This window comes from Trichoplusia ni, chromosome 7, assembly GCF_003590095.1.
Source record: "Trichoplusia ni isolate ovarian cell line Hi5 chromosome 7, tn1, whole genome shotgun sequence".
Lineage (NCBI taxonomy): Eukaryota > Metazoa > Arthropoda > Insecta > Lepidoptera > Noctuidae > Trichoplusia > Trichoplusia ni.
In genome coordinates, this window is record NC_039484.1 from 11,643,496 (window position 1) to 11,715,584 (window position 72,089).

Here is a 72,089-nt window from a genome sequence, read left to right on the forward strand (position 1 = left end):
ACCTACCTGACGTATGTATATTTCCTACAATTTTTTCCAAGACCTATATTTTTGTCCAAGTTTTATTGCAAAGAATGTACGTCACAGGGACTCCATACTAATTGAAGCCTAGTAGCTACTGTAAATAAAAAAGCATGTTATATTTAAAGGTGATCCAATTTAAATGGGTGTTATATATTTGACTTGCCCCTCAACAGGCTTAAAATTGTAATAGCTAACCTAACCAAGCCGTTAGCACCACACGATAATTTCCCACATATCTCAGAATTGTAGATCGAAACCAAGCATCGGCACCTACCCAAGGGAATGTGTAAGTTGGACTATATCCAGCAAACAGTCTGACACACAAACTTTAATTAAGTCCAGGATATTCCGGATACGTCGCTCAACGTTAAACAGGATAAACACAAGAGAATTTAATTTGTAGGTATAAAAGTTATTATCGAAGTATTACCTTTACCCAAACATAAGCCCTCGTGTTTACAACTTTTGTCATCAGTTTTTCCTGTTTACGAAACAATTGCATACCAATTTTGGTATTCGGCACACGAAAGGTCTCAGAGGAATTCCTTTGCTTTCCCACTATCACACAGGGAAGTTCAAGGGAAACCTATAAAAACTGAATGTGTTTACAAGTTTTGTTTCATGTAGGTGTTACAAATTATAAATTAAAATACCTACGCTTTTGTGTAGGTGAGTACCAATATTTATAAATTAGCCTTCTAGTATTTCATTTGACCGTCCTAATGATACTAGGAGTAGTTACAAAGTAAGTAATATACCTAAGTCATAAGGTCCCACACGGCCTTTACTTGAGGTAGTCCTTACATGAAGTAAACGCCTGCCAAAAATGTTATAGCAATTGATCACACTTAAGCGACTTTTTAGTACTCGTAAATACGGAGGCGTAATACCCGTACTATGTAGTTTATTACGTCTGGCTTAGCCTAAATACAGTTGGAGTTCTAGTTAGTAGAATAAGATGGCAATGATAATAGAGATGTGTGCGTGTAACGTGTGTTAATACATTGACTGCTAAGTTCAATGTTAGGTACTCTATGATTCTGAAACATTTTGGTACTGTCCTTGTATTTATCATTTTTTTTATGTATGTATTCCCATCTGACTTTGCACGTTTTGTTAATAATGACTCATCAATAATTAAAAAAAAATAACCTTTAATAAAACAAAAATATTGCCAGCTCGAGTAAATGTTCTCAATTATTTCTATTAGGTTCATAACAAAAGAAGGCTGGTAGGGAAATTTTATCTTGAGAAAATTTTGATTCGTTAAATAAAATACTTTGCTTATTTTTCTCGTTAGAAACATTTTAGTCTACATTGATACCTTAAATACTTAAATCGTTTTCTATTTGTAACGTACTAAGTTATTTCAGAAACACTTTGACAAGTTTAATTGGTCCTCTTTGTGTTTCGTTATTTCTTTTATTTTACTAATTAAAACTACTAAATGTCTTAGGTACTTTTTAGTTTGTAATTTTTCTAAAATTATTCTTGTCATTTTACAAAGCGTCAATTTTTCATTAAAGAAATCTTACTAGAATTTACTCACTCTGCTAAATGAAGATTGTCGTGACTTCTTAATGCGCTTAAGAAAACTGGTCAATTGTAACTCGACTCGCGGTTCTGTTGGTTTCGCACTAAAAACCAAATGAAAAATAAGCACAAAATAAATTGGTCATCTACAGTCTATAATAACTCGGCTTTTTATTTTTGCATCGTAAAACAGAGCGGCCACAAAATACTTCATCTGTAAAAACTATATATCAAGTCGTACAGCTTGGTTATAGGCAGACATACAGATTACAGAGCCTTAAATATAGGGTTTCGTTTTTACAATTTTGTACGACACCTTAAAAACGGTCAGATCGAGTTTCCAGCCAAAATCTCGTAATGTGCAGCACTACACTATACAGTCAGTGACAACTGATGCTCCCAAAAAGCATTTCCAACAAATACCCTATTCCTAAAAGGAATTAACTGATAAAAATCTGACCCAAAACTCCAAAGGCTGGTTCAAGTCTCTAGCAAAAGCTAATAATCATAATCTCTCTTGACTTGTCCTTAAAACTCCGTTTACGACACCCTCGGGAAACTATTATACTGAAAAACATTCAGAATACGGCATCCACTTCCATAAGTATTTGAATTTTAAAACGATTTTTGTTACCTTTATTTCTTACCAGGTGAACCATTTGGAACAGAATTTTGTTCAGAGAAACTAGATCAGTACATTAATATTAAACCTACAAATGTAGCTACCTTACAGTAGTCACTGAATTGAAGTCCATTAGTGTTGAACTGTAGTTTTCCAGTAAAAAAATATTTGGGCTTATAAAAAACAATAATGATACTTACACTAATGCACCGAATTTCCACGCCTTTACAGATTAGACTGATAAACTCTGTATAGACACTGGTAAAAATATATGTGAACATACAATTTTAATAATTTTATTTTGCGTATAATATGTAAGAAGTTGGTAATTATAGACTCGATTCTTCAAAATGGTATTTGCCTCATAAAATTTCATTAGTGGGTATCCAATATTTTTTGGAATTCTACCTGAAAGAGAAAATAGATTTTGTTAGCCAAATACCCAATTCCTAGTAAGGACCCAAAACTGGTGCATCCCAGGTTTGAATTCTAGACTCAAGACTCTCCGATCATACATTTTCTGACAGACGAACGGATGGATACCTATATGCAGTTATCCAAAATGCGGTATCCACGAAAGTCATAATTTTGGAGTCGACTATCTAATTTCCTATACACTAAGTAGGTAACATTACAACTCCCGATGATTACTCCAACTCCAATACCAGTATTTATGGCTAAGCAAGTTTGAATCCCTTATCCCAACACGGGGCTCAGCATGCCGACCCTACAAGGTCCTCGTGTCGGTTCACACAAGCCATTATCTATTCGGTTCACGTGGCCATGTTTCATGAGTTAATACCTTCAGCCGCGTTCCTCTCCGTGGACTAGACGTGGTCGATTAACTTAATCGGGTCGCCTCTCCGTGGTCAGCCTTTACGTATAACCGTTAATAGGTAATAAATCTGTTATGCTTGCTAGATGAAAGGTATGATTTTGTTGGCTGGATTATGCGAACATGTAGTTGAGATTTTTATGGACGAAAAATTTGTGATATGGTTCTAAGTCAGCTTTTCGTTTGATGAACATTGATCAATTGATTGGACACTAAAACTGTGATATTTGAATTCTTCGAAAAAAATATTTAGTGTGGCTAAGACTGATCTTGATAAATTTAACATAACACATGAAACATATGCAAACTGGAAAGATCCAATAAAATAAATTGGTTGGATGCAGTTGCTGAACTTCGATTAAGATTTTTAGTATTTTTTGCTATAGCAATAAGACAAATACATAATCTGTGAAACTGTCAACTGTCTTGGTATCACGGTCCATGAGAGGGATGGTCAGACAGTAGGGCCCAGTAATAGGGTCTCGTCTTTAACCTTTGGCTCCAGTGGGCAGGTGAACTGCAAATCAACGACATGAAGAATCGATGTTACAGGAATTTATGTCTTGTAAAATATCCACGTAGAACCATGAACATTTTTTCATACTTTTTACTTGGCACACTTCGAAAAGAAAAGGCGGGGCAGTCGAATGGGTGGACACCAAAGCGACACCATAGAGGTTTCTATTTTACCACTTTGGCACGAGAACCTGAAAATGAAAAATACAACAAAACAATCTAGACAAGTGTGTTTGACTAGCATATGGAAGATTTCGTAAAAATAAGTCACGGTTTTCCGTCTACAATCCTACTACTATTATAAAGGCGAAAGTTTGTAAGTATGGATGTATGGATGTTTGTTACTCTTTCACGTAAAAACTACTGAATGGATTTGAATGAAACTTTACCACAATATAGCTTATACATCAGAACAACACATAGACTACAATTTTTGAGGTTTCTAATGTAAGGTCGTAAAAAAACACATTTTTTGCGCTTACTTTGCAATCGCTGACGGAATTCTACAAGATAGATAGAAGGCAGATAGATAGATAGAAGGCAGGTATAAATTATAACTTATATCTTCTAACCACGCGGTCGAAGTCGCGGGCAAAAGCTAGTTAAACATAATTTTGCAGTTAATGAATGAAGATCATTCTCATGGCGTCTTATATGGCGTTACAAATCTCTACAACTGTCATTATTAACCTGTAAGAGTAATATGAAGTATTTTTGCATAATTTTATTTACAACTTCCTTCTGTCTTGCAGTACTGGGGGCAGTGATGGGGTGACGTCCAAGGTCGAAAAAATCGGGGTAACATCAAGGTTTTAAGTCTGCTGCCATCTTTGGTACATATCATATTTACTGTTTGGTTAAGACTGTATATTTTCCGGGGATGTCAATGACTATTTGTCAGTTCAGCAGAGCAGTCTTAAGTTCTTAACAGATAAAACAACTACCGATGTTTAAATGTATCTATTTTTTGTTATCAACTTTAGAAGCGTAAAATCTTTATAACAATGATCGTGACTTGTGTGTTGTTGAAAAATTGATTCAGCCGATGCCCAGCCTCGATTTTGATTTTTATTTTGGCAACAAAATTTATCTGACAAAATAGCAACAAAATTTAAGAAACAGCCTGGAGGCAAACGGGCCTACAGTGCATCCTCAACAATAAAATTCCGATTCTACGGTTTAGATACGGAACCGTAAAGTGTAAAACTAAAACTAAACACCCGCAAATAATAATAAAAACTAAATACACACTGACGTATGCAAGGTACCCAACTGGACGCAAGTTTCGTAATCATTACGAGAACGTTTCCGTCCCCACTACAGCGTTATTGACATTGCTACCGGACAACTTTCTCTACCGGCTGTACTTACGATATAGATTGCACGGACTACATACAATTATGTAAGGTTATTTGACTTGCGTCTGTTTCCTTAAATTGCACTTCAATTTTTTTATGTCCAGATTCATGGTTGGTAGATGTTTAAAAATATTAAATACGAACTAAACCCGCATTGAGCTAACGCGGTACCGGAAGAGGTACCTAACTGTGGGACGAATGCCGGTATAATAATAATTTGATAATAAGGTCTTGGTCCAAGAACTAAAGGCAAACGAATTTCACTCAATAAATGCAAGTAAAAATTCAGGTTCAAGTCAGTTAAATCCAGGTTTGCGAAAATCAACCTTATGGCTTTGAAATAACGACCATCAATACATAAATGCACTGTACATCTACTACTCCCTTAGGAGCATATACACGATCATACAATCACAACCTTGAAACTAGAATAAGTTTTATATAAAAAGGCGGAATTAGTATTCCAGTCAGGTTTTCCTTGAAACAGCTGCTTACAATATATTACCTAAAAATCTAATAACACTGTTTTGAACCCATGACGTCACGTACAACCTAAGGTCTAAGTTCAATAATACGGAACCAGGCAAATATTAGGATTTGGCAAGCATATAGGTATTTAGGAAGTAGGTTGATTGATAACATATATGGTGTATGTTGTCAAAATTAATCGTCCTCGTAATATATTTTGAATTATATTTTGCCGTAATATCATGTAAAAATTTTCAAGGTCTTATAGACAGTCAAGCATAATTTTTGCGAAACCTATTATATTTAAAAATAGGGACTAATTTCTAGTTTTATTAAACCAAATCGTAGACAAGTGCAAGTTGGACTCGCCATACTAAGGGTTCAGTTCAAGAGGTTAAATAAAAACACTTTTTTTATTATTTGCTTCTGTAGGGGCAACAGTAGTATATAATCTGTGAAAATATCAACTCTCTATTATGATTCTTAAGATACAGCCTGGTGACAGAGGGACGGACAGACAGACAGACAGCAATAGGGTTCCATTTTGACCGTTTCAGTGCTGAACCCTAAAGAAACAAAGTTAAAAAGTCAACAATACTTAGTATAAAATACTAACCTACTTACCCAAGTCGAGTTCACGAGGGTTATCAAACTAATAGCTACAATCTAATTCCATCTTATTAGAGGCATCAATCAACGAAATAATGCGAGCAAACCGTTCAGGATGTTACGTAATGTTCCGGAAAAGAACGGCCTTTTAACTCGCTATAATATTATTTTTAAGTGGCAATTCATTCTGAACAGTAAACATACTGCCGCGTAAAATGACTGCTTTGGATATAAAGGTAAGGTTTGTTCCCTTGAATTTATGACCTGAATTAAGGTTTATTTTATGGATTGCTGACTTCTGAGACATCATAGTTAGGTCTTCGTGTAGGTCAGGAGATAGTCTCAAGAAATTTTGCCAATCGAATGAAATTTGGAATTTAAAACATTCAGAATTTTTAGAAGTCTGAAGGTAGGTTATTTTTCTCGGTACATGAAGAACTGCAACGCATTGCCTTGCACCAATACCAAAACTCGGATGACGTGGCACGGATGGTTTAGGTTTGGTCAATATCAGCATTATCCATTCCTCGAGGAAGTAGATATTAACGAGCAATTCTCCGAATTACTCAAAAAGGGTAGAATATTCTGCTTATTCCGCTTAATACTTGCAAATGCACATAGCACAAAGCGTGTCCCAGGCAACAGAGGGAAATAGACGGCTAGGAAATATTGCAAGCGTCTCTTCTTGTTTTGCCACGACTATTTAAGACTTCAATGAATTTAACATAACGTAGATTTTTTTTTTGTCGCTCTAGTGGTATACACATAAGTTGCCTATCTCCATACACCAAGAAATAGGTGAAAAGTATCGCGCAAGAACGTAAGGCCAAACATTATGTAGTAGTATAAATGCAGGTACCCAAGTTAAGCCTTCATAATCTAGCACTTTTATATTTTATCCCCCACGTCACTACCCCTGAGACTTACGGGCACGTACTTTAAGGGTATGATGTTATCACGTAACTATTATTTGAATAAGGCGTCAGAATATTCGACCTCAAAATATTAAAATGGTGGAAAATTACAAAACGAATTTATTGTTTTCGTTTTTATTTGCTGATAAGAATCAACCTTTTTTTACTGATTCATATAGTAGTAATTCCGGCTTGTATCTATATAGTGCGGTGTGTAAGGAAAAGGACCAAACTGAATATATATTTTTGCTTATAATCTTAAAACCGACAAGTTTTAATTCTCTGATGATTATTTTGTGCTAGATCGTAGCTTACCATGTTTCTTAATGACTTATTTGGTCCAAAAAATGTTTACGAAAAATTCCAGGTTACTTTTGATATCTATTTTGATTTCCCTGAAATCTGTTTCAGCATGATGATTCATCAATATTGATGTGCCTTTCCGCTAAACGCTAAGTAATAAGCCACTACTTCCTTCATATCATTATGTATTTTAAAGTTGCAAATTTCGTAACCCCGAAATACTTAGCAATACAATTCATAATGACTTCATTAGACCTGCATACAAATCATGACATCGTGACCATTGAAGCGAGTTCCCCGTGCTCAGGAGTGGTGGAAGCCAGCTGTCAGTGTTAAACCTGCCGTTGGACAGTCCAAGTGTTGTGAAGTGAATGGTGTGTGCGGATTGTAGTGTCGCGGTAGGTTCAAAATATTATTTTACTTTTCTATTACGTTTCGTGTAGTGTTTTGTTTTTGTGGAATAGTAATTCTGTTGATGTTGTGTTTGAAATTGGATTCCAATGTTCGTTATTTTTTGTTTTTTTGTTATTCTTTCTTTATGTAGGTCGGTTTCTTTATTATTATACACATTTGTTTCTATCAGCCAGTTAGTTATTTTTTTATTGATGCTGTACAATTTATTGTATTGAAAAACTAAATAGAAACTAATCTAAACCTTCTAAATGATTCAATCGAATAACGCCATCAATAAAACACGAATCAATAATCTATTTCTATCAACATAAATTCCCCAATACGTTGTTTGTACCATTAAACAAAACCGATATACGAAGCGATTTACCACTAAATAATTAGCCAGACTTAATTACGATCATTGTATTCAATTGTAAACCACAACATATACAATTAAGTGAAATGTAACAAATTATTAATAGAGCAAATGACATCTAATTAATGATCGTGATTTGGGGATGTGGGATTGCGAAATATGTTTTTAGTTTTGACTAAATTATTCGTGGATGATTTGTTTATTGCGTCATTTTTTTTTGTGAAGGGTTTTTGTAATGAGTTATATTTTTTTTACCAGGCGTATTATTCTAGAAAGCGTTTTAATATTAAAATGGCATCCAAGGCACAATACCGTTATAAAATCTTAATCCTCTGTGTGAGACTCAAATATGACTGCATATCACATTTGTCATAGCAATAGTTTGAAAACAAATCATTTTAAAGAACGCGCAATCCATTTCATAACCCAAGAGAACCAACCAAACTACGTATACTGCGAGTTAGGCAAATAATAATATTCTGAACCTTATTGTTTTAATCTTTGGCTATCTTTATAAAATTTCTCGAAACATACATGTGAATGTCCTTGACTTAGTCTTAAGCCACAGATATTTCGATCTCAGAATTAATTGGACTTGCATGCGTGACATACCGTGCGTGCGTGTTTGCCCGGCAATAGATGTCTAATCTGATACACTGAGACGTATTCGCATAAATGAAGATATTACTTAAAAGGATTAAAGAAAATCTAGTGAATTACGTGATTCTGGATTTTTATTCTTTCATATTAATGTTACTGTAACTAAACTTCCAAAAAAGCGATGTTGGTTTATCACAAGTAAAAGTGGATCTTTCTTGATATTTGATCATATTAGAACATAGCCAGACAATATTAATTTGCAATTAAAACTAGGTATACGCAGAATATAACAAACAACTGAATTAAAATTTCCACCCTTGTGCTGAAAATTAAAAACACAATTATAACTTGTCATAACATTGATGATCAACCATCCACAGACACAGGGTTGGCTGTGCTGCAATAGATGTCATAACATTGATGATCAACCATCCACAGACACAGGGTTGGCTGTGCTGCAATAGATCAACTTGTGCAGTTATAGCTTCAAACAATTCTAAGCAAATATGTAGAATCAATAAATCAGTCTACTAAGACAATTCTGAAGCAGAGATTTTCGCCCAAAAACAAAAGACAACCCTCACAACGTTGACCAGAACTAAGAGACCAATGAAGTTAGATCTTGAATAGACATGCGTCCACGATCCGCATAAGCCCTAATCATGTCAGGACGAAAAGTATATGAAGATAAATAACTATATAAAGGGAAAACCGATACATCCAAAGATCCTTGACCTAAAATAATTTGGAAAGTATCCTTTTATCAAAAGGATTATGGCAAAGGATTCGTCTCGTTCGGTCAGTGAGCTGCCGGATTATTGGTCTGTCTGATTTGACAGACCCTTCGCAAAAATTCTATAAGGTTCCAATATTGCTTACTATCATTACTCTTCGTTTGATGCCAGGGTAACGTTGTCAGCGTCTTTGCTTAATCCTCGAAAATGTAAGAGGTTGCAGTAGTCAATAAAAGTGAGTCCCTACATTTTTGGAGTTTATGACATCGATCATGACTCTAAAGAGTTTATGGACCATTCATTTGATTAAAAATTTAAAAAAGTATTAGACTTAAAAATCGAGAGAGTTGGATTCGCGACCCTGAGGGCTTTATACAAATAAGGCAAAAACAAAAAGTCAACCATCAAATACATGAACATAGGTAGGAATCATCGCTACACCTCGATTTTAATTTATTGTTATGGCTGCAACAGAAAAATATAATCTGTGAAACTTTTAATTATTTAATTATCATGGTTTATAACGAACAGCTTGGTGACAGACGATCGGACAGACAGCAGAACCTTACTAATAAAGTTTCGTTTTTAGCCATTTGAATACGGAACTCTAATAACGCATTCTTGGCATCACACCATTGTTTAGTTTCACTACGACACCGTTTCATAATTTGCAGCTATCTGTATCGATATTTCAATGAAATGAAATGATATCATTAATTCTGTAAGTAGTATATATCTTCATTTTACATGTCTTCTCTTTTTTTTGAGAACGCTGGAATCGACATTTCCTATCTGACTACCCTGAGAAGAAATGTCGAAACAAACTCAGGAGTCACAGTCTCTTACGTATACTTTTATGTCCAATATGTGAGTTACATAGTAAATACGAATGTTGATATGAAAGTATTAACAGCAGACATCTGTCGTCTACTTTAATATAGACACTATAGACAGCATTTAGTGATACTTAAAAGATGCAATCTAGGAATCTTTTTATTAAGGCATGATTTTCACAAAAGGTACTTTTAAAATATTTAGTGATTCCATGTAAAATTATTGCAGTTGTCTTACACTAGCAGTAGATTCTATTAGCTAGACTATGAACTTAAATTTTCAGAAAAATATTTAAACTTATAAGAAATGAACCTCTCAGCAAGTCTTGCCACATAGAGCTCTTCAAATCAGTCTTTACCTTGATTGTCAAGTCAATTTGTTATTAAATATACAAAGTCATCGATCAAGTTTTGCAACACCATTTATCAAAGAATTGATGTTATTGCACATAATACTTACAGATTGTCCAAACACGGCTTTACTAGTTAACACTTCTTACAAAATGTTAAAGGTCGCGGTTATGTTGTAAAATATGAAGAAGGTTAGACCTTATACCAACTCCTTACTTTGAGAAATAACTTATTCACTCAATGCTTAATGTTTTAACCTTGTTTTTTTCTGTGTGGTATTTATTTAAATATCTGCAAACTACTAGGTCACTTTAATTTAATGATTTAGATAAGTACTTCGGCAGAATCGTGGAGCGTTAACCACAACACCGGAAAATTATGACGGTTAAATTTAGTTTAAATTTAACAGTTTTTTTTTCAAAAAAAAAAAGTTTAAAATTTAATTTATTAAATGCTAATAAAAAAATCTCCAGCAATATGGAATGTAAATCTTGTGTCGCGGAGGTTTCACAATCATTCATTTCACATGCACAAAACACCCAGAATCAGAAGAAGATTTCGTTGCTTGTTCCCCACGGGGATCGGGTTGTGGTAGCCTACTCATATACTATTTTCTTCAAAAATAATTAGTACGCCACAACCCTAACTTAGGCAAACCGTTTTCTTAGTCTTTAAATGAAAATAAAGAGATAAATGTATTACCAAAGTAGTGACTCAGTAGCAAGTGCAACAGACGTTATGCAAAGAAAACTTAACTTTACAACTAAAAATATTAAACATCAATCAATTGCACAAAATGCAACGCGATACTGTCGTCGTTATATTATGTTTGATGTACATCGATTGGTCAGAACAAGGTTCACGTAACAATATGTGTAAGAAGCCCGCAATGGTTAAGCTGTACGATTGATGGATCACTTTCAGTTTTATACGCGTTCGAATTTATTGCGTTACGCTCTAAATCAGGTTGATGTCGTCTGTTTAAGTAGCTGAAACAATGAAATTGGAGCTATTTTTACTTTTGCATAACATACAATATGTTTAAACATGTAATTATGTAAGAAGAACCTAGTCACTGTTATAAAATAACCCAAACAAAACAAGAAGGTAGAATGTAGTACTAAAATTAAAAAAAAAGGATTCAAAGGAAAGGAAATTTTGCAATAAACGTTTCTCAAAATCTGCTTTTTGAACGGTCAATTTATGCTTAAGTTGATAAAGCACTCGTGGGAAACAAAGCTAAAAAAGAACATTCTAAAAAAATTGATATACATAACCTACATAAATATGATATCTGACTGAAGTAATAACATAAAATCACAGTCGAGCTCAACAAACAGAATCCTAAATTCAAATATTTTACTAAAATACCCAAAGGGTTAAGCAAAGGTGAACTATAATTTGCCGATAACAAAATTAGGTCGCACTTGAAAGGCAGAAGGGGTGATTCTATCGCCTCTTCCAAGCTACAATTTCAACTCAGACACTGAGAATTTTTAAAATAGAATTTTAGAACACATTTTCGCCAGATTTTTGTATTTCGAATTTTTACTTATGGCACTTAAAAGGCGTTGTTAATTGCGTGTAACAGAATAAATTTAAATAAAGAACACAAGAACGACCATAAATAAAATTACCACTTAGATTGAGCGCCTACTTACAATAAATGTACGTCCATTAGAGGCATTACATATTAACCTCTATACGAAAAATTCCCACGAATACAAACCTTATTCCAAGGTAATAAGACACACATAAAGCACATTTAGCACAGTTGTACGTCACGTTATATAAATCCTCTTCGCCAATGCTGTGACATGGACGCGTACTCATTGAGCCACCTACCACGACACACATACTACGCGACAATCGTTTCGATCACGCAAACCATTGACGCATCAGTTTGAATGGGTGATAAAAAAGTTATGTTCGAGTCGGCAATGGATGTTGTTTTTGTCGGCATTGTGGCGAGAATATTCTCACGCGATGCGGTCGAGGCTACGCCTTTCACTTTCAATACAGAGATTACTTGTCACGTACCTGTTTTTATGTCAGCTATGTAATGTGAGGTTTGAGACAATGGCTGTTTAGCTGCGGTTCAGAGTTCAACGGATTGTTATGATGATTATCACGAAAACGATTCGAGTTACGTTTCCTTGTACACATTTACTCAAATCTGTTGTGTGTATTAATTATGCGAGCATTGAAGACATCATCTCGTAAACATGAATGTATTGCTTGTCTTATCTTACTGAATCGTGTCAATATCAAATTAGGAAATATTATTTCTTCGTTAAACCGACGAAGGACTTCTAAGTGCATTTCGCTGAAGTACAAAGCTGTAAACCTTGGATGGATCTAACATTTCAAGTACCTTAGACATGCTTCGACCTTGGGCCACTTTTCGAATGTGCTTTGTAAATTCTTCTTTTATCTGCTAAAAGAGATTTTATATTTACTGAATGACATCCTTATTTACAGACATTACTACAGAAATTCTTTGATAGTCCTTACCTACTAAGACTTTTCACTTTTTTTGCAATCTCGAAGCATAGGTCCATTGCATTTTCACAAGCTACAAAGGCTACAACAACAAAGGTTCAAGATAAATCTCAAAATTGAGTAGATTGAACACCTTTTGACGTATCCCACTGCTAGTGTAGGTTACCAGGCCAAACTCACAGAGTGCGACGTATATTGTAGGTTCAATTCCAACGTATGACATGCATTTCTGTGATACACGAATGTTAGTCCCAAGTCTCGTTATACACGTGACTCGAATATTGTGAAACTCCTTGCGACACGAGGTTTAATTTTCTTGATAAGGAGAGTTTTCTTTTAACAAACAAAAACAATCCTCCTTGTGCGAATAAATCAATCCGAAATTCTATAATACAACTTTGTCACATTTACCTATCGATCCAAAGAGGTTTCACTTCGAACCCTCTGAAACAACAGTATCTTTCACCAACCTGTCCATAATACACAGATGTTCAGGATTACGTAACACGTCGGACGCTGAAAGAGCCGTTAGTTCGGTGTCATGGATTGACCGCTCCCCTCATCAATCAACCGGTTCAACTGACAACGGTTGTCGCTCCGCTGCCCGCTAACAACCGTGGCGTAGTTCTAATTATCGCTGCGATTATGTACGGCAGGGCTGTTGGACTTTAGGGTGCTTCATTTGCATGTAGTCGTCCAATTTGAAATTAGGAATTGAATTTTGAATGTTGTAGAATCTTGTGTGTGAGATCCAAGTGCTGGGGAAAGCCCTGCCGCTTTTTTTCAAAAAAAATAAAATCTATTTCTGTCTACGTGCGCCCTGTATATTGTAGTAGACCACACCTTCGTGGGAGTGGGGCAGTACAGAGTCTTATAAAAAAAACAATCATTCTAATCACCTGTCAGTGTAAATTCTTCTGATTTCTGAAATATTCTTAAGCGTTTTATCACATTAACAATATGTAGGTTTTCTCTTTCATGAAAACAGTAAGTTATATTAATTGGCATCAAATTTTCAGAAACATTAATTTTACATCAACAATTCGATTTCATTGAAAAATCTAAACAAACGTTAAACTAATAATTTAGGAACATCAATATTAACAATCATTTAGTTTTAGATTGAATATTCGTTTACTAAAACAATATCAAACTTTAAGCAATACCCCAATTTTAAGCCAAATTGGGTTGCGATCTCACAAATTCATTATTCGCGGTTGTTTGGATTTGAAATAAAACAGGCTATATTGAAGTTAAGCCTGCCTAATTATATTATACTGAAACCGTTTTGTTTTTACACAAATAAATCGGATTTAGTAGTGCTATCATACTTTGTGTAATAAACCAACCTTTCCGAAACCGAAACTATGGAATTCTTGACTTTGGAATCCCCTCAAAATAAATAAATATAAAAACAAAGAACCCAAAATCAGTAAAAGAACAAATTACAAATAAACTGTTGAAGCATCGGAACACAAATGTCACCACTCAAAGAAAACAAAAGAATGTAAAAAAGACAAAAACACGTGATCTAATACAACAGCAGGTACATTTATTAAAGAGATACGCAGTCGACATTAGACCATTTCACGATAATATAAAATTTGTAACGTACAGTGCAACACGGTTCATGAACCACGCCAGTAAAAATAAATTGAATCCGTTTATAAGGCTCCGTTTGTTGTGATGGCGAGAAATGCGAACGATCGTGAAATCGGAATATGATGTGAAATATAAGGATTCGTAAGAGAGGGGCAAATGAGAGATTCTTTGGTCGCGATGTGCGATGATATGGGTACATTTCTCTTTGTTTATTTATTTATTTGTTTTTGTGCCAAACCAGTTGTTTACATACAAATAAAGAAAAACAGAATTGCTCAATTCTAGGATCCACTACAGTAAATTGCATGTTATTTTATGTACCTCTTGGTGTGAGATCCAGTTCCTTGGTTCAGGTTTAATAGTAGTAAGAGTCTGATACTAAACACTTCATAGTCCAAGAAGGTGGGTGTTGATCAAGATTAACACGTTTAACCCAAAAACAGTGTCTAACTATTTTCTGGATGAAGACAACTGAAACAAAAATAATTTTGAGAATCAAAAACGTCAAGGGCGTAGCATAAAAACTATTAAATCCAAATAAAAATCGTTGAACATCTAAAATAGCCTTTTTTACTGGTCTATCCAGTGCAACGAGGGTTCAAGGCATGTTTGATAATTATCAGGCTCACTGCGCCCTGTTCTCTAGCCAGCAGACTAGAATGCGAATTGTTAACGGATGAATGGAAGCTGATCTTGTTGGAGTGTTTGGAGTATTACAGGGTGTAGTTCATCGCGGCAAGGTATTTCGTTTTTGTGATTCCGTACCCAAAAAGTGAAACAGAAGGCTAATACGTCAGGCTATGCTGTCTGTCCGGGCATATGTCCCAAGGCTCTATCTCATGAACCGTTGACATTTGACATTAACAATTTCACAGTTGATGTATTTTTAGAATTAAAACATTGCGTTTGTGTGGGCATCTCGACATAAGAAAAACACGTTTTTATTACTTTTACATTAGCTCTTGAACGATGACTCCAGATTTTTGACGGTGTGGAAACAAGACACCGCTATACGTAGTGTATGCCATCTCGCTTTAATGGCATCCAGAGCTTACAGTATTCATTAGGTTGTTTTTAATTCGATACTTATGAAAATAACAATAAACTTCGATAATATTTGTTTCAACAACTCTTAATAAAACTGCTTTATGGTTTCTTATTGCTTTATTAACTAAAAGTGAATTTGAAACAGTTTTGTTAATAAGGGTTAGAAACGCAAATGTTGACTGTTGTGAAGTTAATTTTAATGAAACCATATATAACAATACTTGCGTGCTATGCCCCAAATTCTGGGGACACTGAAAGTCAAGTACATATTGAAACGTAATTTACACAACAAGTCGATATTTGTAATTCGCAATACGATGTAACTACTTTCAATACGAGTTAAATTGTGTAACCTCGTCTAATTTCCAAAATAATGTATGTTACAAGTCAGCACAAGATCATCCGAAAACCATAAACATGCAAATTTAAAATAGTTCTAAGCACCGACACAAAAGCAATATTCAAAGAATTTCTATACCATCTTCATGACGCAAAACTTCAAAAATATAATATTCTAAATTGCTTTACCAACCCTACTGCAAGGCGTCTACTTAGGACGCAGTCGACTCTAAAAGCGTTCTTCAGAAGCATATTTATATCTCATATGCGTCGTTGCTGCACAGTTACTTAATTCATATGTTGCTTTATGCATACCACTTAAATATTTAAGTCGTTTTCGACTCCAAGGACCAAGTTACAATGTGGGAGACGACAAATGTCATTTAAATATACGACGTATATCTTGGGTACATGCATAAATTCGCAGTGTATTTCTAATTCGTGCATTTCAAAGAGAAAGTGATTAAGTCTTGTAATTCCATGAGCATAAATGATATATGAAGACAAAGGCTTACTTTACATGCATTCAAACGCGCTCAGGTTTATTCAGTAATTTGTCTTAGACTTTGAATATTAGATTTGTTAGATTTAAGACCGTTACGTCAGCTGCGGTTGTTGTTTTGTGCTGTTTCACTTCTTGCATCATCTACTACATTACACTTCGTTTTTTAGGATTCCTTAACCAAAGGTAAAAACGGAACCCTATTACTAAGGATACTCAGTATGTCCGCCTGTCTGTCACAAGACTGATTATATTATATTCCTGTGACTTTACCAACGATTAGTAGGTACAGGCACACATTTGATGTACGGCCATATTCTTTATTATTTGTTTTTCTTAAGCCTAGCACTTGATCGGTTTTTAGTAAAATTAAGAAAGTAGTCTTAAAAATACCTGTCTTTATCCACATTTTGAGCAATAACAATATTTGAGACAAAATTCTGGTCTTTATCCATTTATGCGTATTACAACTAACAGCAGCAACACCTTTGAAAGCCCACGTGGATACGGTTAACCACAGAATCCTTACATCCGCAGTTCTACTTAACGATATTGTATAGCAGATGTGGGTCAGGAACTTTGGAAGTGGGCGTAGGGATTCAGGTATCTTAGGACCTGTGACCGAACGTGGGTTTTAAAAATTGAATTAATGGAGGTTAATGAAACAAGTTACACACTACCCAAATGTGTCTTAATTAGTAAACCGCACACGATCCTTTTTTGTGTTTCCCTTGAGACTTAATACTAATTAATCCCTCAGAGTTAGACTCATTCTATTTTCGGCTCTTAAAATGGCGACTCATATTTGACGTTTTAAATTTTTATGCTTGTAGTTTACAATCAATTATTTAATAATAAAACGGTATAAACAAAACAAAAGCGTAAAACTCCTAATTTTCTTATCAAAAAACCGACTAACACAATCTCGAACAAGCGCATCATTAGCCCAAATCCATAAATTACGAGCGGACACATTTTTCCCCAAACTTACTCAACATTATAAAGTGAAATGAAGATTATCCACTTACATAAGATATCCGGTCAGTTATGTAATAAAGTTAGTGGCACACAAGTCAATGAATCATGCCAGTTTATAGCTGCGACCGTCATAAACGTAGTGTCCTCCTTTATAGTTTGGGCGAATACGGTCAGCTATGGCCTAATGTCGTCGTGTTTGGCAGTGCATCATATTTCGGTATTATGGTAAATATTAGACGAGATATAACGTTATAACACATAGATTTTATCTGTTAGTGATAGTGTAGTCCTCGAGTGTGTCCGTATTAAGTACGTTGTAAATGTGGTCGGGTGAAAAGTTATTAGTTGACCCGAGTGAGGTTCTGATGGGACAATTTTCGTGTTTGTTTGGGTTTAAGTTCAGGCAAACAAACAAAGATGTACAATGTTAAATAAAACTATGTATAGCTAAAATATCTACATTCTAATGTAAAGAAATATATCCATTTAAAAAAACAAAAAGTTAAAAACTTGCACAAAATATTCGTGCGTTGGCTGGGAATGTATCACAAGAAGTATCACGAGAATTTGTGGTGGCGTGGTACTCTTTCCAACGTCATTTGCGTCTATTCCAGACTATATATGGTAGACAACCTGTGAGGTATAATTTTCGGGAATTTAATGATTTCTCCAGGCTATAAAGATTCCAGTCCTTAAATACACAAATATTGATGATGATGATAGACTTGAAAATTCTTATATAACCTAAATATGCAAAGTTTATTTTAAGAGTTTAAAATGTAGAACAGTTGTTATTATTACCTATGTGATTCGAGCACAGCTGATGAATGAATTCACACACACATTATACACGCTTGCATCTTAAATTCCTCGATAATTACGCTAAAGAAACTTGTCTTCCAATATATGAATAAAAATCCAATGAATAAAACACAATTTCAGTATAAAATGATCACGATTCCACTTCGCCTACATTTCGCCGTACTGTATAATTAGTCTGATGTTAGGCACATAAATTAGTGCTAACTTAGAATTACAGAGAAAGTACGCTATATTTAAAAACATGCCAAGTGTTAGTCGAACTCGCGACACTTAGGGTTACGTGCAATCAGTCGATCACCCATCCAATTTCTATTTGCTTAACTTCACATGCTTTTTTAAATTATTTGTTAAGATAGCGGCAATATCTGTAAAAAGTTCAATTGCAATCACGGCATGTTGAAAGACAAACGGACGGACAGGGAAACCTCAGTAGTATTGTTCTATGTTTACCAATTGCGTAAGGAAAACAAGAAAATCACAGCTGCATTAGCCATATATTGATTTTTCATAATATTATTATGCACTTAGGCAACCGCGTAATAAAAAAGGTATAAATTGATATAGACTATACAAAAATCTATTGTTTAGCAACAGCTCAAGAGCTAAGGACCCGCCACCCAATTTCATACGAAAAAATTGCCAATCACGACGTTTACGGCTAACCCAGTTTCGTTAGGAAGTTATAGCCAATAAACATAATTTGAGAGACAATAGGCGTTCAATAAAAACGATGAGCAATACTTATTCTATTAATAAAAATCTATTACTCGAGGAACAAAGACGATTTTTGGGTGCAAAGTTTTCCACACGATATAAATCTAGGTATTGGCGAATTCCGAATATACATATCAAAGGGCTATTCGTCAAAATTACAGTTTCCCTTCACATCGGGATAGTGATAGTAGGGTAATAAGAGAAATGTCTTACGCGCCCCAAGGATCCGCGTTCAAAGTTGCCGTCAAGAAATCCATCTTGAATTACATTCGATTCGACTCAAAAGACTAGATTGAAAGGGTTTATCTCTGTTCGCATATATTAGTTTAGCCTGGGGAATGGGGTCTTATACGTTTTTTAGTTTTTATCTTAAGGGTTTTTTTAGCTGTAATTTATCTATGCGATATCATTGTCAGTTGCATTGAAATTATGTAGACAGAAATATTGGAGTTCTAGTTTTTGACTTGCAAACAATAGTCCTCACATCCTGGTAGTAGTAAGATTTTTGATCCAGTTAACAACAATATCAGCCTTCATACGTCTAACAGGCAGGTCACACGTCTTTTTCTTAATTTCTACAGGTTTCAGCATTGATCACCACGCTAGCTAGATTTGGAATCCAGGTTCCCTCACAATGTTTTCCTTTTCTGTCTATCAGGGATTTCATCCGTTAAACGGTCCAAATATCGAAGACAAATTATAAACACCATACTTACCAATCATTCAAAAAACATACAATCATTTGTAGTGGTCTAAGTAGTCTATGTACCGTCGGGAATGATACAAAGAAGCATAAGATCAGTAACAAATGACTGTATTCTCATACTTTATTGCTTCAACTCGCACTCGTTACTTTGAGCTCCTCGGGTAGATTTACAAACACAGGTTTAACATGCACAGCAAACAAACCAAGCACAATTAATATCTGTACCCAGAACAAACGCTTCGTGTTACTAAAATGTAACTCGTGACCGAATTCTACCTACACTCTATACATTACCTTCTTTTTACAAAAAGGAAACAATGCTTTGTAATAAAATGTCAGTCAGAAACAGTTTGACTTACGACTCAATAAATACCGAATTGGTTAATTCCTTATTTACGCTTGATTTGGGATAGTTGGTCCTTCTATCCGAATGTAAATAGTTCTTGTCTGGTCTTGATACGGTTTCGTTCGTCTTTTAGTGTCTGTAAAGTTTGTATAACTTAGTATTAAAATGATCAAAGGGATAAACGATCTATCGATGCCATAGTGGGTGTCCTTTTGGTCAAACTATTTAAGCTTAATTAACAAAGGATAAACTAAGCTTTTTATAGCCTGATGTAGGGTGACCCCAAAGTAGCCTGTGTTTTTGCAATATACTACCTCTGGACCTACTTCTGGTGTTGAGTAATAAGCGAATTTATCTCTCAGTAAGTGTGACCTACGGTACGGTAAGCTCACTAGCACACTAACTTAACAGGCAAGTATATGTGTGCATTTTTGGTGTTCGCTTTGTTCACAGATGTTTAAAATAATTTGAAACGATAGCCCGGCTAACTCGCTCTTACTTTGCTGGTTAGTCAGTTTTGCCCCGCGCCTTACCACTATCTAATGGTATGCCAACACTGTTGGAGACGAGTTACTCGGGATGTCACAATTTCGAGTCAATGGCAACATGGACTGTAAAACCAGACGAACTCAAAATCTTCCTGTATTTTTTATAGTTTGTTTCAATATCAACTCCATGTGAACATGGAAACTTTATTGTATCATATCAATTGTCGGTAACAGGAAAAACTTATGAAAATATTTGTGGTAACGAGAAAGCCAGTGTTGAACCATAATCAAAGATAACTTCCGCGTATTGTATATTGATTGTATTTTATTTATTCTTTGTTAATTATAAACATGAACGTGATTGTTGTTTCGGACTGTACTGAAATTTTAAAATGATACAATAAATGTGATAAAAAATCTTTTTAAATGATAAAAAGGTTTACTCCCGCGTTTTTATCGGGATTGACCGACTAGTTTCGGTATCAACGCTATTACCGAGCCGTCGTGACACGGCGATTCACAAGATTTAGTATGAATAACAAATTGAGTAGTTTCTGGGCTTTATACGGGCGTTGTTATACGTCTAAAATTAAATCATAATCATAAAAATAAATGTACGTATTTGATTGCGTTGGTACATTTAAAACAAAAGTAATTTTTTTTTTGCATTATCCTGAAGGAAGTCCTTGAAAAAATAAGATTAGTAGAGAGATTTGACGACCTCCGTGGTCGAGTGGCGTACGCACCGGTTTCAAGGTGTCGCTAGCTCTGAGGGGTTCGATCCCCGGTCGGGTCAATGTAAAAAATCACATTTCTACATTGTCTCGGGTCTGGGTGTTTGTGGTACCTTCGTTGTATCTGAATTCCATAACACAAGTATTTTGTTATTTAGTTTAGAAGAGTAGTAGTAGTTTCTACGGACACAAGTACAAGTGACTTATACTGAAAACGTATTGTCACAGGTGACTCTTAACAAGGAGGTTACATAGGATAGCAGAAATATGGAAAAATCTATTATTTACGCGAATACGCATAACGTGGATGTTTTTATGTTTTCTTGTTCTGATAACATTTTTGATTGGAATGTATCTCAAAGATTTGGATTGAGTTTTCTTTAGGTCGAAATGTAGAAAAGAAAATGTAGGGGAAAAATATAATAATAATAATATTCCACAACTTTCACACAACGCCATCTAGTCTCAAACTAAAGCAAAGTTTATGTTATGAGTACTAGACGACTCACAGACATACTTAAATATTTCTAACGTAATTTTATATTCGAATACGATGGTCAAGCAATGAAGTCAATAAATCCAACATCCAACATGTACCAACTACGCCAACATTGGCCCAAACTCCCAAATATTCGTCTATTATCAAACTTGTTTTGGCTGGTGAGAGATTGCATCACGAATGCTAACGAGTACCTAGAAAGTGTTTAGTGGCACGGATACCACACACATTTAAATGGTAGTTCACAGAATTTGGTGCGAATAGTGTCAAAGGAAGTTTCTTAATTAGTTTACGGTAGATTGTGTATATAGGAATATTTAATGTTCTAAATTTTATAAATATGATTTTTTACTTTGAACTATATTCAAGTGGTGTACACAAAGTAAAAAACCATTCACAGAACAGAGGAAAACAAAAAAAATGATAACCTCAAATTATAACCGTACCAAGCGTTGCTTAACTTCTACGTTTATTTTCTCTACATTTTTATAGCAGCAACAGAAACAAATCATGTATAAAAATTCCATCTCTCAAGCTATTCTGATAAACACCTCGATGACAAACGGCAAAAAAACAGACAGACTGCGGAGCCTTAATACCAATAATATTCCATTTTAACCCTTTGGGTACGAAACCCTAGAAATAAAAAAGCCACTTTTAAAAAAAACTTATAAAAAACCAATCACTGGTCACAGAGTGTGTCGACTCCTTAAATCACTCGCATCGATCGATGTTCATGACACTATGCAATTAAATTTCATTATCATTACAATACATACATTCGTACAAACGTCATTACATGCAGTATGCGATATTCGTGCTAAAGAAATATTCGCTTTAGTTTTTTGTATAGAACGGTAGCTAAAATAGGTTAAGGTGTAATTTTTAACTCCATTTTTGCATTAAATGTAAGGATTTTTAAACTGTCCGTTTATTTCTGAAGATAGTTTTATCATCGCTTTGCTGTACTTTATTAAAATTAAAATTTGAAGTGTTCAGTCAGACCACAAGCCAACATCAGTCAACCCAATCATCGCGTTGTGGTATTTTGTAGAAATAAATTAATTTTAAGGGTACGTTCAACAAAAGATAACCCACGTTTAAGTGTTTTACACAAATGTCATAGGTCAAAAGTAAAATTTTTGAACTTTTACGAAGTATCAAAAAAATATTATTAAGGTCATATTAAAAAATATGTAAAGTGTGTAACTTAAAAAAACTAAATTTTAATTATGCTTAAAGTGGGCTCCATTAAATATTACAATAATATAAAAAGTAGGCAATAATATGAAAAGTATGAGACACGTATTTTTTCCTTTTTCCGAAAAACTAGAATTGACAAAGATTAACTGCTTTAAAGTTTAGGAGAGGGAGCTTGTGACGTAACGATAGAGTAAAATTTATACTCAATCGTGACGTCACGCGTAAGTTTCATTCACTGTAATTTGGTCAATTTATGTTTGCGGGACAAATAAAAAAATACGTATCCATTATTATACAAAAAAAACTACAAGGACACAGCAAAAAAAAATTGTCATCATCCCTATTTTCTATATATTTATATTAGCACCACATACCACGTACTCCTTGAGAGCATCAGAATTATATACACAACTTTATTAAATACATAGGTAGTGGTTAGTTGTGCTTTAATTAGGAACTTACGTCTTCACTAACTAATGTTGAAGATCTAAACTCGGTCTGTATCCTAGTTAGTGTTCAAATTTACAACACAAATTAATACAATACGTATTTGTATTATTACGTTTAGTTCAAGCCTTTGAACTGAGTCAGTTTGATTTTAGTTTATGTAATTGACACTCAAAAATCATATAACATGTTTATGAGCTAGAGAGGTAATTAAAAAGTTGAACTCTCGATATTAAGACATTCACCAAAAGGGCAAATGAAACAAATCTTTAAAAAAGATTCATCCCTTATTATTTTTCTAGCTGTTAGGCGCGACTCCGCCCGCGATGGCATGAAGATTAAAATTAGGGTCTTTCAAAATTATGTGAGTATTGGATGAAGCAACAAGCAATTCCAGGAGGAGCAATGATGGGCATGTGTATCAGGCTAACTTATTGCCTATGCTTATCAGAATTATCAGAATATTACATATTAAAAGAGTTGCTGGAATTTAGACCTACAACTACGAGTATGTGCATAATTCAATCTTTGAAACCCTAGTTCACAAAAATACTTAGACCTTTGTTTAGTCCTAGCTACCGAATTAGGTTAAGTAACCTGTAATGGTAGATTAGTGTGATAATTAAATAAATAAATAAAAGTCTTTTCCCCGTTTTTGTATCTTATTTCATTACTGCTTTTCTTCTAATAATAATAGCGTGGTAAAAAATCAAATTTGACCAGGAATTCGATCGATACGACCTGGTGACGAGTTCCGTTCTAAACCTCTAAAATTTTAATAAATTACATAGATTTTTAACAAATCAATACTTAAGACTACGTCCTCGCAAATTGATACACCGTATCGCAGTAGGTTTCATAAAAAAAGCAACAGAAATTGAAATGCGCAAAGAGAACTCGAACTTCTAACAAGAATTTGTGTCTCGTACACAAATGGTTGTCCCATGCGGGTGTCGAACATGCTGCATGCCGCACATATTGGTACAATCAGCTAGAGAAATAAACACTACGAGATCAAAAATAACAATAAAACTCAATGAGTTAGATACTAATATGATATTAAGGAACTAAATAGGATTGATTGCATTTACCATACGTAAATCGTACGGTGTTAGCCTCTCTGGTGCTAACTGCAGCCACTCACAATGGAGAGCTACTTAGTTATTGAAAAATACTTATTTTGTTACTTATTAAAACCAAAGCAATCTATCAGCATACATAGATATCAGCATTTGATTTATATAGACTAAGATAATTGTAAAGTTGTTGTAGAAAAGTGTAGCCTATGAGGGTGAATGTGGATCAAGATATATGAAACATTACATTTTCTTGAAACGTGGAAAACTAAACAATAAGGAAACGTTTTTAAAAAGCTGGATTTCTGTAAACCTTCAACCGGACTGCCTCTATGACTCTTTACCCTAATTGCACGAGCTTGGCCTACAAACTCAAAGTAACCTATTTTTTTGTACACTTTAAAGAGAAAGAAAAGTAAAACAATGTTTATTGTTATTTAGAACAACTGCAGAAATCAAGAGACAAAAATAACCGGTCAACTGCAAGTCAATTCCGAGCAAATAGGTAATATAAAAACGAATTGGTTGCCTCAGAAATAAATGTGAGTCTAAAATTAAAATACCTTCAAAGCCAATAGTTGTTATAAAGATTCCTAATCCTAGGCTTTTACCCATAAGTAGGACATTTATGATGATAAATGTCCCACGTATGGGTATAATTATGATGATGGTGATATGCTTAATACCGGCCGGTGTTAAGCATATCACCATAATCATCAGCCCAAATTCGTCGGCTGCTGGACTTCGGCCTCCCCGATTGCGCGCCAGCGAGATATATCTTAAAAACCATTAATTGAATCAACCTTCAAAACACCCTCATTACTTATTTTTCTATATTGACATAACTAACCTCTTTACATTACTCAACTTATCGTTTAATACAGCCTTTACGTTACGTCATTCGTCCTTTTATTATTTTTCTGCAACACAACATAGAGTTGTACCAAATATTCATACACCCCAATACATGTTTGTTTGGAATCAGCATTTGTGATTATCATATTCATATCGTACCCTCGATTCGGGAAACAATTGGACTATAAGGAAACTATTATTAAATAACTTATCAATAAGTAGGTCAGGAGGTATACAAACTCTTTGGACCCCTTTAGTCCTCTTTGGACCTTTCGTAGGTCCATGCTTATCTACGAAGACCATGACGTTACAATTTTAAATACTTTTATGTATATTGAGACCTTTCTGATGCTATCATTTTAAACGATCTTTTATCTTTTAATGATTTTCAAATGTTTCTTGTAACTGGAATTCGAAGTTCTCGATATGGTATCTACGTCGTTAAAGCGTACTCAATATTCTGTAACTCAATTTTCAAATGAGTTATCCCACAAAACATAAAATGTATACATAGGTGTTTTGATTTTTCAAATAGCTCATCATCATCACCCTACACACCTTTTCCTACTATGTTGTGGTCAAATTCCAGCCTAACTGGATACAGCTCAGTACCAGTGTTTTACAAGGAGCGACGCCATATCGGACCACCTCAACCTGGGCAACATACGTAGTCAGACTTTTTAGGTTCTGACTACCCGTAACGACTATCAAAGATGTGTAAATAATAGCCAGGACCCTCAACGTGCCTTCCGAAACAACTCGTATTACGTATATAAAAACCATTTGAAAAATACAGTATAATCTGTCTACATTATGCAATCAATAAAATCACTTCTGAAAGATGGGAAAATCACCATCGCTCTCTGACCTACAATAACCAAAATCGAAATAAAATAAGCAGAAAAACATCTCAAATAAATAACCCAAAAGCAATTCGGTAAGCTCGCTCCAGTTTACCCGATCATTATTTATGAAGATCATAACATTTTTCTCTTACGGCAGATGTGAGTCTGAGAACGTCTTATAAGCGATCCCGGACTTGAAAGTTGTAAAGTGATAACAACTTCTCGATATCGCGGCCTCCGTCCCAACTTTAGGAATTACGATTATGGTACTGCTGTGTTACTCAAACTGTAATTACAGAGATAGCTACTGCCAAAGTCGCTTGTATACTTTATTTTTGGGATGTTTTCTGAAGGGAATAGGATTTGAGGAATTAATTTCTGTAATTTAATTCTCTGAAATTATATTTGTGACTGACTGTTGAGCGTGACTTCGTCCGCCGTTTACGGTTACGATTTTTTTAATCGAATTTATAGTTTTAGAGCGCATGCATCTTGTCCCCGTTTTTGTAAAACATTTCATTACTGCTCTCAGTAAAATGGGCCATCCAATACAAAAAGTATTTTTCAAATCGGATATAATGTTGTTGTTTCGAGTTTCAAGCATGTTGGCTTTATTCTTATTATTATACACCGCAATATGTTTGTAATACTTTTAAATATATGTTTGATAGGACTCCTAAATAATTAAAACTCATTTTCAGGTTTCGCCATTCAAAAATTATACTTTGAATTTATAGCCTAGTGTGTTCTGGCAAACGTTTTAGTACAAAGCCTTCGTATTTGATTTATTTGAACAGACCATTTTCTGAATTTATTTCAGCTTAGCCTTGCAATAAAAACCCTAAAAGCAAATAATCTATAAGTCACTTGAGCCCGGTCGTAATTGGAACACGTAATTGCTGCCCTATCGTTTTTTCACAACAAAAACAATGAGCTATCCACTGTCAAAGTTAAAGCCGATATTTGATCCGTGAAATGTTTATCCCAATTTTTAGTCCAAACCTTTTAAACGACTGGTTTTCGTAGAAATTCAATACCCACCGAACTAATTTGATTTTCTCTTTTATTTCAGAACATGAAGCTTTTGTGGTGCTGCTTATTAGCAGCATTTGTGACAGTATCCAGTGCCGCTTTGGATGTCGAAAAAACTGTCAAACAAGTCCAAAGCATACTCAAAACTAATCAGCTACTGCCACGGTTAACGAGGGACGAAATTCTGCAATTACTCAACGATATAAGAGCTGAAGATGCGAAATCAGCTTCGAAAGAATCCAAAGAAAACAAAAACGAAAGTTCTTCAACTCCTTATAGTACAATCGAAAATGAGATAAACCCTCAAGAAAACAATTCAGAAAATACAGTCGCTACTAGTGACAAAAATATTGTGACATCTCCAACACCAGCACCCCTTGACATTGACCCTACAACAAAAAAGAATGAACCTACCCTCATGGTTGTTCTGCCTTACACCCCTCGCGATGGGTCTTCATTACAGGAACTGTATACACGGCCACCAAGAACTGAAGTAGTGAAGATACCAAGTACTACACCTAAACCCAAGACCTCAAAACCGGCTTCCAACCAAAACAGAGTAAAACCAAATGACTTACCTCAAAGACTAATAGATAATTTCCCTGATGAATTACAAGCGTTCCTTGATGCCCATGGTCTGCAAGGAAAACCAGGACAAGATCATTTTCTGTTGCCTTTAGAAGGCTTCAAACCATTACCGCCAGCAAGGATAGTAGATGGTTCAGTTGAATTACCTGAAAATATACTGCTTACCTACGACCTTATATCACCAAACACTGATACAAAAACAAAGAACAATGGAGCCTATTCCTTATCTCCAAATAATTTCTTATACGAACCACTGCGTCCTGAACTACCATTTGAGTTGGATGTATCATCATCTGAAACAAAAGAGGTCAGTCTTCCCTACGACATGCCAGTAAAAAAACCTAAAACAGGTCCTACGTTAAACTACGATCCAATTGACTACGATTCAGTAAAAGTTATACCTTTAAGTAAAGGCATTAATCCTGTCAATGAACAAATAAATACAAGTAATGAACAGAGCAAGAGACAAACTGAGGATACGACAGCTGCAGTGACAGAAACGACTCCTTCTACAACTACTGAGGAACCTAAGACAAATGCCGTCACTGATTCTTCAGTATCAGCTGATGACCCTGGAGCTTCCATAGCTGATCTAGAAGATTCCTTTGGTGGTGCAGCTCCATCATTACCAGGTGACTCAGAGTTACCACCACCTAGAAAAAATGGCTTTTACTGGATGCTTGATTGGAACAGTTTCTTAGAGGTTGGTGACGGTGACACGAAGGTGAACATTCGTTTTGAGCCTAAATTGGGTGATCCTCAAATGTTTTTACCGGTCACTGTTCCTTGAGTGTATATTTTTGGAAGGATTATATTTATGAGTTCTAGTCTTTTGGTTAATGTTAGAGGGTCGAGTGTAAAAATAAAATATGTTAGGGTTACGCTTAGTGAATTTCTGCAATGTCCGATAGCCCCGTTCAATAACGATTTTAGAATTGATGGTAATTGGCCCATTGGATATTACAGCAATTAGGACAATATTAGGTGCGTAACGATTAGCCGAATTGACATGAAATTAGCTAGTGATGTATAGTTATTACTAAATGATGTTTCGTGGTGTAATGTTGATAGATGATTCAAGCGTCGATTATCTAAATTAATGATGCAAAAAAAAACTAGTTTATACGGAACCCAATAAATTGCAACACAACAATTTGCTGTGTTCAACTCATCTTTGCAATGTTCACGGTGAAATACATCGATGGAATGCAGACAATTATATAAATAGTTCGAAAGTTGAGTCTGTGGTGAAACTGAAGTGTGGGGTATTAACATTGTTTGTAAGCAGCCATTTTGTAGATTTTATGATTAAATACTTATTTAAATGGATCTTGTTTTTATTTTGGTCTATTTTTGTTTTTATTTTGGTCTATTTTTATGCACTCACCATACACACTTTTGGTATCAAGTATGCAATGAGTGCATTATCTATTTAATAACTATTGTGTTAGACAGTTTAATTGAAAGCACATATAAGTCGTCTTTAGCTACAAACTACAACTGTTATAATTTTGACCAACAACGTAATATTTGAACTGTCATGATGGTTAAAATTTCCCAATTTCATGACTGAGACCTGGCAAAAAAATCCAAAGCCAATTTTAGTTCCATCTCAGATTTTATAGCCAAAACCTCTTGCTCACAACCACTTACTAGTCATTTGGTCAGGCAATCCTGATCTAAGACGTAAGTGTACGGTAAGTAAGAACAAGATTATGTGCAATAGTTGAGAAACAACATCAAGGCTGAATGGTTCTAGTACTTCTAGACAGACTGTTAATTTGCCAATCTTCCAATTCACCGTATCTTTTATACCGCAAATTGCGTGGGTGACTCCGCTTTAATTACACACAAATTGAAAGAGATTGGAACCTTTTTGGTCTTTTAATTTTTTAATAAAGACTATAATAGTTAATATACACCCATGACATCTCACAATTCCAAAAACAAAGATTTTAAGAAAAATAAACCACAAAGAAAGACTGGCAATCAAGTCCCCACGCGTGTATGCACGGTTTTTAAATTAAGAAAACAAATAAATTAATGAAAAAACAAACGACTGCCGGCGATGTTAATTCTTTAAGTTTAATAATGAGCTAATAACGGTCACAATTACTTGCTTCGCGCAAAGCCGTAAAACCAAACACCGTATAATGTTAACAACACAACCTAATATAAAAGAAAATGTTTAAGTATCTTAATTAGTTTCTGCAAAGCATTCTGTACAGGCTTTAATATCGCTTTTTATTTAGAAAACTACGACGCTCTAGCCTATTTATTAGGTAATTCGAAGCTTGAAAATAGCCGTTACAAGTTTATATCAGCGTCCTATGTATATTCGCGTAATTTAAACAACTTTGTTCGCAAATATACGTAATTTGTGTTTCGTAATACCCAGGGGTGATACGAAATAATAATATGTGTTTAATGTATTTGGAATAACCGATATCCTTTGTAAATAAATTAGGAGGCAGTTACAATTTGCAGGAATTATAATAACGGACGTTGGAGTAAATACATACCTATCTGTGTAATATTTCTCGAAAGTTTATGATGTGATGGGTCAAGGTTGTAAGTAAAATGCGAGATGGACTCGCGTAAATGAGGGAAAACAAGCTTAAGACAAACTAAAAGAAATTCGTCACCCGTTAAATTGTTGCCCGTTCTATCTATACTAATATATAAAGCTGAAGAGTTTGTTTGTTTGAACGCGCTAGGAACTACTGATTCAAATTGAAAAATTACTTTTGTATTGAATGGACCATTCGTCGTCGGTTTTCGGCTATTTACCATAACGCGTGCGACTAATAGGAGCGAAGATAAAATGTAAAATGTGGAAAAAAAGAGGAAAATATTAAACATAAGTTATCTCTTCTAATCACGCGGACGAAGTCGCGGGCAACAGCTAGTATACTATAATACTTAATCATTAACCATGACTTTCATTTGAATTTGACATTTAAGCGGCAACAGACATACATCATCAGTAAAAAAATCAACTGTCTAGTTCTGTTAGTTATACTAATAGTTCATGAGGTAAAATATGATAATACTCGGAAGGAAATTCATACAGCAGAGCGATTATAATAGGCTTAGGTACATAAAGGTACAAGGTCTTAAAAAAACAGACGATACAGTAAATAACCCTACTGTGCCTACACCAGTAAGGTCACTAGAGCTTTCACGAATACAGGAGCTAACCAAACATCAATAAATAAAAGCGTGGGCCCGTCAACAAACATCGTTAGACCACAGTGTCGCAGCGAACATAGCTGAATAGACCGCAATATTTAGTTGACAACCTCACAGTTCGAAAGTGGAACTGGTACGGTAAATGACAGGTTAACAGCACGCTTGGCCTGTGAAGGATTGGTAGGTTTGTTGGTTTACAATATTTTATACCTACATATATATGTTTTTTTATTAGATCAAATAATTGTTGTTGAGGATTGTGGTCTCCTAGCCAAAAACACAGAGCTTAATGTGTTGTGGATTTGTTCGAACGTAAGACAAGCGTTTGTGTGATCCAGGAATGCTTGTTCTGAGTCTTGGTATGATTAATCACCAAAGTTTTGTAAGTTTATTTTTGTTTAGCGTATTTTTACGGAATTCCCAACCGCGAACCCAAAAAATTGTACTTTGCCGAGTTTTGGAAACAAATGAATTTGTTTATGAACAAATGTAGCACTGCTAACAAGTGCATACACACCGATCGATATACATTGCGTAGTAGTGTAGTCGCATTTCCACGTATTATCTAAAGCAGACCATTAATGTACTCGTACGAACAAATCTGGTCGTTTGTATTAACGAATCAATTCCACGAAATGAGAACAAGCGTACAAACCTATTTACGCTCTCGATTCATGCGATACATTGCTGTTTAGCTTCATTTAAATGGGCATAATTTCCTGTTATCCTGCTACTGGTCATATGCCCCTTCTCTGCAGATTATTAATAATCCAGGTCTTCTCATGGTGCTTTCCTTAGAATAAATAAATGCGGACAACATCACATACATTGTTCTGAACCGTATGTTGCTAAAGCACTTGTGTTATGGAGTTCAGACACAACGAAGATACCACAAACACCCAGACCCGAGACAATATAGAAAATGTGAATTTTTACATTGACCCGACCGGTAATCGAACCCGGGACCTCAGAGCTAGCGTCACCTTGAAACTAGTGCGTACGCCACTAGACCACGGAGGTCGTAGAATATCGTAGAGTAAGTCAAAGTAGGTGTCCTAAAAAGATTGACTGGCCTATTGGTCTAGTGGTTAGTGGCTCTGACTGCTATATGGGAGGTCGTGGGTTCGATTGATCCATGAATGCTAGTTCTGAGTCTGGTTTTGGGTGTATTTGTGCATGTGACCTAACATTTGTGGAACTGCCGGCGATACGAAAAGTATACTGATTTGCCCGGGAAAAAAATATATTAAAAAAAGACCCATTTCGCCTGGTTTAGCTAGTGGACAAATATAGGTCAGGAAATTTAAATAAAACCTCACTAGCAGTATTACTTTGGCTAAGCTTATGATTAAATACTCCATTCGACTGATGCAAGTCGGACGTTTCCGAGAAATACATACAGCGCCATTATACATATTAATAAAGTTATCTCTGCCTCCCGTATGCTCCAATAGTTTGCTGGTTCAGAGGGCCTATTACCAACTGTTAAAATAAATCTTGAAACTGTGGAAGAGAGACGGTGCTCTACGCCGTGTATAGTGCTATCTCGTTTTCACTTCTGCAACTTCTAAGTCCTAATTCTAGTGTTGATGGTCCCTTAATTGTTGACTGGGAAACAATATATAGTTATTTTAAAGACTGACTTATTTAAACTTCGTTCTGGTCTCACGTAAATTCATGGTTAGTCAAACGACCTGTTAATACCTAACAATTTTAAATTGTATTTTGTTAAAATTTTTCAACAAATGAGTTCTTGGTATGTTCATGACCTTTTATATATGTCAAGGTAAAACAAAATATTCGCTAGACCAGTCTATCCTAAGTACCTTATACTGGATGTTCCCCAGCGAAAGGTACTTATGTGAATTTTTAAGGAACATACGCAGATATGGAAAATGGATTTCCTGAATAAGATAGACACAAAGTAATCCTATAAAAGTTCGATACGGCACATAAAGCTTAGGTTGAACTAGAAATGGAACCTTTATAAAATCATATTGACACCAGTATGGATTTGCACGAGACCGAAGGAAATGGAAAAAGTACAGAAAAAGAGATTTACTCGAACCACATAAATGACAAGGCTAAAATGCAATGGTGATGATAGGAATGATAAAATAGAAAATAAATTAATTACGCTTATGGAACTTCTTGCGAATTTAGCGTCATCTGTATCTACGTAAGCAGTGTCTCTTGTACACGAAAAAGGCCTTTGCTCTGAATCCTTTTGCCTAATTTTAAATAGACCGCGACAATGAACCAATTCAAAGTTTAAGTCAATGGTCTGGTCATTGGTCAAGAGTCGCAGGTTCGAGTCCTGTTTGCAAATATTGTTTAATTCTTGGCAATTTGTATAAATGTATAAAAATAATTAAGATATGATGTTTAAGTAAAATTCTTTAAACGACTTCAACCCATATAACCCATAATATGCAGCAAAATGGCGTCGAGCTGGTAGTAACAACAAAAAATCCATCAACCTAAACTGCTGACATCGAAGTTTAACAACATTTTAAGCGTAGTATCAAGCGGATAAAATTATGAACACTTCGCATAATTCCCAGCTGTGCCCGCGAACATGTTATTTCAAAGTGTATTTACGCCCACAAGTACGCCCTTTCAGGACACGGCTACTAATGTTACTCACGTATTTTAATTCACTCGAGTGTCAGTCAGTGCTAATTATAAATTTATGGTGTTATAAACTGAGGATATAATTAAATTAATGTGAACGCTTTTATGAGTGACTTTTGGTAGAGGCTTAAGTATGAGAAGTTACAATTAAGTTTTATAATTAAACAAGGTTGTTTCTTTAGGAGTTGAGTTCGCATGACGCTCGAGTAGCAAGTAGAAGTGCTTTTGAAGATTAAAACGATTGTGATATCTCATTATTTACAGAAAAAGGTGATAAATATTACTTATTGGACTTATTGCTACTAACACTTATTTTCTATGACTATCCATAATATGTTACGGATATGAAAAAACACTAGTTTAAGAAGTGTCAGTGGGGAAGATAAAAAAAGAAACCAAGAAACAATCATCTCAAATAGTCTTATGACGATACGCATTTGTTTATTATCTAAAGCATCCAAAGCCAGTGAACATTATCAACAAAATCGATATCTCCAATCGGACAAATCACGTACATCTCGTACACAGGACGCGATAGTTCCGATTAGTTAAAACGTTCCAAGGCACGTTCAAGACAACCGGACGACGTCATTCTCGTCTGCGGCCGGACCAGCCCGTGCATAACCACAGGGAAGCGACCACAATACAAAACCGTTCGTACAAACCTCAAGCCATAAATTCTGTAGTCGATTTCATCGTTCGGCAGTTCAGAGGAACGCTTTTCATAAGATGCGGTCATTATTGTGTCTTGGTCCCTTTTGGAGGTAGCTGGATCAATTGACTGCTTTGAAGATGGAATGTGCATAGCTGTCTCCGATTAGAATATCGTAATGTCTTCGTGGGAATTGAAGGCATAGTAAAGGCTGCTTCGAGGTGTATTAGGAATTTTGGAAGAATTTGGAGGGGGGATTTGTCTATCAGAGAAACACCATAGGATAGGAAAAATTTCTTCAATGGAAAAACTCCCAATCCTGTTTGTACTGTTTTTTTTGGTATTTTTTTCTCAATGTTGTTTTCAGTCGCTTTTTGTAACGTCGACGAATTGGACTAGTCGAACTCGGATTTTTTTTTTGTGGCTATGCAACATTTAAGATCTTGCAAAGGATTATGATGGATGCCCGTAGCTGGGTTCTGGAGTACCTTAGGAGTACGTGACGTACGTGCGTACGTAACTGTTGCATATCTACTGTCTAGCTATCTTTAGTTCTTGGCCAGGAAAAGCAGCCTTTTCAAAAGGTTCCCGTTCTTACTGTTTAGGTACAAAACCAAGTAGATTTTCTTTTTTTAAAGAAAGAAGACACTTTTGGTTCATGAATCGTTTGTATCGTAATCGATTTTACCCTTTCTAACTTAAAAAAAAAACATGATACATATGCTATAAAAGCTAGAAATTTATACCCAGACATAGCTACAGCCAACATTATTCCGTAATCATAAATCTTAGTTCTAAGTTGAGAATGGAAGTTAACTCTAAGTTAAGAAATTATGAATGTCACACAGGAGTTAGTGTCGACACCGCAGAGTGAAAGTCGCACATGTGTTTTGAATCTAATTTCCTTGAAGAATAAATCTTTTGGTGTTGAATTATTTAGGCTAAGTTTTACAGACCGCTTTAAGGGAGATAGCAGACTATGTATTATTATAAATATTACGTTTAATTCCCGTTTAGGATGCATGGTTACCATTCATACTTATGAATAAAAACAAAGAAGAATATTTTTTATTCTACACATTTACAACAAAAGAACATACACATACACCAATATCTTTCTGAATTACAAGCGTATGCGAATAAATGATATTTGTATTTGCATTAAAAAGCGTTTATTACTTTTTAAAAATAATGAAGAAATACATTTTGGGAAGACCAGCCCACCAGGGATTTTTCAAGGTTGTGGTAAGCTACGTCAGTCTACTTTAACACCTCGCTTAATTCTAAACTCTGACACAGACTGTCTATCAAGCATACAACAAGATGAAGATCATCTTATTTTCCCACAAGCTATTTCACCAGGAATATATATCGTAAAATCCCGACGAAGATATGTTCACTAAACTATATCGTTTCGGAACTAACGACCATGGAATCAGGAAACCGCACCTTTTACGAGTTGTCGCTTGCAAAATGTTGGATTTCGCTCCTTCCTAACCATACTTCCTGACACAATTAAATAGATTACAGCAGTATTTTGTAATAAAGTAGGCATTAACCAGTTTTGACGAAAAACAATGACCTCTAAAAAATATATATTTTTCGTACTTTAGGCTTAGTTGGTTAGAAAAAAACTGCAAATACTTACTAAGTAATTTTACAGAAAGAGGACATGAATAATGAACTTTAAAATAAGTTTTAACACAATATTATATCATTGACAAACTTCTCAAATAACACAATGCAATTCAGAACGAATAACATAAAAATGAAGTTCCTTTTGAAATCCGAGAGTTGCAAACTTCTGAAACTAGCATAAAGGCTAGTGTTGCCAGTCTGTAAAATAAATTCAAGCAAAAGTATGAAATCTGAATAAGAGCTATGGAATAGCTTGTAGAGATTTGATATGGAACCTTGAAATGCAATATTGGCGATCAATGCCTGTACTAGGAAACTTTAAAGAAAGACTTTCGCCGTCAAGTAAGCGGGACGGCGCTCTATAGTGGACATAGCGGCATCCTTTTTGAGCAATAATGACAGTCCTACGGTAAAGTTCTATAGTACAGACACATTTTGCGTTGTTCGTCCGGCAAATACGTGCTATGAATAAGAATAACAACTCTAACATATTGTTTACACAACGTGAATCAAAGCAAAGAAATTTGAAATAGAGAGGTTGCCTCATATTTTGATGTAGCAAAAGGGAAAAGGATTCATATTACATGGTAGAACGATTTGCACGGTTTCTTGCTAACTAATATCGCTTGGCGTATAGCAATGTGAGATTGTATGTTTGATACACGGTTCACACTTCTTCGGCAGTCGTTACAAATAATAAGAAGCTAAACCGTCTAATAACCAGTCTAGCTAAGGGAATCGGGTTGCCCAGTTGGGTTATGGGGTCAAAATCGACGACCTCCGTGGTCGAGTGGCGTACGCACCGGTTTCAAGGTGTCGCTAGCTCTGAGGTCCCGGGTTCGATCCCCGGCCGGGTCAATGTAAAAATTCTCATTTTTACATTGTCTCGGGTCTGGGTGTTTGTGGTACCTTCGTTGTATCTGAATTCCATAACACAAGTGCTTCAGCAACTTACTTTGGGTTCAGAACAATGTATGTGATGTTGTCCGCATTTATTAAAAAAAAAAATGGTTTGAGGTTAGATAGGCAGACTGTAAACTGCCTATAGAAGCTGCGTAAGTGTTCAAACAAATTTAGTTAACAAACCAAGTTAAATACATAGGTAACAACACTAGACAAACATTCACAAATTTAGAACAGCATTACGTTCCGTACAATCTAAATTCTCCCCGTTATAAATAATCCACGTTTACCCAAATACATTTTACGTAAATGTTCATCACTATTATTTCGACGTAATTACAAGCGCAAAGGGATTTTAGCTTTCGGTCGATCTGACGCGAATCCCGCCCGGGCTGCGGGACACAGCGTATGAAATCCCGGGATTATGTAAATAATGTGACTATTCACCCGGCGAATACTTTACCTGTTCTTGTGACCTCGTGTTGGAGATCAACTTGACCCTTGGTTACTTTAGTTTACTTATTAATGTATCTCTTTTCATTCACGGGTTAACTTCATGCGAAGAGACCCGGTCCTTTTTAAAGGCGTGAACGGGGACACAGGTCCAACGTGCAGAGGCCTTCTTGAGAACTTTAATCTACAAAGTGATGGGGCATCTACTAGGGATCATTCACCTCTGCTCTATGGGAGAACAGACATGAAGAATCCAAAGTAGATGCAGGACTATTGCAAGTATGTGTGTAAAATCAATTAGACTATTATAATATATATGAGACATTGTTACGTGGACCAGTTCCTTAAATTATCCGGTAAACTATGGCACCTGCCTCTCTACACATGGTGATGTAAATAAATTGGCAGGCGGTGACTCGCCACTCACTAGATGGGCCCCCTATGATACCGTCACGATTGACAGCAGGTGGGCAACACCAGTGCGAGTGGCTAGGGGTGTAGAGAGGTGCGACACCGATTTCACCATCGCGGGTCACAGACCCGGAGCGGGTTTCCTCGTTATTACGCCATTAGACACTTCCACCCCCGAGCATATAGCTCTAGCGACCCCTCTCTAGCCAGCCAGTTAAGGCAAGAAAGAGCTGGGAGTCCCCGTAAAGAGTGACCCCCTGGGGCATTCAGGTTCCGTTGTGTCGCTATTCACAAACAGCTCGCCACAAGCTGCCCTGCGGATGTATGCTCCTACATATACCTTCAGACACATTTTTTATTTACATCTCAAGGTTTGAAAAAGCATACTAATGTACCCTCTGGTCATGCGTTATTCCCATGGATAGAGAGAACGACTAGCCCCGAGGGGTTTTATTAATGTTATTATTTGAGCGTGTGCTTTTGCCCTTTTTTAAACATCCACTGCAAAAAGGGAGTTTGATGTGTCAGTTTGTCTGTCCGTGACATCATAGCTTCTGAACGCCTAAATCTATACTCTATACTAATATATACTCTATACTAATATATAAAGCTGAAGAGTTTGTTTGCTTGTTTGAACGCGCTAATCTCAGGAACTACTGGTCCGAATTGAAAAATTATTATTGTGTTGAATAGGCCATTCATCGAGGAAGGCTTTAGGCTATAAATCATCACGCTGCGACTAATAGGTGCGAAGATACAATGGAATCTTCTATCCACGGGGACGAAGTCGCGGGCAACAGCTATCGGCTATAAAATTCTATGTATGATGACCATCAATGAAAAGTCAATGAACAAACCTTACTTAGAAGGTACGTATGCCATTTTTAGGGATGCATGCACGAAAGGTTAAATGAAATCCTGTTATAAAGTCATTTTCTCTTGGTGGAAATGTGCTGATAAATTTCATTATTTCCTCTTACATCCTTCAGAGAAAAAGATGTAAAAATAGCCCGGTAAAGTTCGATTACCGCAGAAATTAGTTTAGCCTAGACCATACCGCTCAACAGGTGTAAAAAACGCTGTTCAAAGTTCAAAATGTAGATTAACTTAGTAAATGTTTGGGTAAACCTAATACTGTGAATGTTCGAGAAATTGTGGAAAAAGTGAAAATCGAGCGATTATTATTATTTCAACATTGGATTTTAACCAACACCGCGGCGACGAATTAATAGAATGTATAGGAATGCCATTCATTTTCGACTAGTGTCGTGTCGTGTCTTGAATTTATCAATTCAATATGTTTAAGCGATTCGTCACCGGTATCGCTCGGAAATTTGACTTGTCTATAAGTTTTGGAATCAAAAAGCAATAAGCGATTTTAAGAATGGAGAGGTGTTTTTAGTGTTGCTGGGGATCGTAGAGGGGAAGCAAATCCGTTCGGGAGGTACGATGCTCCAGAAACACGTCAAATAAAACACCTCTTTATGCGTCTGGATTGAAAATGAGGTTACTATGTGTATTTCAATGTAATTCCAACCACGCCTTAAACTATAACTCGCAGAGATCACTGCCCGTAGTAGCGGCAAACTGTAACAAGTTCACAAGCTAATCAGATCTGGCGACGTCTCACTACTAACATCTATCGGAAGTTTGAACTCGCCTGTCACGTTGTAATCAAACTTTTGGAAACTGCTGTCATAGCATCTTGTGTTCAGCCCTTCAATCTTGCCTAAATTAATACGATTTTAGTTTCGTCTTCACATGGATAGATGTCGGTTGTTGGTAACAGATGGCGCTTTTGGGTTGAGGGTTTATAAATAGAAAACAATGGCTTTGATATTACTTATTGGAGTGGTTGATTTATTCTGTAATACGCCTACTATAATCTGTTAAAAATAAATAACAACTGTTATGCTTGTTTGTTGAAGCATATAAAACAGCTTTAAGACTTAACCAAAGATGCGGAGAAAAATGTACATATGTTTGTAAATTGGTCACATACATTATATTAACAGGAATTGAAAAAAGAATGCAAGAAATAAAGATCGATATATTTATCAGAATATACAACATAAGGGTTATACCGTAAACTTAAAATCCCCCTTTTAGAGTCAGGCGTTAAACGTGACCGAAGCCATTCATCACTTAGAAAAATCTGTAAAATATTAAAACCAAGAAACCCCATACTCACTGAATCAGTCAATGAAAACCAGAACAAGCAGAAACTATATTACCAATACTCGATGCACAAACACGAGACAACATTATTGCAGTCACGTGACATAACTTAGGTAACTACCGTTTAATTAAGACGTTCAAGCAATTGTCATTGGCGCGGTGGACATTAGGTGTGTGTACAATTACTGACCAAATAAGATTACAAGCGCGAGGCGATATGGTGGCTGTGTAGAGGGTTCTCAACTTTGATAGTATTGAAATAAGGTTTGGATTGTAATGATAGAAGAATGTTTGATGAATGTACTGAAATAGTTTACTTAAGGTACTTAGGTGAAATATTTGTTGAAAATATTAAGACACTTTTTTGTGTCACTCTTTTTAGTGTAATTGATTGTCAAATTTATCTGGTGATCATTGACAACGGGGTAATTTAAAAGTGGATAGTAGCCTTTTCTTTTTCACAAACTAAAGTAACACCGAAATCGGTTTTTGTGTCTGCTTTATATTCTTACATAAGTTTAACAGCACGTGTGTCTGTCACAAAACTACTTTTAAACAGCTGGATCGATTTCAATGACTTTGTTAAATAAGAACATTCTTAAAAAAAAGGTAAAACTCATGATATTTCACGGTAAATAATAATTACATTACTGTATTAGTTGTCTTTCGTTTCATACTTTGTATAATATCCTAATTGCTTAAAAAAAGATACAGGACCGGATAATATTAGTTGCTCAAGTATAACTCATAGACGAGAACCTAAAAGATCCCAATCTATCATAACAACAGCGTACTTCACAATACGGTAAAAAAGGCGAAAAGCGTAGAAAAAAAGGGTTGGTGCAAAATAAATCTCGCAAGCCTCGAAAAAGAGGCTTAAAAGAAAGAAGGCAAGCCTCTCGAAGCATCTCGGAGTTGGAAAGAGCGATCCGATTCTAGTTTCAAAGTCAATTGACCGTTGGCAGCAACGTGCCTCATATGAGAGCTCTTGACCATGTGCCCCTACTATAGGTTCTTATAAACGTGACTATCATTCGAGTTTACATCACTTTCAGGAGAAATAAAGGTGGCGTATTCAAAATATATGTTTCTACAATGAAATCGTTTCTGCTAATCCAAAAACTTGCTGTTGAAGAAATGAGACAGTGCTACGCAAAGCAATGCGCCATCTTGTTTTCACAATGGCCGTTTCTTCGGTTTTTTTTTTTGTTAAGCTTGGGCTTGTACCCTCATGGACACCCCTTCTCCTTCGGCCTTCTCGGAGGAGAGTTACTCCCACTGACTAAACCTGAACCCCGACTCGTCGTGCAACGTCTCCCGTATTAGTCGGTGCGCGGCAATGCATAGCAATTCATCACGCAGTGATGTGGAATATTTTTGTTTACTCCTCCTTTTTACTATTTCTGATTAATTTCGTTGCGGGTTCCAAGGCAGTTAATTGTTCCCCCTGGGACACACCGAAATTGTGTGTTTCGATGGTTTTCGTTGGTTTCATTGTAGATTCTGGCTTACAGGAGTTGCAATGACGGGCATGTGTGGCGGGCTAGTCCCATTAAAAAAAAAAATCATCACGCACTGTCCGCGGGACAAAAGAACAAAATATCCCAACCACCTGCTTTCACAGCTCATAACATAATCCAAAGATTTCAGAACCCCGATTTAAGACTGTCAATTTTCAACACAACCAAAATCGAAGCTTCACACATAGAACACAAAGTCGTAAATTTCAAATTCATAGTCAAGGTAACCTTTATAACCAGACTAACCTCACGTATGTTCTAGTAATAAGTATTTAAGTACTACTTTATCGTCTGGCGAAAGCCTGAAGTAATCCATTTACCTTAACGGAGCTGGTACACCGTAATAGATTTACCTTAGTCGACTAATAAATCACTGGAGATAAACGCAGTACAAACTATATCTCAAGACAAAGACGCTGTTTTAAAGATTTTAAATAAAAAATATATGTAAATAAAGAAAAGAATTGTATTTATTATGTAGGTAATTGCGTTAAGATTGTAATTATATTATCATGGAGATTAAATCCATTTCTTGCTTTCAAGGGTAGTGTGTCCTCAGGATGCCAGCTAAGTCAAATTTCATCAAAATCTGTCTAGCTGTTTGAGCGTGAAGTGGTAACAAACATGCATACACTCTTACGAACTTTCTCCGTTTTAATATCTGTATACTTACAACCTTTAAATGTCCCACTGTAGGTCACAGAATTGGACATTATTCTTCCAGTTGTCTCTCTCGTGACCTGCTTAAAACCACTTCATTACTCAAATATATCGCTAAAGCAATGATCCTGAATGAAAACTCTAAATATTTTGCAACCAAAAGGTTTATATTCACGGCAATTTTTCATGCCTGTATGTTCAGAAGGACCAAAAATTTACATTTATTGTGTGCCACTCTGATAGCTTGTGTAAACAAAGTTAATGGATTGATGCATTTGGGTAGACATTAATGGATTACTTACTTTTCGGTGGACCTGTTGTGTCGCCGTACCGTAGGACAGGGAAGTATACGGAGTATTTGTATTCTTTGCTGGAGGTCCGATAAAGTGTATTGTTCTAAGTCTAATTATGCTGAAATAAAATTAATTTATAAATAAAACAAGTGACGACTCCAAATAACTGATCGATTTTAAGTTAATCATAATCCTAAGAAATAACTTCCTTTGATGGAGTTCTTAAAAATTGTTCTTTGACTCGAAGGATCAATTATTGCGTTACAAGTACTTCGGACAAAAAGACCAACAATTGACAGATTCCAAAAAGCAGTAAAAGGACGTTATTCTCATTAAACCTCGCACATTACGCAATGATATTTGGTGTCGCAATATTTGAGTTGTGAACGGACAACATTTAGATATTTTCCAAAAGGTTTTGTTGTTAGTACCCTCATCATGTCCGAGACAGCTTGTCACGAGAAATTAAATAAACATACATACATATGTACACAAAAGTTGGAATATTTTCCTTTTAAAAATGGTCTCGCCGCAAAATTGTGTTTTGTAACTGTTCACATTAAGAGCAAGCGGGACCTTCGTTTCCGGATATTTTGTATACCGTACGACATCTTCCATTATCAGCAATTCTAAAAGGAATTACAAACGTAGCAACAAAAATTAATATAACATACCAGACTATATACAGCTTAGGTAAAATAACGCATCTTTTGAGAAAAGTCATTTTTTACCAACTTGCATTAATTTGAAACAATCTCTTAATACAGCCATAAACTGCATACTGCATACTTAAGATAAAAGTTCCACTTGATACTAATAATAACGTTCCAAACACTAACTGAATAGCTCCGTCTAGACGCTAATATAATCAGACCCAGACAACTGTCATAACTGTAATAACTCATATACCAGTTTAAGTGCAACTCGAAACTTGACTTAAATAAGTTTTACAGGACCCACATTAAGTTTGACAGTACTAAAATTTAATAGGGTTAAACCGCAGAACGCAAGACGGAGGTGACAGGTTAAAACACATTTAATTATTCATAGCACAGTTTCAGAGGCAAATCATGCGGTAAGCGTAATTAAAAGTTTTTTTTTAATCTACTTATAATGTAGAATCCTGAAAAACAAACGTCTAGACTTTTGATTAGCTGTAGGATCTAGAATAGCCTAATTATGGGTTTTAAATCATCTTGTGAACTGACTACCGTTCTTATGAACTCTTTTTAACGAAGAATTAATTAAGTATAAGACTTTAAGCTTAACCCAAATCTGGGTTAAGCTCGCCTTTGTACATCAACATTCCAAAAACATATTATTACCGTCCGAGTATGTATTAATAAATAATAATAATAAAGAACCGCTCCTTTCTGGTCCTTCTGGCATACAATACAGGACAAAAATGAAACAAAAATTTGTCCTTCTTTTTTAAGTCTCAAATTTCTCAAATAAGAATACTATCTCGTCAAAACCTTAGTAATGTATACAATATTGGCGAAGCATCGCGTAGATAAGGGCTTGAGAAGTAGTCAGGAACTTTCGAGTTGAAGTGATAACAAAGTTCTTTCCAGCCAGCATAATGTTAAACGTTATTCTAGAGCTGTTTATGAAACTAATCTTAAATCAGTTACAATATATTTAGAGTGCTAAAGAAGACATAGCTTCAAGGTGGAAGATATATAACAAAAGATATATATGAGAAATAAAAATCCTGACAGTTTACTTTGAAATTTATATCCCACCAAATAGTCATCTTATTTATTATAATTGGGACTCAACTCCTTAAAACCTGCGAAAAGTACAGGTTATCGTTTATACGAACAATCACTCGTAAAACTAGCATGATCTATTCCTAGCATGTGACGTCAAAATGTACTTGGTTTCTCATGAATATTTTAAAAGATCGGTTTTTTGGAAAAGATCGTGAATATTTTATTTTTTTAGCTTACGGTCTAATAACTTTTTAAATTGGTGTTCCTATTACTGTAACATTTCATGGAAGCAAACTATTAGTTAATTACATTGAATAATTAATTTTCAGATTTGCTAAACGGGGATAATGTTGACAGGTTGATCTAGCACAAAAATGTTTAACTGTTTGCCCTAAATGTAGGCCGGTATAAATTACACGTAACGGCTTCAATAAACTAAAACTTAAAGCCTTTTAAAGTGGAGCTATTAATATGAAAAATATTTAGTTTTTTTTTTCGGAATTTAAAAATCAGATCATATTTTATTGTTAATAGGAATGTAACTTTACTTGCCTCTCTTTAAAACCTTAAGACCCACATCAATAATTGTCAAAATTAAGCTAATCTAAAACGAAATCATTCTTGGGGTTAACACAAGACAAAATTCTTTGACGAAAGCATTTGTTCTTCAAAATAATATGACTGGACACAAAAAAACAATATTGATTCTACACCGATTTCAAAATTAAAACAATGAAGAATTTTCAATTTGACTATACAATTCCACAAGCTCCTACATTGAAGTCAGCCTCCATTGATACGTAAAACAGAGCATCACGTTTATAAGCCGCCAAGAGTTATAAATCAAAATGTTGTTCCACTTCGGCATTGGACCGAAATCCTAGCATTGTTTATACTCCCAGCATCATTTTGTTCGTGATGAGAAAATGTCAATAATAACTTGGAAAAGTTTTTGAATAGGTTGATGAAAAGTTTCACGTTTCCGTACAAACTGGCTCTTTGTGGCGCAATCGTTTTAATTACTCTTTCAACAATTAAATGTAGTATTTAACTTGCTGTACACTGTACAGGCTTTTAGTCGAACATTTTTTACTTTTAACGAGTTCAATGAAATGCGTTGTTAACGTAATGTTTCTCTGTTTTAAAATTGGAAATTGTTTCAGTTCATAACGTGTTTTAATTACGGCGAAATTTGTTTTTGGTTTTATTGTTACTGCCAACAGTGCCAGTGTGGGCTTCTGTAATAGCAACCTTGCCTCACCTTCGACGGACGAGACTAGAATGCTTTATAGCATTGTTATAATGGCCATGAGATTGCAGGCAGGCCAGTAATTATAAGAAATTGTTAATTTAAAAAAAAAACATCGACGTGACATTTTCGGTACAAAACCCAAGTAAATAAAATAAGTTTTTTTTACGGCTACTCATAGAATTGTTAAGCTCAACAGATTAAAGGAAGGTGTCATTAAAAGCACATACCACACACCACAAATAATGTATGTATAGAAGAAGGCTAAATAAAAACATCAACACAAAATGTTACATATATTTTATGAAGGCGAGCAAAAACTTTGATGCCCGGGAGACGTGACGCAGGTCCCTTAGAACCCAAAGGCCCGCATACACCTGAAATTTGGCAAGAACCGGGATCCAGCAGCTTTTGTTGTTTGCTTTACTAATCGAGGCGGACATCCGAGGTAGCGGGTCCTTTCCTCAGAAACCATTATTTTCATAATGGATTTTGGCCACGTTACGCCAGCCCCAATAAATTATTTCAGAAACGACTTTACAAAGAATAGGTGTTAAATTTGGGAAGACGAATTGTTTTTGGACGGCGTTAATAAACAGATAAATTATTCGTTGCCCGATAATTGGCAATTTAAACTGATATATATTTTAAAGATGAAATGTTGGCGATAATGTAAAGCTGTCTTATTGGCCACAGTAATGGCTGAATGAAACTTTATTGCAATGGACAACAAAAACCTTTTTACTCAGGTCTAAAGGAAAGGACATAAAAATAACTGCGAAATACCAAAAATAGATAAATAAAAATTTATATAAGCAATTTGCTCAATTGAAATTCAGCAAATTCCAATTCGTGGAATGGCAATATTCCCGCCATTTTCGTTGTTGTTTTTAATAGAAATAAACTTCTTGTCCCGAATAATAACTGGGGAAGACATAAAAGTTCCGATAACGCTTCAAAGTGAACATTTGCCAGTGCCAATAGCGGATTCTCCACAATATTTCAACAACAGCGGATCTAAAATCATACATTTTTCCATCGCAAATATATTGTACCCGTTTGTCATGTTCAGAGCTTGTCCAACAAATTCTCGGGGATATACAAGCTTCTTTTCATTTTGTATGCTGATTTAGGTGTGTGAAAAAAAACATAATGTAGCTTCCTTTATACCGGAAGTTAAGGGAATTCTTATAAACGTTTGAATTCACTTTCCATATTTCCCATTCAGTTTGAATTTCGGACGGGTCGTCGTTTGTCGATACATTTCCAGTTTAGTTCAATTTACATGTTTGTGTTGAAATATTTTCTTTTAGACACATTGTTCGTATTCGAAATTCGTAAGTGTTTTATTTGGAACTAGTTGCACTGCTCTACGATATCACAGGCTAAATGCCCGTTCTAGTTTCACAGGCAAATACAGCTTCCTTTTTCCTTACTTCCATGAAACTCTAATGTATTTTACAAATAAGCCAAAACAAAAATATATGCAGCAAAGAAAAAATATCAAATAAATCCCACACTACACAATAATTACAAAATCAAAGTTTGCTATAACAGTGTACTGAAAATAACGGTACATTAAAACTAGGATAATATTACGTTGGTGTTTATACGTAATTCCAGCAGATTATACGTCCGCCACAAATAATATACTTAGGGCACGAAGGTAATAGAAAGTAATGCCCGCTCAGTGGGGGACTACTAAAATTATATGGTGCAAATTTTTCTTCAAAGAAATTACACGTGTTTCGTTCAAAGGGTGAGTCGTAAAATATATTCATAGCTCCGCAGGTTTTCAATAATACCAAATATTCTTTTTACTTTTTAAAAGATAAAATGGACATCGAAATACGTTTGAATTTTGAATTCATCGTTTATTAATTTGTTTCAAAGCTTATATGGTGGTCTCTCTATGACGTTGAGCTGTTAATATGTCCACTAGATAGGGGTCACGTGGTATATTTATAGCTATAAATATTGCTCTAATTTTGGTCGTCTGAATTTTTCGAGTCTACTCTTGTGAGATATAGCCAGTATCAGACTGAAGTCTTCAATTACTGTCAACTGCCTTCAGTGCCTACTTGACACCAAGTACCTACCCACAACATATAGGTACGTTTAAAGGAAAATATCATTCCAACGGACGGAACCCAAGAAGAAATTACAGAAACCATAAACATTGAACCAATAATTTGTTTTGGCCTCACGTAACTGTATTCCACACACTCTTGGGACAAATGCATCATTCTTCAACACTCGATCAACTTCAAACCTCTCGAATAAGATGAAGGCGTTACAACAATTTCCCGAAGATTTTAGGCAGCCCTATATCCCGGGGTTCGAATTTATGAACAAATTTAATGTCAGGTAAGAAATAATAAGGAAAACTTTCCTTTTACATATCGAGTAAATATATGGAACACAATTTTGTGTTTTACGGTACCTGAATTGAGGTATCAAGCATTTGTTCAAATACTTGAATTTTTGACCATTTTTTTTTCAAGTTGTTTTTTTCTCAATACCTTCTGGTCCGGTGAAGCAGTCAAATCCATCGCATAGGCTAACCTCACAAGTCAATTAAAATTAGTCACTGTATTGGTAAAATCATTTATTCAGACCAGCAGTCTATTGTAAATAGTGTACCATCCAAATAGTGTAGTATCTTATATCACATTCAAAATTCTGTTCAAGCTAATCATTGCTATTTACCAAATATTGACGACCTCCGTGGTCGAGTGGCGTACGCACCGGTTTCAAGGTGTCGCTAGCTCTGAGGTCCCGGGTTCGATCCCCGGTCGGGTCAATGTAATAAAAAACACATTTCTACATTGTCTCGGGTCTGGGTGTTTGTGGTACCTCCGTTGTATCTGGATTCCATAACACAAGTGCTTTTAGCAACTTACTTTGGGTTCAGAACAATGTATGTGATGTTGTCCGCATTTTATTCATTTAAATATTGACAAGAACCTTTCTTGTACCAGCAAAACTGTATGCGTGAATTTAAAATATTCTTAAGTTTCCTACAGTTGTTTGTATGTTTAAACATAAAATTTCGATTTAGTCAAGCGGTTAACTTTCAAAACGTCTGGTAAACTGTTTTGGCAACCTCAGCATATATTGCGGCGCTTTGCCGGCGCCGCACAAGTGCACATTGCTTTCTTAATATACTTAATACTGGCTAACAAATGTTTTGAATATTCTTAACTTTTTGAACGTACGGGTAAAGATAGTTGGCTATAATTAGCTTAATTTAAACGTCAATAGTTATTAGAATCACCACGAGATTACCTTATATCAGCCTAACTTCATAAGAGGATATTAAACAAGAAATCATAAAATAAAATTCAATTTTTTTCAGTGAAGTTCACAGATTTTTTCTTTATATTTTTTTTACAATTAATTCATGTGACGCAACGTAATTCTTTTTTAGATATTTGGAAGATAACCAGTCATTTATCAAGAAGTACTGGCGATTTGTATACATCGCACCTGCTACATTGATCCTGGCTGCAACACAGGGAACCCACTTGGCTGTGCTACTGAAACGCCAAAACATGACACAATTTGCAGCGATGCTACCGCCTTTTCTTGTTACGGTACACTGTATGTATATAAAAGGAAATTATTTCTTTGAATCAGGGGCGAATTTGTTTCACTTGCTACGTACTTGACTGTGAACAGAGAGCCTTTTTTTGGTAAGGCGGGGGAATCCTCATGGAAACCCATTCCCTAGGGGGAGAAAATGGGTAGTGTCAGACTCTTACTGACTAAACCTGAACCGCCGTGCTACGTCATCCGCGTTTTTGTGTCGGTGTATGGTAATGCGTGTGAACAGATAGCGCCTACTGCGCGATTAAAATTTTTGATGTTATAGAAATGTGACAGCGAAGTACATGACATCTTTCTTCCATAATTTCAATAATAATACTTTACGAAATGGTTTTAGAAAGATTGATTAAAATGAAGACTTATATGTATATTGTGGTTTAAAGATTGTTTTATATTTTTTTAACAATTATAGTATAGTACGAATAAATGAACTAAAACTTGATTATTTTGGCAAACTGAAACACTTACAAAAATAAATTGGTGAGACAACCCTATATTTCGATGAATACAATCATGCTTGTTCTGCGGATATGCTTGTTATTTCTTGGTAGAAAATACTATACTTTTAGTTTGATTATGTATAAAAAAGTAAATGAAAAAAATACTTTGTATCTAAAACTTTCAGCACTAAACTCAATTAAAAAAAAATCAGATAACCAAACTTATTGACAGCCGTAATGTTTTATAATTATAATTAACATTGTTTGTAACACAGCTCTCCTAAAAGCTTCCGTGTTGATACCACAGACGGCTGAATTATCTTCATTTATAAGGGAACTCGGTTTTCTTTGGAGGACAAAGTTTACGGAAAGTCAGAGCAAATTGAAGGATGCACGACTTTGGAGGCTCAACTTTTGTAACAGAGGTAATACTTGGCCTTTACTTGAATACTCCTTACACGTTCCTTGCCCTACATATTGATCAAACTCTGCTTCAATTGTTTTAATAGAAAACTTCATTGCTATGGCCTTCATGGAAGCTTATAGGTAAATAGATAAAAAAATAGGTTGGATACTAAACCCATTAAACCTCTTTCTTAAACTGTTCGGAGTAAAAGTGGATGAAATAGATTAGGTTAATTATTTTCTGTTTCTTATGTATTTGTCGTTCAATGCATGATCGAGTCGTCTAGCGTATTCTTTGATTTGACTTTATTTTTTTTATAAGCGTTAATAATGTGTCATCTTTTATATGTCCGTTAGTATTTGTTTATAATATTTATAAGATGTTGAAAATCCTATAAAATTCGAGTTGGACTCGGTACTAAGGGTTCCTAATAGGCTAAAAAAACAAATTGGTTGGGTGACACAAGTTTTTCTTTATAAACGTTGTTTTATCTCTATCTTTTAGTTTTAGTTAATTTGTTTTTTTTTGTGGCAACAGAAATACATCATCTGCTAAAACTTCATCAGTCTAACAATTACGGTTAATGATATAGAAGCTTGATAACGAACGCACAGACAGATCTTCAGTATTAGGTGTCCGTTTTTTTTGGCAGGGAAATCTAACACTCACCGAAAAAAACAAACATCGTACCAATTTTAAAACTCCAGCAATAACCTCTTACAATAATATTTCAGCGAACTACTATGTGACCACGTATGGCACGATGCAATACTTGCTATCACCGATATTAGAAACTTTAGTCCGGAGATACATTTTACAAGAGGACTGCGAGTTACTACTGCCCATCGCTGCGAGCTACCCCTTCGACCCAACTAAGAACTGGGTGATTTATATCATAGGATATATCTTCCAGTTCTATACTTGTAAGTTGGACCGGCTAATGAAGCTTAGCTTTATGAAATATAACGCTGCTGTAACTTTGTTTTCCCATAAAATAAATTGCGACAACCCCTGCCAGGCTCTGTAAGTTAGGTATCATAAAGTTCCTGATTTGTTGCAAAATTTTTATAATTTCATATTTAGAGAATAAAAATTGGTCTCAAGTATTCTTCTTTCACTCTTTGAAGTAGTTCGATGAGATGTAGCTAATTATGATCAGCTAGCGTGTAATTTAAAATAGCAGATTAGAGAAGTCATGTAAATCCGATCATGTGCGAGTCGGGTTCCGTACAAATGAGCTAAAACAATTAAATCGCTCATGTGATTAAATAATTTGTAGGTGACCGTACAATAAATATATAACCGTAACCGTTCCTTAACGTCGATCTGTTTGCTGAAATCAAAAATATATCATCCGTGAAAATTTCATTTTTCCAGCTATCACGGTTCGTAAGAAATGTGACGGAAAGACCGACGGACAGACAACTGTGTCTCAGTATGAGGTTACTATTTTTGCCCTTTAGAAACATAGCTCCAAAAAGCAAATCATGATTACAAATTTCACAAGTTCATCTTCTAACTTTTTTGCAGTGTTTCTCCTTGTGTATATCTACACTGGAGCGGAATTAATCCTTATAACGTCGTGTGCTCTACTTGGTATAGAATTTCTGATGCTTAAAGATGACTTATCAAAAATCCAGCCAAATACAGTAGAGGCCATTGAAAGTGATGACGGAATCCCGAAGCCAACTTTAAGGGAATTTGTAATTAGACACCAGAAACTGATAAGGTAATATTTTTTGTGTCAGATTTACGGACCCAACCTGACACGCCGTGCAACGACTCCTGAGTTTGGTCTGTGCGTGGCAATATCTTGTAATTTATCGCGGATCAATATTCCTGGGATCCTAAAGCTTCATCGTCCAATCATATTATTGCATGTGTCAAAGCATGATAGCGATCATTTTACTACTTCAGATAGTTTATGGATCCTCGGTACAGTCATATTTTTAAATTAACTTTCCAAAAATGGACTTCGAAAAGTCTCACAACAACATTGTCTTTTTTAAATTTGTTTTCTATTAGTACAACTTACTAAGTAGACAAAATAACAAAAAAACAATCACAGGCCACCTCCTTCTTTTCATTATAGCGTAGGCGTTCAAAGCTAAGTGAATAGGTTTTTACCAAGCTAGTGCGCAGACACGGTTCATCGTCGCCTAAATATTCATGATACATAAACATACAATCATTCACGTGAATGAGCATCAACGCGCTATTAAGTTCACAGAAACTTCAGTCTTCTGATGGCTGTGTTCGGTTGAACGCCTGTTAATAAGTAAACAGCCTTTAGGAACACCTTTTCATCGGTTTTCAGAAAATTTCCTGGAAAACGTGTTGACGGTTGAGTTTTGTGGGGGATTCTACCAATGATTGTCGTTCTTTGTAATCGAGTTTTCATATGTGGCAGGTTTTTACTACTGTGTCCAGTTTCCTTTTTACATTATCAGACCGGAATATCGTGAAATTATTTTCTTTTTGATCAAAACTTACTTTCGCATACATAGATAAACCTGTAGGTAACCGGTCTGTTCTATATTTTTCTAAGAGCTCAAACATCTTATGAATATAAAAGTACCGCAAGAATTGGACCACATGGAATCCTTCTTGACAAGTTCAACGAAAGTCAGCCTATCAATCTTTATTAAAGCTCACACTTTTCCTGGTTTCGTGCCAACATTGTCCAAAGTTCTTTCGCAGTTTTAACGATCCCCTCATACTGAGGGACCAATGGTCTATGTAATAATAGAATCACACTTATTGGTATTTTATGATTTTTATTTCGATTCGATGTGAAAGTACTTGCTAAGTAGTTAGTAATATAATGTTTACTCATTGTAAATTACCGTTCCAATATTGTTAGTTTTGCATTTGATAGACCGGTGAAATCCAAGGTTGACATTGGCAAATCATAAACGAATTTTATTTTGTTGTATTTTTTAAACAACTATGCGACTGTTAAGGTCGGTTTTAAGCTAAGCTGATTCGCCAGAATATTCTTTCCAATAAACTCACAAAATCTAAATAACACATTTTTGGTACAAGAAAACCGTAAACATTTTTACTACCCACATTTTCAACTCACCTAACATTAAAAATGTTTAGCACCTACGCCATATCGGATTCTAAATCCTCAAACATCAAAGCCGATATAGGGGTGGGGATAAATAAAATACGTATTTTATTTGTTGACAGGCTATCTCAACAGTTGGATAACGTATTCAACCGGATGATATTCATTGATCTATTGTTTGTTGGGATCACGACGTGTTCTTTCAGTTTTGCGGCCGAGGTGAGTAATAGTTTGTTGTTCCAAGGAACGATGGGAAGGTGAATTGAGAAAATACGATGTAAAAGAGATCGTTAATCATTATTCAATCTGAGAACTCAATTCGGACCGAATTTTCTTTGGATGATTTTTGCGTGAGGGTCGAAGTTATTTTTTTATTTATGGAAACAATTGAATTGACAATTGTCTTTTTGCTCGTCAATCAATGTAAATCTAAGATTGATGATAAATTTTTTCATTTTTTCATAATTGCGAATTTTGTCAGAAAACTCATCCTTTCGCATTTTAATACATTGTTTACAATTCCGTCTCCTTTCTTCAACGCTGGTAACTCGCTTTCCTGAACCCCATTCAATTTGTACTCAACACTATATTTTCTAAAGAGGAAAAACCCTGCAAAAAGCGGTAAACTAACTTCTCAAGCTCGGAGCAGGGAATTCTCACAAAACTGTCGAATTATAACAAAAGGTTCACGAAATCTATGATGATTTTTATTGAATGCTAAATTCGTAGCCGAGACCAGAACATTTTTAATGTGAGCCTTCGATTTAAAAATATAATTTCAGAAAATGCAAGCCAAACTATAATAATAATTATCTTTTCACTATTTAGTTAGCATTTTGCGATGAAGGGAGCTATTGTTTTAAAAGCTAGTTTGAGTATAGTTGGTTTCAAGTTTTGTGCAGACCTGGTTTTCTGTTACATGTTTTGTTTCCAGTTCGCCCGGGGTCCGATCTACATGCTGAACAATTACGTGGCGGTTGCCGCGTCTCAGATGACCGTTTTCTATATGTGTTACTACGGCGAGATTCTTACAGGAGCGGTAAAATATACTTAATTCACGAATATATTCATTATCTTCTAATATATAAAATTCCCATGTCACGATGCTAGTTACCGTACCTACTCCTCTGAAACGGTTCGATCGATTTTCATTAAATTTTGTATACATATTGGGTAGGTCTGTGAATAGAACAACATCTATTTATCATACCCCTAAATGATAAGAGTTGCTCGCACTAAAAAAAGTTTTTTTAATTTTTTGGACGGAATTGTTTGTTTTTATATCTTTTATAATGTGGCATTAAAAAAATATAAAACATCGGCAAAAAAGTTTGCTGGGTCAGCTAGTATACCATAATTCTTCAACGATTGTAGATTTAATTTGTAATTTCTGTGCCCATAAAGTGCCTAGGTGCAAGGCATCATTGATATTCATAGGTCGTTTATTACTGTGCAGATGAATTTATTAATGTGCAATATGACCACGCGAATAAATAGGTCATGGTATCATCTAATATGAATACAATGAGAGTTTCTGTAAATTAATGTTTACTCCTGTGCCTAATAAAATAGGTTTATAAATCAGAGCTATATTTAGCGTACCGAAACATTCTTAAAGAACTTTTACATTTTAATTTAATTAAAATATTTTAGAAAACTCAATGAAAATAAAATAAAACAATATTTTTGACTGTTGATTTTCCACATCCTGTTTAAACAAACTATTTATTGCAGAGTGCTGACATAGGTGACCGAGCCTATAAGAACCAGTGGTACAAAGGTGACAAACAATTCACAACGGCTATCTGGCTCATCATTAAAACGTAATAAGCATTGCAACTTTTGTCACTGGATTTTAAACCTTATTCCAAGTGGATTTCGGTTTATTTTCCATTTTAAATATGAGCTATTGTTATCTTTTATTTTTAACATGCTATAAATGTTCTAGATCCCAAAAACCGTGTTGTATAACATCCTTGAGGTACGCTGTCGTCTCCCTGAACATGTTTAGTAAGGTAAGTTTTGATATTTTGTTGAGAAATATCTCTCAAATATTTTATACAAAATTCTAGAGAAACACCTTTTCCTATTGTATTGTAAGGCTTATTATTTTAGTGGATCTTCAAACTTTGGAACGTAGCCATAAGTACTTAAGACTAACATAATACAACCCTTGAATATTTAATTATATAACTTTAGAAATGACTTTATTTGTTAATATCATGGAATAGAATATTCTTGATTGTACACTAAAGAATTACAGCAGTGATATCTTAGTGGGCTAGGCAGTTTTAAAATATCGCTTAGAGTATTATCTGCCAGACTTCTTTTGGTTGGAGAGGAAAGATCGAACATATGTAATTTAAAAGGTGTTTATATTGTAAATACGTAAGTGAAAAGGAAAGCTCCTTTGTAAACAGGTCTTAATATTGTAAATACGTACCTACGTAAAATTATACCCCGATATATTATTATCGTCTTTGTTCGATATTCTTCTCTGATTGCAAATAGAAAATTGTATAAAATGCAAAAAAATGCAATTAAATACAAAAACTGCAATGTATTTTTTTTAATCTTGCACAGGACTGGAACCTGCGACCTCTTGCTAAACGCACCAGTCTGTTTACATCGTCGTAAGACGTGACACGATAAAATAGGAAAATTCAAACTACCTATACTCTTAAAAACTATATTCTTGCAGGTCGTGAGTACAACGTGGTCTTACTTCTCATTAATGAACTCGGTCTATTCTGAAGAATGAACCACAACAGCCTGCATTCAGCATTTATTTAAGCTGTATTCTGCACTCCGAAACACACGTAGGAAAATATTTATTCACTAGCTCTGTTCAATGAATAAATTGTTCGTTTGTTACCAAATAATATTGGACTTTCAATTTTCGATGTGAGTCGTGGATGCATGGCGATTCTATGGATGGATTTGTATGCAGGCAAGTACCAATGAGACTTTTACAGATTCTTATTATGTACTGTTATCTATTGAAAAACATCACTGCCTTCTTCTGGGTAGGAATCAAATCAAATGACTTCTACCGCTTTGAGTTAAGCGGAAGGGAGAGCAGATTCTTACTGAATAAAACACACTCATGCCCCTTTTGCCCTATGTGTGCCTTTGTGACTGGTCCACCGTGAGCCCGTGATTTAGGTCTCTGTTCATGTCCGAAACTAATCGCGCTACTCTGATCAATATGCGTGAGTTAGCTGCTATTAAAATAAATAATAACACTGACTATACAACGAGTTCTTGAGTGGAGACCGCGACTCGGCAAACGTAGTGTAGGGCGCCCATTATCCAGCTGGGATGACGACTTGCGAAAGACTGCAGGCGGATTCTGGATGCGGCAAGCCGAAGACAGCGCGCTATGGCGCACATTGGGGGAGGCCTATGTCCAGCAGTGGCCTACTAAAGGCTGATGATGATGATGATACAATATGCATTTGCATGCAAAATTTAGTATCTGAAATCAATTAAATACTCAAATTAACAAATAAAAAACATTATAATAGAAATGGCCACTATCTATTTACTTCTGAACGTCATATTCAAAATCCTTGTGATACATGACACGGTAATACTGCACCGCATTGCTGAAATATTCAGAAGAAAATAGGGATTCCCTGCAACACTGCAAAATTGTGGTCGGATCACTTACTGCGGTTTCTGAATAAGAGCTTGTTCAGATGAGCGAATGGAGCCGAATTTAGCTGCATTGTGTTGAAATATTGTATAGCATGAATAAGGATATAACAGATAGAGCTTTGAATGTGACTATTGAAAAACTAAGCAACTGTGTAGCAAACAGTCATAATAAACCTGAAACGAATTTCGAATTTCCACTACATATTTCAGAATCATAAAATGTAAACAGGACATGTCAAGAAAAAATAGGATTGGCATAGGGACAAATAAAATTTCTTACTTAACTTCGAATTTTAGAAATAATTCTGTGTCAATTATAAATGTCTAGCCATGGTTCATACACATCAACGTGATCAACGAATGCTTGTTCCGAGTCCCCCTGCAACACAAAGAGTCTCGAATCCTCTATGCGGGAGTGTTAAAAAAAATAACCGAAATCTGCTTGTGACTGTACTGCATGTAAACACACGAGCACCAAATGTCATATCACAGTACAATCAAGTATTATCTTCTACAACGAAATAAAGCCATAGTTCTAAATTTCTATTCCTGATAAACTGTGTACGGATTTAAATACCAGATCTGTGTGTGGATTGCAGTGTGACATGTCGCTTAGCGTGACAACATACTCTGTGGTGACTGTATTCGTATTTAATACCGGTCAGCTACCGGTTAGGTAAAATGTGTTATGTTATGTATCTAACATGCAAGCTAAAAAACCGGACAATTAAAATAAGAAAAAAAAATCTTACCATCAAATTTATAACGCAAATCTGCAAGATTTTAGCTGAGACAAAGGTACACATAGCAGAAATACCGCATCTGAGAAAAATCAACTGTTTAGCTATAATGGTTCATGGTATGCATGTACAGAATGTAGCTTGGTGTCGGACGGTCAGACAGAGTGGTCTCAGTAATAGGGTTCCGTTTTAAGTACAGAAAGGTAGAAAGTACCCAGAAATGCTGTGTCGGAAACCTGAAAAGTACCCAGGTTGTGATAAATGTGATAAATATTAGACATTTTTACATCTTCGTTTCAACCGAAAAATCAGTAGTCTATAAAGTCGGTTTAATGACGATAGTTTAACGTGATAGCACCATAAGAAAATACGGACGGAATGGATACATTTTTGCATTAAAAAAAAATTTACTATATTTGTTAATACGGAGCCGCGCCGTAAAGCGATTAAATGCCGCATTTCTTCGTGCGTGCAGCCCTTAGAACATCCGAAAAGAAAATTATATCAAGTCCAGTTATCTGTGTCCATATTAAGGAACCCGTACAAACTCATATCTATCGAACACATGAGTCGGGAACTAATTGAATGTACTACAACATATACGTCGGTTTGTCCCCTGTTTATTTCGGGATAATTATATTTCCTACACAAAAAAAAACATGTACGAACATGTACTGGTATAGTAAGAATGCGTATGCCGTTTGGGGTTATTTACCTATTTGATTTTAAAAAATTAACTAATAAAAAAAATATGTTCCTAATAAATAATTATTTAAAATTGCTAATCCTAAGAAAGCCTACATCAATATGATCGCTAACCACTACTTGGAGAGGTACCGCTAGATATTAAGGAAATTTTCGATTATATCAAAACCTCTTTTTGCTAGATTTTCGTTCCATAGCTTATGTGAACTTAATATTCGTCTTCATACAAAATATATGCCTTTGAAAATGCACTGTATCCATACCGTTAGCTTCGGTCCGTAAGCAAATTTAGGACTGCAACTAAGAAGGTTCAGGTGACTTAAGCATTTCATCTACCTTATGAGCACAGTCCCAGCGGGCATGCTTTTTGCATTACCAAGAATGGATACAACTTAATATAGATTCCGATTTGATTTTATCCTCTAAAGTAATCTAAATAATGTTTGACTCGGCGAAAAATAGAAAAATCCTAAACAGCTCATGAATCTACAACATACGTGTATTTCCAAAAATATAAATCGCGTACAATCAAAATCTATTTAGGATCATATCCTTTTAACCCAAAGCATAAAAAATACTTTGAGCGAGTATAATTTGATGCTAGACCGACAGAAAGGAGTTGCGAACGTAAACGCAAACTTACGAGTCTATATCCGTTAGTGGATTTACAAAAAAGGTCTTACATAAAGATGTCCATTTCATTCGAAGCGTAACCAAATTGATATAGGTTGCGTAAACGTTAGTTTTCGCCAAAGGATATAGCGTTATTTACATATAATGCTAACAAAATTGAGTGACGTTAGAATGATGAATGGTTCGGGCCATTTGTGACCTTTCCTCGATCCAGAGTTATGTAAATACGGCTTGAGAGGCCGTATCGCGAAGTTTTCCATCTATTTCTGCCCATCCCTTTCTAAACTATGAGCTAGCCATTACAATAATAGATATTCCTATATTTATTGCCGGATTTCGGTCTACGATTTTCTGTTATCGCCGACGATATGAAGGTTTTTGGCAGATACGGTTTTGAGTGAGGATGCTCCTAAAATAACTAAACTGAGAACTATTTTCGTAAGATGGACGTAATGCTTAAGGTATCTTTACACATTCAAATGAGAAAATAGTATAATTTATTGAAAGTCATCTGCCGCATTCATGAAATTAATCAAGGTTTCACAAACATTAAAGTCCCGTGCACAAACACACCCAGCTTCAGAACAAGCGTTCGTGGATCACCTACGCTGTGATAGAACCCGCGACACAGTGAGTATAGTGTTTTAATTTTTAGAACCCTTACTTCTCGGCTATCCGTGCAGTTATGTAGACAAAGAGTTAATGTCTAAACATCGACCTAGGTTCTGCCTGCTTAATACATATGATAAATTTTCTAAATATGTCTTAATAAATCAATCATATTATTACTTTAAAAGTTTAAATGCCACAGAGTTTGAACATAAACTTCTCTCTACATAGTACAGCAAAAATGCATAATGATAGTATAAAAGCACGAACAACTTTACAACGTAGAAGCAACACTGAAGCTTGGTCGTGAAACTTGTTCAAATTTGTTTTGAGTCAAGTTCTGCCGCATACAGTGTATTATTATGTGTTGTGTGATATTCTAATAATGTTCCTTTAATATTGTCGAAGTTTATGGGAAATATGGTTTCCACTTCAAACAACTTTGTTCCTTGTTTCGTGATGCTCAAATGTTTCATGTTTTAGTTGAATCGTTTATATTTAATGCCCAGAAGGTTCATTGGCTTCTTAGCGCCTAAGGTGTAAGTGAATAATATTCTCCAGAGGGATTGTCCGAAAGGGTTACCGAGGCTCCTGTACACTAAAAGCAAAGGGACATATGTGGTTTTATTCAGTAAAAGTCTGACACTCCCTTCCGCTCAACACAAAGCTGTAGGGGTGATTTGATGATTTACCATCCAAAAAAAGGAAATATTGTTTCTTTTCGATAAAAGAAGTGACTGTTTTTCTTTGCTGCCTGATCATCACATTTCCTCGACTCGGGTAGTCGAGTACCCATACAATTGTAACTGGTATACAGACCCCAGCTTTTGAAGTCAGGTTTTATTTAAAAATACGTAATCAAAAATTGGGAAGCCTAATTATGTCTATTGTCATTTTCATACAATATACATCATGGCGGCATAACTTCACCTGTTATAGATACTTGCCATGCGTGTAATATGTAGGTATGTATTAATGAAAAGCGAACCAAATGGTACCCATTAAATGTTTCCAATACAATTGCATGTGTTAGCACGAAATTCTCCAATTCGCATCGCCGAGCAAACGAATTTTCCAATCGACTTGAATTCATATTTGTATCAGCTTTTAGTTTTCATTAACGGGTACGAGTATTTCGCAAACCGCAGATGGCTTTTGCCTTTATAAATGTTCCTGTGTATTATCTTTGTTATTGCCAATTTATTCTGGTTTATATTTGAACTGTTTATTACAGGATTATATGAGTTGAACTGGGTTTTTCCATTAAGGGGTTAAGAAAGTTACTTCATTCAACTAAAATTTAATTTTCTTTATATAACTTTGCTTTATTTTTGCATTTTTGTAGTGGAATAGTTGGATGAGATTAATTAAAGTAGTTAAAATTTATCTACTAATTTTCTGAGGGTCTGAGAGGAAATAAGATTTTTTTTGACCTAGTATCTCTACCTGAGAATTAGAATAATAATATTTCTTGTTAAGGATGGATAGAATGGTAAATAAACAGAAGAGCAAGATACTTTAAAGTATTCTAATAACGAGGTAATACCTCATGTGTAGCAAAAAAGCAGTGAGGAAAACCTTCTAAATATTAACATCTAAAATCGCTCATTACCTACTTTCCCAAATGGGAAGAAATCTTTGTTTAACAATCAAACAGTATGCTGGTCTTTTTTTAATGGTCAAGGTACAACAAGGTGTCGGTATAGGCCTTTGCGTTGTCAGTATAACGCTAGCTTGTATGAGTAGAAAATATATGGTATGAGTGACATGTTCAATAATGATTTAAAACTCACATCTGCCCACGAAAGACATACAAATTGTAAATCCACTTGGTATTGATTTGAAACGAACATCCAACTTGGGAATTGGATTTGTTTTCATCAATTTGAAAACAAGATAACGTGTATTGAAACAAAAAATCTGACGAGCAATTTTTAGGGTTTCGCACGCAACGGGTAAAAACGGAAACCTAATACGAAGACTCAACTGTGTGTCCGACACCAGGTTGACAGACAGACGTCTGTCAACCTGGTGTCTCTCATTTGAAAGCTAGACAGGTAACGTCTCCACAAATGATTTTCTGTATGTTACATTGTAAAACAAAAAATAAAAATCAAGGTGAAAATAATGTTCGTTTTGATCATTTTTGACCAGTTTTCTTTTAAATGCAAGTTTTTATTTATTGTCCAATTTTTATGGAACCCTTAGTGCTACGAGACCAACTCGCACTTTTTTATATTCCATCAGATTGTTCCGCAAAAGTTTGGTAGGTATTCCGATAGTTTTTGGCTATCCTTTTGTGTAACTCATGACAATCACGATAAGCAATCTTTTTGCTTTGATGTTTTTGTTTTTGTTCGACTGATCGGTAAGGATTCCCACTACTGTAAGCCTATTTCTCAACTTTTCTTGGCAATGTATAAGCAGTACTTGGAGTAAGAACAATGTACTGTGTCGGTAATCCTTGCCATGTTACTTTGTCCTTTTATCTATTATATCGGGTTCACCACACGAATGAATGGTCCAACAAATAATAATAGATGTTTCTGACTACTTTTCCTAAATACAAGAAATATAATGTACACAAAATGTTGTGTTTCTCTTTAGTTTTTAAAACATTAGGTTATGGCGTTTTTTCCCGTGTGAATGAAAATTTAGGAACATGCAACTAAAGACTGAAAAAGACGCGGAGATTAGCTTAGATTATAGTATACCTATGTTTTCCTATATTTAAAATTTTGCCGACCTAAATCTGGCAAAATATTTAGGTCTCATCCAAAACATGTATCTACCTAAAATCGACTAGGTACTTATCTTTCCGATAAATTATGCAAATTTTGCTTTACACACAATTTAAGCGTTATCTAGGTTACCTACATGATAATGAAAATGTAGACTTAATTAAAGGCGCTAGGTAGTTGAAGGAACCGCTTAATTCTAGTCTAGAAAAAATATTAAAAAATATCTTACGGTTAGAGTAGCTCAGCACGTGTTTAACAAGGTGTTTTACATTATTTTTATAACGCCTGGAAAATTTAATTTTCTAAGGATGTGCTTGTTAGCTATTGTATGTTATTGTAGTCTTTCAGAAAAGGGAATAAGGTATAATTTTGCTTACCAACTTTTCGGAAATGTCGGTTTATAAATAATGCTTTACTAGTCCACTCAAAGGCCTTGCCGAAACATACTGAAAATAATATTAAAAGTGATATCAGTTAACTAAAGGGTTTAGATTAACTCATTGCCCGAGTAATGTCCAATGTATAAGTTATTGGCACTAGTCCGATAGCAGTGGACGGATAGAAAGTACTTGCCGACCAGTGAAAAGCGACAGAGCAGTTCCGATTGTTTCGTTCTGGACTATAAACAAATACGACATTCAATTCGGGGTGGTAATTATTTATCTCTCCGCGACAATTCAGGAATTGTCGACTAGTCACATTTTGTGAGTTCTAACGATATTGAATCACTCCAACATGCAAACATTGAAGTGACAATTACAAGTCAAGGTCACGTCATTTCTCGAACACCAGTGTCATATTCGTACTTAAAGATTTCTTTTCGTTTTCTCTCCTAATTATTAAGGTCCTATGAATATTGCTTCGTAGTGGCTCTCAACAAGTATGCTGACCTGAGGGAGTATCTTCGATTGTTCTAGTCTCAGTGACAAATTACTGACTAAAACTGAACTAGTGAAAGTAGTAGAGCCAGCTCTCGCTGGCAGTGTGAACAGTCAGTAACCTGCATCTCTTTTGCATATTTGCATCTATTTACATTGAATGTATATATATCCTGAGGTAAGAAAAGAGCCGATGGTCAGTCGCTTCATCGCCGGCGTTGGGACAACTGCCATAAGTAGACCAGGGTCGATAATTTTTAAAACCAAAAGTAAACTTGTCACAATTATGTGAAAAAAGTGTAAATACAAAAGTTTTAGATCTTTTCATTACCTACAACTTTGCCATTTGACTTTTTTCGATACGATTTTTAGTTTTGCCGGAAATCGAGAAAAACCGTTTTTTACCCTTCAAACGTCACCCCCACTTTATTTCCGTCATCCCCAAGGACCCCCTTCCCGACCTCAGATCGCCCGTAATTTATTTTTCCTTTCATTTTTATAATATTCCTCTCCTTTTCTAATGGGTTTCATCCAACTATAATTTTTTTTCACTTATTATTATTTTTCAAGGTATCTACCCTGGTCTATAGGAATTAATTTTGAAGACGAATTTCGAAAGGTGAAAGATAGAGATGCGCCTTTGACGAGCAGCGAAATATAAATATATAAATATATGCAGACAACATAACATACATTGTTCTGAACCCAAAGTAAGTTGCTAAAGCACTTGTGTTATGGAATTCAGATACAACGAAGGTACCACAAACACCCAGACCCGAGACAATGTAGAAATGTGAATTTTTACATTGACTCGACACCTTGAAACCGGTGCGTACGCCACTCGACCACGGAGGTCGTCAAATCTCAAACACAGATTATTTAAAAAAGAATACTCTTTAGTATTTTTGTATAATTTTAGAGTGTGTTCACCTAGCTGTTATCTTTACTTGTTTACTCACATAGAGGTGAGTTTAAAGGAAAAAAGCAAAATAAAATATTGATTGTCTTGTGTATGTTTACAAAATGTTAATTCTTGAAATTAAACCAATAAATTTATTTATAATTCACTATCCAGTGCCGCGACTTGGATGAACCATTGAACCAGCTGATAAGTTATCTGTTATTTAAATGTTGCAGATTTCGCACTCGGCTCAGTGAGTTTGAGGTCTCGGACCAAAAATTACAAGCGTTAGTTATAATCAACGTACGATGTGGAAATTTTTGTTACTGTCGATTTTAATCGCCGTTGATGGATCAAGATTAGAAGACTTGGATGGGGAATGGGTATCAGTGGCCTTTTACCCGACTTCTGCTTACGCTCCTGCCTGCCCAAAATATTTTATATCAAGAGCTCCTGAAGACCCTCAGTGTACATGTACCGATGGAAAGAAATACACTTCCATAACCGTATCTGAGGTGGCTGGTGACATAATCATTCCCAGACACACAGATGAGGGTACTGGCATTATAGTGGTTGAATCTCCAAACGAGATAGCATCTGCATTGGCTGCGACTTGCAAATGCGGGGAAAAGAACGTCGAACACGCAGTTGCCCGAATTTTGAATAACAACTATTTAATAATGTACTCATTCGAGAGATCTCGACGTTACACTGCCGCTGAACCAAATACAGCATATGTGTTTGCGAAGAAGGTGCAAACGTCATTAGAATTGGAAAAAGTATTGTCATCCATAGAAGATTTGAAAAATCGACGCGGAGCGATGTTGTGCACCTCTGATTATAATTATGTGAACACAAAAAGCAATGAATAAATGATAATGTCTGATCGTGAAAAGAGTTTACATGATTCATATAGTTAAAAACAAAAATGTGAATTTTGCAACTTAAATAAGAAAAAGAAATAATTGCATTATATTAAATGTTATTGGTTTTAAAAAAGGCGTTTTTCCTATAGTATTTTTATAAAAAATATTTAAATACGTAGGTAAGAAATACTAAGTACGCACATAAATTGTTAAATGTAGAAATAGCTTTTATTAAAAGTAGAATTTAATTGACTTTGACAGTTTTTAATTGTGTGCCCATATTTTTATCATTATTTTGGTTTTAATTTACACACTACAATTAACCCTTGACGTATGTGATTAAATGGATCACCATTCAAACAAAGTATACTAAAGTCAGTCTTTTCCAAATTGTTGTCATACGTATCATTATAGCGATAGGTCAGAATTATTTGTTTCATCATCAACATCTGCCCAAATATGTCCATTGCTGGACATAGGCCTGCCCCCCCCCCCCAATTGCACGTCATCGAGATCTATCTTCGGCTGCTCGCATGCAGCTCCTGCCAGCCATTTTATGTTTACTTAATCTAAAAATATAATTTCGTAGGTCGATGATTTTCAGTATTTAGTTGGACAGCCCTGTTCTAGCCCATTGGATTCGAGTACGCAATATTCTTTTAAACTAACACTAGGTTATGTTTTATTTCACTAACAACTTATGGATTCTGTATTTTGGGTGTCGTATTATTATTAATTCTCAAAATATCCTCGTATTGAAGAACAGCGACATCTAGCGAGATCCTTACTGAGCAACTCGACTAAAATCAAATTTGCCACAAAACTTGAGGAAAATCTGTAGCATATCTACAAGAGGTTGTTATAATATGTATTATGTTCCTGGACTTTTATTTAGGTTTTCCCAGATATCTATAAGCAAATAGTGAAAAATTCGCCGATAGCGAATACAAATCACAAACTAACATTATATTTCCTACCGTGAGAGAAACAAAGAAATTAAAACCAATAATCGTTCTTCTTCATAGCTTCAAAAGAAATACTGTTTCCAAGGAAATAAACGTGAGAGTATGTAATAATTATACACCCATAATACGTTGCTATGTAACTTACAACAGGGGCAAAAGAAAGTCAATTATGAACGCATGCATGACTGTTAATGAAAGTACCATTGTATACATGCAATGACCAGCGAAGCGGAGAGTAATGAAACTAATAATAGCGGACCGATTGACCGATATATATGAGGTCTTATAAATGAGTTAATAATCAAGTTGTAAGAAAGAATCTCAATGTTTTTCCAATATTGCCGGTTTTTAGGTTAGACTCGCGACAATGAGCCTTAAGTACTGGTGAATTCAATTTTGTCGTATCGTAATCAAAGAAAGCATTTTTGCCTAAATTTCATTGTTAACACTGCAATATAAACAAATCAAACCATCATCATCATCATCTTTGTAAGAGTCGTGCGTACCTTGCGAATCTCTGCATGAACTTGTACGCACAAGGTGCAGGTTCGATGTCTACACAGGCAAAGTACCAATGTGAAGGATAACATCGTGAAGAAACCTGGATACCAATATTGGAATCTGATATCACCAATTAGCAGTGAACTAGCGAGGTGATCAATACTCAAACCTTCCCTATACGATAAGAGTCCTGTACCCAGCAGTGGGACGTATATAGGCTGGTATCATACCCCTCTTTTTAAACGACGCCCGCACTAAGACACCTAGACTCAGAACAAGTGGATCACACAAACGCTTATCCTACGCGGGGATCGATCCCTCGACACGTCGCTCACAGTGGGTTCGGCGAGAAGACCCCAACCACTAGGCTATACGTGCAGTCAATCTGTGAAAATGTCAACTGGTTATTGAGATACAGCCTTATAGATGAACGGACATATGACCAGACATACACAGACAGACAGGACTCTTAGTAATAGGGTTCCGTTTTCACCCTTTGTGCACGGAACTATAACAAAAGGGTATCCTGAAACTATTTTGGAAAAGCACTCGCTATCACTAAGGCAATTTAATCGAGGAACTTTGTTCACTTGTCGACTAGTATATTGGGCATATGCCGCATACCTATTATTTCGTCTGCGTCGTCAGCTTCACACATCTAATCGTCGGCAAACAAAGCGACCGAAGCGTATCGATCTTGGGAGTTACTAAGCTTCGTGAAGGATGTCAGACACACTCGAAGGACGGTCCCAACTTTGTACAACAATGTACTAGGATAGTTTGTTTGCGGTGTCTCCGGTCTAACTTGTTGGTTGGTCACCCTAGTTACACATATGTAGTGGTACAAAAGGTTATTGTCTTGAGTTTGATGCTACGGGTACCTTGATTTTGAATATCTATAGTCTAGTTGCTGTATTATTTGCTACGGTCGGTTGGTTATGGATATAACTGTTATGCGATAGTAGGTATAGAAATCGGTAATGTAGGTTTCAATATTAAATTGTAGAGTATGGGGAAACTTAGGTACACTAACGATGATTACATATCGAACTGAATATTTACCTAAGCTATGTATTACCTTAAATAATATTCAAAATACGGCTCAGTCTCTCAGCTTCACGAATTAATATTATTGTCTCCTTACAGTTTAAGTGAAATCAAAAATCATTTTCCAAAAATTTACCTTTAATAAAAGAGTACAGAATAAAATCATAGCGTTAAATAAACAATAAATCAAAAAACTGACTGCTAGACCAAGACTTCACATGCCTTGTATAGACTATGTGGCATTTAAACCATTATCAAATGTACATCCAAATACATATTTTCCATCATCGTCTGGTGCGCTTCCTAATGTGTTGAGTGCTGTCCCGCCCACAGGCACGCCCTAAGTCAGGGCAATCAAACTAAGGAATTATATAGAGCGGGTTTTATAGAATAACTAAATGAAATAGCTTTAATATAATAAATGCGCTCTTTCAGTTACGAGAAAAGAGACAACGCTCTACACTACGTGTGTTGACGTCTCGCTTCTGCAGACAGTCCTAACAGGCCATCAACACCTCTTAAAGTAACACTTGTAGCTATAGAAAAGAGACAATGCTTTATTCTATGTGTAGCAAGGTCTCCCTTCCGCAGTCTCTTCTAACAGCAAACAATCAGCTCTAAAGTAAGACTGTTGTATTTATGGAAGTGAGTAGCATAGGAAGACGTAGAGTATCATCTCTTTCTTAAAATGTGCAGTATTATGTTAATCTGCGGTAGATGTTAGATGACAGTCAGTTTTTGGAAGCTCAAAAGCGAATCTATATCTATACTAATACTAATATATAAAGCTGAAGAGTTTGTTCGTTTGTTTGTTTGTTTGAACGCGCTAATCTCAGGAACTACTGGTCCAAATTGAAAAAATATTTTTGTGTTGAATAGACCATTCGTCGAGGAAGGCTTTAGGCTATAAACCATCACGCTGCGACTAATGGGAGCGAAGATAGAGTGGAAAATGTGAAAAAAACAGGGCAGGTATAAATCATAACTTATATCTTCTACCCACGGGGACGAAGTCGCGGTCCACAGCTAGTTGTTGTATACAACTAAAAAAAATACATTCATAACTCGATAGCTATTTCAATAATATTTGCAGCCTTTAATACTAACCATATTCAATAATAGGCTGACAGGGCGAATCATTTTATTATTAATTAGCTTGTAATTAACAAACTATTCAGTACATGTTATTGAAAGCTTTTATGAAAGGCTCTATGAAAGGACATTTTGATTAATGTTTCATTTCGCAAAACTACACTCACCGGCACAATTAGGGGAACACAAAAAAAAGGTTGATTTTTTCTAACATTGTAGGATATTTCTATGAGTGCTTTTGGTTTAAGTGTTAATAACATCATAACGGATTGCTTTAAGTACACCCAAGTCTTATTGTAAGTGTTTTGACAATAATTTTTTTTTTTTTAAGATTTTGCTCACTTAACGTTTTTTACTCATTCTGATAAGAACTTCAGTGGATGCTGCTAAAGGGAACTGTAGGTCATTTAACTGTTTACATTTGTATAGTGCACATTGTTCCGATACAAAATGAGTGATTTACCAGCAACTTCCGCAGCCAGGGCTGTAACCATGATCGAGGAAGGGCACACCTATCGGTCAGTCAGTCGCGCATTGGGTGTATCGACATCGGTGATTTATCGCGTCGTCCGACGTTATAGGGAGACTGGATCGTACGTGCGCAGACGAGGGCAGGGCAGAAATCGGGCAACTAGCGCCTTAGATGACCGTTTCTTGGTCATGCAGACTTTACGAAATCGTCGTCAAACAGCTGTTCAGACCCGAAAGTCCGTAATGTGAATGTCAGTGAAAGGACTGTTAGAAGACGGTTAAATGAAGTTGGTTTAAACTCTTACGTGCCAGCAAAGGCTCCAAAACTCGAGGTAGCTCATCGTGTAGCAAGATTGGCATTTGCTCGAGAGCATCGAGATTGGACAAGTGAGTGGGGCCGTGTTTTGTTTAGTGACGAGAGCCGATTTTGTGTAAATTTTGTGGATGGGAGGGAAAGAATGTGGAGACATCGAGGGGAACGTTATCGCCAAGCCAATTTCACTAGAACTGTGTCGTATGGTGGAGGATCAGTGATGGTATGGGGTGGCATATGTTTGGGAGCCCGTACGGAGCTAGTGATCATCAGTAATGGATCGCTAACTGCACAGCGGTACATTACAGAAGTGTTAGAACCCCATGTCATGCCTTTTGCCCCATCTATTGGTGAAAATTTCATTTTCATGCATGATAACGCACGGCCTCACACTGCACGCATAGTGAGTGACTACCTTAATGAAGTAGGTATCACGCAGATGGGCTGGCCAGCGAGATCACCGGATATGAACCCGATAGAACATGTGTGGGACTATCTGGGAAGAAAGGTTCGACAAAGAAATCCAGCCCCTAACAATGTGGAAGAACTTAAATCGGCGTTAGTGGGAGAGTGGAATAACTTGCCCCAAGAACTGATCGACAACCTTATCCAAAGCATGGGAAATCGTATACAGGCTTTAATTCGAGCCCGTGGCGGCAATACCCGCTATTAAAATTTTCTTTTATGGGTGAACTTTAAAGTTTTTGGCAGATTTTAATCATAACGAAAAATCGTTCAATATTATTTATTTGTAATTTTGTTTAATTCTTCAAGAATAAATATTGTGTGAGTTACTAAAACATTTAGTTTTGTTAGGTTGAGTGCAACTAATAATTGTGTAACTAAAAAAAATATGTATTTCTTTCCTTTGTAAAGAAAATCGACCTTTTTTTAGTGTTCCCCTAATTGTGCCGGCGTGTGTATTTATGTTTAACCATTACGTTACTTACATTTGCCACATTTCTGGTAGTTGCTCTATATTGAATGTCAGATACCTTGGAAGCGAAAGCCGAAGTGATTTAGGCTTCAACATTACTTACATCCGGAATTACGTTTAATTTCGTCAATAAACAGGTTTAACTATGCTGCTAAGGTTTCTTACAGATTTATTATACGCATAAGTATAGAGTACTAATCTACAATGCCTCTGCTCTATTTTTTTAATTGCATCAATTTTGGTTCTAACTTTGATTCACAATAAGTTACAAACACAAACTTAAAAAAAACATTTTTATAATTAGTATATTAATATCTATATGCCACAATCCAGAGACTTGTTAAAGCAGTGCCTAAGTATCATCAATATGACGTACCTAACACACAATGCACAAAAACGAGCTTCCAAAATTAATATAAAAATATTTTACATCAGCAATTGAATATAACAATTAACATTCTCAGCTCTATAGAGATCCTCAGTAGTCGACACAAACTCCATCTGCAAGCCATCATCAAGGTAATCTGGGGTGAATTATTAAATGTACACATAAATGTAACATAATGGAACAGGACGGACCCTAGACTGGGCGGTACCGGTTACAGTCGCATCCGCAAATGTTTGGATTCAGACTACTGGCAGGAATGAGGGAATCGAAGATTATGAAATAAAAAAAATAAGTTGAGACTAATCTACTCACAACAGTAACATAAAAACTCATTTTATTTTCAGGGCAACGGAAATGTCACTGTATAATTCAGCAATGATTTAAAATTTTGCGTTCATTTTTGTATTCATTTTTGGTATCACGTCACGCCTTACCTGATTCCTTAGAGCACAATTTATTTTGTGTAATAATTAAAGAAAGAAACAGAATTAATAAAAATGTAAACAGGAAGTGAAAGGAACATCTGTTTAATAAGCACTGTCATTTATATTAATTACTCTAAAGCAGTATGTATAAGCATTAGATAAATTTCAACATACATGCAATAAAATAACACAATAACCGCATCAAAGGCAATAAAACAATAATTCAAAACGAGCGACCATACAACAATTTCATGCGCTGAAAACCACCGAAAACAACAATTACACTTGCAAAAGCTACTCTGTCAGACTTGCATTTAAATAACCAGATAATTAAGATCCCCATACTACAGTGAATCCTCCCGGGTTCGTCTTCCCTGAGAGATATTTGAGAGGAGAGGTAGACCATTTTAAATTGGTCCAGGTGGCTCAATTTCGTGTAGTGGGTAGCCAATTAAACAAACTGCGAACTTGTAATGAGATCAGCGCTACTGGTTCGAGCTGTTAAAACGGAATTGTTACCGTTGTCAGAGTGAGATAGTGCTCTACATTGTATATAGCGTTGTCTCGTTTCCGCAGCGACATCTGTGCCGCTTCAAGAGCTAATAGTACAGGCTTATGGAGAATTGAACAGTCAAAATGTAAAACCGACTTATAATTTACGTAGTTAGTCTGAGAACGTATTAAAGTTTTTAGTAAGTGCATTGGAAAGATGTTTGGTTCGTTCAACAGTTTGATTGTATTTCCTTTAGATAATGCAGTTTGAACTGCGGTCACCAACCCGCATGCCAAGCGTGGTGACTACGGCAAATCCCCCCCTTATGCAGCACAATTTAAATTCACGGCCCCCAGTTCCCGGTAGCTGCACTATTCCTGGCCATGGTACCGGCCACGGTAACGGTGCAGTGGGGGGTGCTAAGAATCCCCGGGTGACGGCAGGGTACCTACGCAAATTGACTTTGGCGACGTATAACGGACGTACACTACGGCTGAACGAGCACGTTGCCGAATTGGAAGTAGAGTTAAGTCGTATTAACTGGCATATCGTAGGGTTATCAGAACTTCGAAGACAGGGGGAGGAGACGATAACTCTCGAGGCTGGTCACTTACTCTATTTCCGAGAAGGACACCAACCATCTCAAGGTGGCGTCGGTTTTATGATCCACAAGTCACTCAAGGGCAGCATTGTGGAAGTTGGCAGTGTGTCGGCAAGGGTGGCATACCTTGTTCTTAAAATAACGGAGCGTTACACTTTGAAGGTCATTCAAGTGTATGCCCCAACGTCTTCGCACCCAGACGACGAAGTCGAGGCCATGTACGAAGACATAGTGAAAGCTATGTCTCGTACCAAAACATTCTACACTGTTGTCATGGGTGACTTCAACGCCAAAGTAGGAGTA

The 72,089-nt window shown here is 35.6% G+C and overlaps 2 protein-coding genes across 2 annotated transcripts; both read left to right on the forward strand.

Moving 5' to 3' along the window:
• Positions 1 to 7,106: 7,106 nt before the first annotated feature.
• On the forward strand, positions 7,107 to 29,123 carry LOC113496010. Its single transcript, XM_026875058.1, has 2 exons — positions 7,107 to 7,580; positions 27,247 to 29,123. Exons 1-2 carry the CDS (start codon positions 7,554 to 7,556, stop codon positions 28,582 to 28,584), a joined length of 1,365 nt encoding a protein of 454 aa, XP_026730859.1. The 5' UTR covers positions 7,107 to 7,553; the 3' UTR covers positions 28,585 to 29,123.
• Positions 29,124 to 48,717: 19,594 nt separating this feature from the next.
• Positions 48,718 to 55,844, forward strand: LOC113495916 (odorant receptor 67c-like; the record flags this gene model as incomplete). The annotated part of the gene is made up of 9 exons (XM_026874915.1): positions 48,718 to 48,895; positions 49,617 to 49,766; positions 50,482 to 50,670; positions 51,278 to 51,476; positions 52,943 to 53,039; positions 53,755 to 53,859; positions 54,555 to 54,643; positions 54,769 to 54,835; positions 55,522 to 55,844. Coding segments are annotated over 9 exons (1,134 nt in total), but the record flags the coding sequence as incomplete, so codon positions are not given.
• Between the last annotated feature and the right edge of the window lie 16,245 nt (positions 55,845 to 72,089).

Coding starts and splice junctions, on each gene's coding strand:
- LOC113496010 (XM_026875058.1), top strand. CDS start 7,554: ATGGTGTGTGCGGATTGTAGTGTCGCG. Junction 7,581..27,246: donor GTGCGGATTGTAGTGTCGCG/GTAGGTTCAAAA, acceptor CTTTTATTTCAG/AACATGAAGCTTTTGTGGTG.